At 44.3% G+C, this 72,089-nt stretch overlaps 1 protein-coding gene across 1 annotated transcript; it reads right to left on the bottom strand.

The window, feature by feature from the left end:
- Nucleotides 1–15,849: 15,849 nt before the first annotated feature.
- BMP7 (bone morphogenetic protein 7) lies at nt 15,850–63,834 on the bottom strand. Its single transcript, XM_005235938.3, has 7 exons — nt 63,013–63,834; nt 38,622–38,814; nt 27,577–27,725; nt 20,481–20,678; nt 18,516–18,592; nt 17,757–17,867; nt 15,850–16,441 (listed from the first exon to the last, which is right to left on the bottom strand). The coding sequence occupies exons 1-7, from the start codon at nt 63,527–63,529 to the stop codon at nt 16,292–16,294; spliced, it is 1,395 nt and encodes a 464-aa protein (XP_005235995.2). The 5' UTR covers nt 63,530–63,834; the 3' UTR covers nt 15,850–16,291.
- Nucleotides 63,835–72,089: the final 8,255 nt, after the last annotated feature.

Genomic DNA, 72,089 nt, shown 5'->3' with positions numbered 1-72,089 from the left:
CTTCCGTCTGCAGCTAATCTGACCACTGGAAACAGTCACTTTTGCAATGCCCTTTAATTTTTCTGATTTGCGTGTGGGCGGTATCTGTTGGTATTAATATGAATGTTTTCCGGATTGAATTAGAGAAAACAAGACAAGCTTTCAAAGTAGCGTCAACTTATTTTGAGAAATGTGAACTCAGGAGCGTGTGTGAGGCAGCGGCAAACCATGCAGATGATTTAGGTCTGTCCCAGATCGCTGTCACACAGACGCGAAAAGGAATGACAGAGAAGTCCCACTAGATCCTCAGATCTCCTCAGCAGCACTTGACAGTCTCTTTAGACCTCTTTGTTCTTAATTTTGCCAAATACTTGGCCCTTCCTGGGCGCTACTTCAAGGTGCTCCAGCCCCATCCGCTTGCAGCCAGCGGGGATACCCCTATTTCCTAACTCGCTGACCCATGCAGACCCACTATTTTCTATGAATGAATGAATCCCTTAAACAGTTAAGGAGCGAGCCAAAATCTTCTTCCATCCCCAAAGTCAGCCGAATACACGCTTTGTTTTTAAACCAACACAAGTTTAAAATAGCTGCTGTGTAGCCTTTCCCATCGCTCGGCGCTGCCTCCTGCACACAGCCACCTTGCCGCTGGCTTGTAGGAGCTGTCTGATGCCTACACTTAAACCTCGTTTCTGGAAACTGCGGGTCCAGGGAAGTTCAAATTCACTTTTTTATGGAGAACAGACTGAAAAACGGCAACGACATTTTAACATAGAATTCTGATAAGAATGAGTATGTTTTTAAAAATCCTTCACACAGCTTCCCTTCAAATTTTGACAGTTTAAACCTAAGAGAATTCTTCCCTGTGTCTGACATCTGTACTTTATTTATACAACACCTTTTTTCATAGAAGTTTTTTGATTTCAGGGGTGTTTTTTAGTAGAGGAAAAGCAAATCGCTGATAAATCTGAAAACTTAAAATATATTTCGATTAAGACACTCAGCCATTTCCAGGGTTTTTTTGGTTTTCTGAATCTTATTCAACAAAACCTCTTAATTATTCCTCCATAGTCATGGAATCAGCTTACTCCCTTCTTCTCCCTAACAGAACTATAAAATCCTCAGCTGGCAGATCTGCCTGTACGCCAGGCTGTGAGATGTGACACATCACAAATATCTGGAGAGGGTAAATTTTCCATTCAACAAAGCAGCAGAGGGAAAGCAATTTCATTGCCTATGTGAGGGCAGGTGGATGGTGACAAACACTTTTCAATTTTTTACTTGCTATGTGTTTTCCCGGTGGTTATTGCTTTAGTTCGATTACTGGTCTGGGACAACTGGACTGGGCAGGACCTATGGTCACTCATTGCTTGCCCCCATGCCTACCTGCCCACTGGGTGTGATTACTCCTTACCAGGCTCCTTGGCATAATCTGTGCCCTCCGGCATGCAGTGCCAGGGCTTTGCATGCTTTACAGCCCATCTCATCATATCAGCTCCTTTAAAAATTCTGCCACATCTGCAAAATAAAAGATTTTACAGACAGGGAAACCGAGACATTGATGTGTGATGCCTCCTGCCCAAAGTTACGGGCAGTGGATGGTGAGAAACAGAGCTCAAGACTCCAGATCCAACTCCTTCCATGTCATACTCAGTTATGCCTTGTTTAAATTACAGAAGTTAGCGTAGCAATTATCAAAGTTCAATATAGGAACTTTTTCTGTAGCAAGCTCTGAAATACTCTGATGTGTTAATCATCTAAGATATAGTAAGGGCTGTGTTAAGGCATGGTTTAACACAAGGCTTAGACTGTTTGAACACAGCCTTGTGAGAGTGTGGGAAATGATGCTGATCATTTTAAACTGGAGGAAAATCTATATGCAGAAAATAGAGGAATTAGTAAACAGCCAGTTAAGCAGTCCAGCCTACTGTCACTCTGTCCCTGCTGCATTGAAAAGGGCTGAATCCCTAAATGTGGAACCCAGATGCAAAAATAACAAACACCACATTAAAGTGATGCTAATCACACAAGCTGTGGCTCTAGAGGAAGATGTGGAAGCGCTTGGGAGGCTGATACAGGACTGGGGGAAGATAGCACAGCCTATTTTGAATAGCATGAGGAGAAGAAGGTTTCTGTGCCTCTACCAAACCTCCTCATGCACAGCCTTGGGCACATGAGGCCATGCGCGTATGCCCACACGCACAGGCAAGGCTCCCAGCCCCTCCGCAGGTGGGGGGGGGCCCCCAACCTTCCAGACAAGCTTGGGAGGGTACTGTCTTGGGAGCAATCCTTACTACAAACCAGCCATGGGATGTGAAAAAAAATCTCCCTTTTTTACACCAGGCTTTTTTGCCAGGGACCCAGCGCAACACTAGAAACACCCCAGCTGCCCGAGTGGCCACGTGCAAGCAGCCCAAGCCCCCGCTGCGAGGCGTGCCTGGCCCCCCGCCTCCCTTTGCAGGTGCTAGGACAAGCCTGGCTGCAGGAGCCCCCCCAGTCTCCACAGCAAAGTAGGGCAGAAGGTCCCTCCGCAGCAGGGCCAAGCGTGCAGGTGGCTTCTTGCAGCCAGCAAAGGAGCCTGTGAAAAAGCTGTGTAATGGCACAATGCAGTCAGGTGAAGGTGAACCCCAGCATGCACTTAGTAAATGGTTGGTTGCTTCATTAATGAGCTCTCTGGGGCTGGAGCCTGAGAAGAGCAGATACAGGCTCCTCCATACTTAAGCTATACCACCTGGGGGAGAGGAAACGATGCCTTGTGATTGAGAAAAACCTGATGAGTAAATTATCAACAAACAAGGTGAAAATCAGAAGCTCTCAGAAAGGAGTTACAGGACTTTGAACTAGTTATTGAGGAATTGACCTGAGAGCTTGGTGCTGGAGACCTGGTTAGAAAGGGGAGGGTTTGTCTTGAGAAGGTGAGTGGTCTTATGGTCTCTGGTGTTTTGGTGACCGCAAGAAGGTGGGAGTTTTCCTTTCCCTGGAAGGACAAAGTGCTGGTGCTACCTTGATGTTGCAGCCTGCTTCCCTTGAGAAGACTCTGCATGTGGGAAATGGATAAGGTCAGCTCTGGTACTGGAGAGGTAAGCGTTATCTTTTGTACTCCTAGATAAGTGGTATAGTTGTTCAGAGTGACTGCAAAACGTGGCAGCGTGGTTGATTTGGGGCTATAGCTGGAGTGGCCAGAAGCGGGGTCTGGAGGAGCCCAGTCTTGGGCAGGGCTGCTGCTGTGTGGGACGCAGCAGAGGAACAGCATCTTCCATCACTATCTGTTGGTCTTCTGCCAGCCTGTTTATGAGTCTGGTAGCAGAGTTTTGGGATGTTGGGGCTGATCACTGAACAGATTGCAGCTTAAAATACAGTGTGAGCCCTGTGAGAGGAGTTTCTGTGTAGTGTTTTGAGAGTAATGTTATTTGAATTATGATTTAAGTGCTTGATTTGCTCTAGCTTCACCTTCTTCTTGGCCACGGCCAGCCCTGTGCAAAAGCAAGTCAGGCAGTTGCCTTACTTGCTGTGGCAAGCAAAATCTGTCTGCTGGCTGTTTGATTTGTGCCTTGTTCTGCTGCTACCCTCTCTGCTCTACTCACCACCAGGGTTGAGTGCAATGCAGAGTAGGGAGAGGGTTCCTACAAGCTCTTCCCACCCTGCAGGCAAAATAATCCTGAATTTTGAATTATTATTTTTTTTTAAAATTTTGCTGCTGTAGAATGAGCTTATAATTCTGAGGAAGAACAAGTGTTGCTTTATCCATGTAGGGGACCAAAAGCATTGCTTGGAACACAGGGTGCAGAAACAAGAGTAGGAAGTGATGCTCTGTCTTTGAAAGCTGATTTGCTCTTGTCCTTGGGACAGCAGAGCTCAGCCTGTCTGGCTGCAGTGACACTGCTGGTTTGTGCCCCAGCCCTGGGCGGGATGTGGTGAGCTTTATCTCAGAGCAAGCTGATTCCAGCTTTCTGAGTAATGCTGGCTTATTGGAATAAGCTTTCCTTTGATCTTGCAGACAGAACTCCACAACAGCTGCTCTGCAATAGATAAAGACAGCCCCTCTCCAGGCTGATCGCACTTGGAGATTAATTCTTGGGATGCACAACAAAGGCGGCAGCCCAGAAAGGCGAGACAGTCCTCTCGGTGTGCACACCTGCAACTGGGACAGCGGTGCTGGGGAAGGAAGTTGTCTGCTTGTGTATCAGGCCTGTAGCATACTAGGTGTGATATACGTGGATGAACTTCTGCTTTGTCTCTCTCTGCTATATACTCACAACTGTTTCCTCTTACGGAGACTGGAGAGAAATGCTGTTCTTGCCTGTTAAGCCTGGGACACGTATGGTGAATCTGGAAGCTGCTGTAAAGATTTCCCCACCCCGGCCCATTTTAATGGAAATTGCTTGATTACAAACTCTTAAAGTTTTTTACTAAAAAGTTCTTAAAATTTGTTATTCCCAAAGGACTCACTGAAATGCCTCTTTGTGCATTACTTAAATATTGCTTTGGTCTTGCAATAGAGAACGACAATGTTCACTTGAGATGGGTGTTTTCTGGCAATGTTGATTTTGGGCTTCCTGCAGGGATCACAAAAACCTGTTGGATGTATGTATTTTCAGTAGGAAAACAGCTCTGCGTTCTCCTCAGAGCTTTTGGAAAGGATGAAAAATATTCTGTATGGATGATGACTGTTGAGTGTGGGTCACCATGAGTCCAAGCACTGGTCCTTACCAGGAATCCCCTATCTCTGAATGGGCTATCCAACAGCGAAGGGCGCCTATTTAATGCCTGGAGCAGGGCTGGTGTGACTCGTGTTGCTCCTTGGCCTTTGTATGTCACACCTTTCTTGGCACTCGGGGATGTTGTGAGCTAGGATTCCCCTAACAGCGACACCATCTCTCCCTGTGAGGAGCAGGAATTGGATTTGGAGGCTGCCAGAAGTGTGGGTGAGACTGTGGAAATAACCTTTGCCTGTAGCTGAAGGTAGTCAGGAGCAGTGGTGGACATGACTTCACTGTGCCCACTGCTCAGCATGAGTAACCCGTTCCATGCATTTCCATGCCAACCATTAATTTCCAGATGCAATGACTAGCACGGTATTTTCCATTTCCAGATCTTGTTTGTACTGGCATGATTTAAAATACTTTGTAATTACAGTGGTTCCTATAGTCAAACTGCTAGAGCGATGCACGGTGCTTAGAAGTTTCTTCTTTAACTAGCAATTTCAATAATGACAGTAATTCAGATAATCTATCTTTGTGGCCTTGTGGCTTTCAGAAGTATAGGGATTTTTTTTTACTTTTTTAGAGATGTAGCCTTATCTCTATATATAGCTCAGTGGATATCTGGTATTCTAGATGTGTTAAAATAAACTCGACTGAGAATTTCCAGTCCCATTGCCACAAACTTTCTGGTGTTGCTCTTCACATTAATGCAACCAAGTAAACGTGGGAGGAAATGGATGGGGAGAGGGGCAAGCTTGGCAGGCTGCTGTGGGCACTGGCTGCTTATATTGCCAGGCAGCTCTGGGGGGCGGGTGCACGCCAGCAGCATCCACTCTTTAAATTGTTAGGTGATTGTGAACGGGCTGGACTTCTCCCCTGAGCGAAGCAGGCTAGCTAGAGGTGAAAGAGGCCAGGGCACAGTGAGAAACCCAGGGTGTTGGCACTGAGGTGCACATCTCTGGGTGTGAGGGGTGGGCTGTCCCCAGAGGGACATGCTGGTGATGCCTGACCAAGCCCTGAGCTTGCTTGTGCCTGCTACCCACAAGTTAACAGTTGAGATGGGATGTGGCAGTGTCCTCTCAAAGATGAGGTGGCCTCGATGGGTACAACTTCAGGAGCAGTTGAGCTTCATTTTGGCCACAGCTCACAGCACAGTAGAGTGGGCAGCCAGATGTGACAACATCCTATTGAACAGGGGAAATCCTTCAGTTTTGGGAAGATGGCCGAATCCCAAAGCTGCTCTCGTTTGCTGGTTATGTCTACTGCCAGCGAAGATGCTCCTAAATTACTTCTGGGAGAAACTGGTCAGGCAGATCAGAGGCAGACATCTCCCTCGGTGTGCAATTATGTGTGCTGCTTGCTTTGAGAAGAGGCCAAAGCAAATGGGAAGTAGCGATTAAGGTAGGCACCAGCAACAAAGACCTAAAGTATAGGGCATGGTGTTTATCGGTTGTCAGTGTACAGAAAAGGCCTCTCCTTAATTTGACTGAAGATAGAAGAGCTGTAGCCCAATATTTTTGTGTATTGATCGAGTAACTGTTATTTTTCTCAGAAGATCTTCATGTGTAGAGGAGGGTGGGAGGGGCAGGTGTTGATTAAATGTAAACTCTTCTGCAAATGTGTGTGTGACCTCTGGCAAGTTGCTCATTCTTGCCCTCCCTTCAGAGACAGGGAACAGAGGTGGAAAGGTTTGCCATGCTTCTGTCCAGTTAACCCATATATTTTCAGCTAAAGGCTTGACAGAACTGGGAGATCCCAAGCCTAGACCAAGCCTTAGGGTCGCTACTGTCATACTGACAATAAATCAACCAAATTCACTTTTTCAAAGTCTTCAGCAGTAGAAGCAGTAGGTGCAGTCTGTGATATTCTGTGACCACGTAGCACACTGAAGGTTGCAGGAAAGAGCTGTTGAACACGCAGCATGTGACATCCAGGATGTGCTTGTGTCCATAGTGTCTGTGGGAAGTCATGTGTTTCCTTTTAAAGCAATAAAACCTCACTGAAATCTAGCTGAATTAAAAATCCACATGTAAACAGGTATCAACAGTTTTCTTTGTGGTAACTTATGTATAGGGTTGTTTCTGCCACTTTCCAGAGATCTGAAAGCTAAAGCTAAATCAAATTAAATACTGTTATCGTCTGGCTCTGGAACCAGGGAGCCTTAACAGATGCATCAAAGCGCAGGTGGCAGCGGGACCAGTGAGGACCTAATTGCTTGTTTGTGGCACCTGTACATGCATGCAGGGAAGTGCTGTGGAAGGTGTTTTGGAGATGTAACAAACGAGTTGTTGGGTATGTTCCACTTTTCTCCATGAGTGTGTAACTTGAGGTTAGCCCCATCAGCAGAAATAGTCTGATGAACAGAAATCTGTTGTCTGGCAAAAGGACAGTGTGCTTATATTTGGGGGGGGGGAGAGGGGAGAGGGAGGGGTGTTTTGGGTGTGTTTTCCCCTCCCCTCTGCTACTTTCTAGTCTTTGCTTGAAGCTGTTGTAGGTTTTGAAGCCTTCTTCCAACCCTAGATGGGGGTTCAACTCAGTTCTTAGGGTAGTAATCGAGTTGGCTTGCTGTAATTAATTATATGTACATACGTGTTTGTATTAGAAACATGTAAACACATACGTATATGGCTGCAAGGGTACCCAAAGCACAGCAGTGGTGAAGACTTGCCAAAGCAGGCTAAGAGCTGGAAAAAAATCAGGCAGTTTGGGAAGATGGGTTGAAATTGGTACTGGAAAATAAACATCAGAAGGGTTGGAGCCAGCTTATTTGCAAGTGCTGAAAGAACTGCCTCTGCTTGCCTCTCCAGTGTTTGGTCCTCCTCCCTGCAACCATCAAGTACAGTCACTGGCTCCCCATCAACCTGTCTTGGATGTCTCCTTCCTTGCTTATGTCCAGTGGACCTCCGTGCTGTCCGAAATCCCTTCTCTCCTAAACAACGTTGCAAGACTCATTCTCTAACAGTGTGATCCTTGATGCCATCAGTTTTATTAAGGGCCTTAGAGGCTTGGTAGCCTGTAGCCAAGTTTACTGTTTTCCCCACCAGTGAGAGCACTATACCTTGCTACAATCAAGAAGCAGTGGGAACAGCAAAGTTCATTAATGCTTGCTTTGTCAATGAGAAATAGGAAGTATTGCCTTCAGCCTCAGAGCCCTATTCAAAAAAATGTTGCCTTTGTAGTAAAGGGGGGCCACTCTGCCACTAGATGGGGGGCTCTATGCCTCTGTCTTTGTCTAGTAAGTGCTTCTGCTGTACGGACATCAGCATCCCAGATCTCTTCTTGAAAGCCTGTAGTTTAAACTGTTCTTTGGTAGTTTGCACTAAAGGTTTTTAATTTTCCCCAGTGTATCTGCAGAATAGGGATGTCATGTCTTGCTTGTGGTACGGCGAGGGGCCGTGGAATATCTGTGCTGTGCTCTTACAAACCTAATATTGATCCTGTGTTTGACTGATCAGCCAGGGACCGACCTAGATGATGACAATCCTTATGATCTGTTCCAGCTCTCCATTTGCTGAGTATCTTTCAAGAGGAGGTAGGTGAATCATGGACTTGATACTTTCCTAGTCTTCTATCCCTTTTTGTAAAGGGAAGGAGGACACATCTGAGGAGTTATCAGAGTATGTTTAATATATAGTCTGGAAATTAAGCAAAAGCAACTCCAGTATCTTGCAGTGTCAGTGGAGATGTTTTTCTTTTCATTTTCTGAGAGGTGCTGCAGTAGAAAACCAGATCTGCTTCCTCAAAGACTGTCACTCCCATCTGGAGAACATAATATTTGACCTGTGGGCTTAATTTGCTGTCAGTCTCCTACAAATCCCAGGAAGGAATCTCCATCTCTTTACTTGAGGCTGTTACCTCTTGCCCAAACAACAGGTTTCCCAAGGCTTATTCTTGAGCCAGATGAGAAATGTGAAATAAATGAATGCAAAATACAATCTTCTTCATTTTTAACTAATACCAATAAAAATGCTTTGGAGAGAGAGTGCTTTTCAAGTGCTGATTAATAGGATTGTCATTGCCACTCTGCATCGCCACTGTAGAGGAGGAATCAGGCTGCAAAGTGCAGTGTGCTGCTGAAGACATGTCTGTCTCTGGTTGTGATATTTTTTTAATCTAGCATCTTGTTCTCAGCTGCTAGTAGAAACAGGAAATCTCTGAAAGCTGGGAAGAGCTGATACAGTTTGTGCCTTGAATCGGTTATGCTTTTCCACCTACTCCTGTGAAGCTGGAGCTATTGCTTCTGAGCAAAAATCCCTCCAGCAGCTCTCAAGAGGGAGCTGGCTGCCATTCCTGACTAGACTGAAATGGTTGCAAGATCATGACTGAGTGACTGAGGTGGTGGGGGATATCTCAGCCTAGAGTTTAGACTTCATTCCCAGGCACACCAGCCTCATGGAAGTCCTATACTGCCTTGTCTCATCCTTTTCTGTGGACCCAGTTGCAGGACTCTGGGACCCCACTGTACTGTCTCTGTCGAGTGTGGTCTAAGAACATCCCCACTAGCATGGACTTTGTTTTTTTCCTGCAAACCAAAGATACCAACTTTTCAAAAATATCTGGAAATAAACAGTTACATGATCCACTGAAATTCTTAACAAAGGACAAATTGAATCCTTCATGCTGTGTAACAGCCATAAATAAAGGCTTTATGGCTGAGAAGTCGTAGGCAATGTGCCAGCAAAATCGGATTTATTCCCTCCCCACTGCCTGCAATATAAGTGTCTGAAAATGGGGGTTCCGAGGGCTGTTCTGACACAACGTTAACTGCAGCTTCTTAAACCAGACTCCCTGCCAGTATTTATAGTTCACATTCTGTGCGTGGTATGTGTGTATATAACTGCACCAGCTTTTACAGTTGATTTCTCAGTAGTCATGTGAAACCAAAACAACTGATGGGCTGAACTTGGAATCACTTGTGCACTTTTCTAATTTAAAAAAGAAAGGAAAAAAAAAAAAAGTCTGCCTTGCTGTTAGGAAAGAGATTTCTTGATTAAAGTTGCTCCAAGTCGATGTTGGCCCAACCTCTGTAGAGTGTCATGTTCCTTCACCCCAAAACCACTGGCTGGGTTTCCAGGGGAACCCTGCAAGATGGATTTCAACACCTGGTTGTCAGTTGCAAAGTGTGTAGCTGCATGCTTTCTTTTCACAAATGGTTGGCCCTACCTCCACTTGCTGTCCACTCCTCAGGAGTGGTTTAGCCCTGAGGTTTCATGAAATATGTCCTTGGAGTAATTAACAAAGTCCTAAAACTGCAGTCCAGCCAGGTCATTCCCTGTTAAGGAAGAACAACTGAATTCAGTGGGTTTAAGAGGTAGATTCTAGCTACAGGAGCCAAGTATAGGTCAGTAGTGGCAGTAGATCACTAGAGAAATTAATAAACAAATTGAAAGCAAAACTCTTCATGTGTCAGTTTTGGATCAGCTGACTATGTTGGTTTGTGCTCCTTTCTTTTATGTGTACATATAGTCAAAGATAGAAGCTAAAGTGAGGAATTTTTCCTTATTAAACTATTGCCCAATTTTTTTTTTTGGTTTTTTTTTTTAAGAGGCTGACTAGTACTTCTGCCTGAGGCAGACAGATGTAGAGCCATCAACTTCTCTGCTCTTGTCTACAGCTTGTTATAAACGCTGAACAAAATGGCTTAAATTGTTGGGACCTGAGAAATGATATCTTTGAGCTCTGACCCTTTGTAACCAAATCCAGACACTGAATGTCTCTGCTTCCACATATTTTATATGAAGCACCTGACACAGCAGCAACAAATAACACAGGAATAAATCCAGCAGCCTGCAACAGTTTGCCTTCATTAGCCAAGCCAAAGGTCACCTCACTGGTGTCACCATTAGTGTCTGGTCATTGCCTGCTCTAGACCTTAGCAGAGAGATGATGCAAAGGAGGGGAAGGTAGGGACCCAGGTTGAAAGGGCTTCCAAAGCCTCTGCAAGACTTTTTGCACCCCACAGCCATGGTGACATCCCAAACCTCTATGTGCTGCTTCAGAAATATAGCATAAACCTGCAGTCCTGGGCTTCAGCTGCAGGTGCTGACATGCTAAAGCAAAACAGATCTGCTGAGTTGTTTTTTTTTCTTAAGAGCTGCTTAAAATAAGAATGTTCGGCCAAAGATACCCGCAGCTTGGAGCTGCTAACTCAGGAGTCACTTCAGTTTCCATTCAGGAAGGGAAGTTCATGTTTTTAATTACAGGCAAGCACATGGATATTGCAGTGAATACAGGCACTTGCCCCCTTCCAGTTCCAGACACAAATGCTCCATTCCCCACATTACGGCTGACTGGCCTGGGACTGGGTTTTATTGCAGACAAGCAAGCCAATTCTTTGAGAGTGAGGTTAATTCAAGCAGCCCCATGTAGAGCCTTATACTGCAAATGGTTAAAGGCTTAACCATGCCTGCAAACATTCGTCAAGTGCAAAGCTACCTTTCTAAGGGTTTGTGGGTCTGAGGCTGTAGCCTCCTCTTCTCCCCTAGTTTCCCAAGTACTTTTTCCTGATTGGAAAAAAAAAAAAAAAAAAAGTGAAGTTGATGAATGCGACTATAACTTGTCCTGTTTTCCTTTTAAATATAAACCCATACTCAAGCTGTCTAAAGATTGTGCTGTCTTCATTTATGGAATTAATTCAAACATCAGGATTCTATTAATTGGAGAAAACAGCAGATTTGTTCCAAAGTGACAAACCTCACAATACCAAGTAACTCTCAAAACATTAAAAAGTCGGCTTCTACTGCCTGGTCAGCAAACAGACCCTCGGAAAACTAGCATGCATGCTAGGAAACAAATCGGTGCACTAAACGTGTGTTATTCAAAACTTTGGCTCTTTCCTAGCTGCTGGCTTAGGAATACAAATTCTACTGCATTAAGCAGAAAAAAGGAATAGATATTTTTCTTTAAAACAGAGTAACTCAAAGTGGCCATAATAACCCATTTGTGTTGCTTTTGTACTTGGGTAATGAATGACTGTAGTATAAAGTGTTCCTAGTTTTTGCCTCGAGGTCTTGTCAATCACTACCTGATAAATAAAACTTCAAACAGGCTCCTTTTAGCTTAATTGGGCAGAATTTCTCTCCAAATGAACAGCTGAATACAGAGAATAATGTGTGGCAGCAATGGAAGTCAGCAAGCAGGGTATTTGGATGGAAACCTACAGAGGATGCAAATTCTAAACTCAAAAGATGAGTCTCTTTGGTTTTACTTACCCAGAAAATGCCTGTTCCCATTGCAGGCTGAGCTGGAAGGATGGAACAGAGCAGCAGAGGGAATCCCGTGGTCCTTGGCAATGCCGCTGAGCTGCGCTTGTGCGAGCTCTGCTCTCCCTCTCTGGTTTTAGGCTTTCCAGCTGACACTCCCATAAAAATCAGAAATCTTAAAATTACACTAAGGCTTATTTAAATCATTATCTTTTATTATATGAACGTTGGCAGCAACAGGCGCAGTTTCCTGCATAGGGACAAAAGGATCCTACTGTCAGTACTGGAACAGATCTGAAACGGCTCAATTAAGCAAACATAACATCCTCAAAGTTTGGCCTGAAAGGAAGTTAAAATAACTGTTCTATAAAATGTTTTAAATGTGCTTTAAAATGTCATTACTCAGATAAATCTAGCCATTTTGAAGTTGGTTCGCTAGACTTTTATGGCCCTGCCAGTTTATGGCAGCGTATGTATTCGCGTCAAGAATTCCTCTTCCAGAACAGTAGATGAGGAGACAAAGCCACAGTAGCGCTGCAGACTGAGGGGAGGCTGCAACCAGCTCGGGAGCGGAGTTTTGGCTCCCAGGCTGGGAAAGCTGCTCCCAAGCACATCCAGCAAGTTGTGTGTGTTTGTGGCAGAGCTGGGAACCGACCGATATTTCATGATATAAGGCTGTATGTGTTGAAGTTAGCGGTAAAGCTGCTGTTGGCTGCAGGACTGGCACTGTAAAGCAGGATGGGGGGAGGGTTGTTGTGGCTGTTGTTTTGTGTGCATATTTTAATATTATTTTTTTAAAAAATTCCTTCCTCCCCTTGCTGGAACCATCTCTGGCTTACACTGGGTCTAAATGCAGAGAATTAGGACCATACCGAGAAATACCAGAGGATTCTCCTAGATCTAGTCTAGGCATACAAAAGCCACGAGGGCATCAGTTTAGGTCAATAAAGGTCTTCCCACCGATGCATTGCTGGACTTCTGATCAGTGCAGAAAACAAATTTACCTATGAATTTGTAATCACTCGTGAAGTAGTTTAACTCCAAAATGCTCATGATTTAAGCCTCTGGATCAGTAAATACTTCTACATAACCTGGAACAACTCTGTTCGCAGTTCAAAGTAAACGAGAACCCCAAAATTGCTGTTATGCCCTGAAGATATAATGTTTAGTTAATACAAGGATTTAGACCATTATTTTTTTCAGCTGCCTCCATAGCAATGCGGTGTGGTATCCACAGTAGGCAACCTCATGCCAGCAGCATCTCTGAAATATGCTAAAACAACCTAAATTAGAAAATGTCAGCTTCTTGGCTGATGTTCTTTTGGAGTTTCTTTCTTCCTTTCTTGTGCCTCTATAATTTTATTGGGATGACTAAATCTCTGAACTATGTTAGCAGTAAACAGAACTAATTTACCCCCTGCTTCTTTGAAACAGCTGCTGACAGCTGCACTATAATTCAATCATGGATCTTTGCAGTGCAGGCTGCAAAACATATTCATATTTTTTGTATTCTTCCCTCTGTTGTATTTGGACTGAAGGAGTCGCACCAAACAGCGACATGTGCTGCGTTTTCCTGTACAAAGAGATTGATCTACATGAAAACAGAGGCTTAAGATGAAATACTGCCCAGCCAAAAAGGTTTTTGAAAACGGAGAATAACCACACAGATACACAATCTTGTTGGGGTATCTTTTGTAAAGTTGCAATGATTTATTTTACTACTTTGTACAAAAGGCTTCTGACAACTGCTCTATGAAAAGAATCAGAAATGTGTATGCATTTTTGCCAACTGTTAATAAATATCTTCTTAAATAAGGAAACAAATGTGTTTAGGAACCGAGAATCATTTTTCTTGGATGTGATTGAAAAGGAATTCAAAGATGGAAATAAATAATTCTTCTTCCACTTGTGACAACTATTTACATAAAAATGTACAAACAGTGAAGCTGATCTTGAGCCTAGCATCAGAAATTCTGTTATTGTGGTTAAAAAAACCCAACAAACCACACACCAAAATAAACAACAAAAAAAAAACCAAACAGAAACAATCCCCCACAGAATATTTAATATATGAATCCTATACAGCAAGATACTGTGGTCCAAGTTAAAAATGCAATACACCAACGCAGTGACCACCAACACTGAAACACCCGCAAGAAAAATTAATCCTTGACTACTAAATAGTGGAAGTTTAGGCATGATTGGCTTTTAACTTTCGAGGCAGCACCTTAACTTCCTTTAGGAGGTTTACAGAAGCACTGGTGTATATATGTATACAATGTCAAAAGACACTTGCCAACTGTGTGATTTCAATACCTCACTCTAAATGAGAGATGCGCTGAGGGCAGTTTTGGCTGTTTATTGCAGGTGGTCTTGTCTGCAGGCTCCAGGGAGAGAAGGTCTTTTGGCTTCAGCTGTCGTCCTGCCGTTTGTAACTACTGGCCAAGTCTCACCTTGGAGCAGTTAGGAAGTTTGCTGGAGTTGTGCCTGCAGAGCGTGCGTGCCATGGCCAGGCTGGTCCTGCAGGTGTTTGAATTGCCTGGGCTGGAAGCTGGGCACATCTGGCAACTGCTTCCCAAAGCCCTGGTCCAAAAACCTACTGATGTCAAGGGGAGATTTCCACCTTCCTATGAGTCTAATCCTGCTACCGAGAAAAATGCTGGGAAAACCCAAATTACTTAAATGAGATTAGAATTAGACCATCAGAAACAAGTTTCCAGTTTATTTCATAGATGGTAAATTTTTTCTTCCTTTGCTTATTCTTTGTAAAGTGAGGCATCTGGTCTGGATTTGATCTGTGACTTAAAGGAAGAAGAGCAGTAAGCAATTTCCAGAACTGGGCGGTTGCATTCATTTATCTTCTTTCTCTAACTCTCCTCTAAGGCAAGATATGGAGCCAAGTTCCCACTGCGGCTCATGGCTCTGTCCACTCACTGAGAAAAGAGAACCATCTCCAGGGATTTATTAAGTTCTGGACCCATCTGTTGGAGGTTTAGGTTTTTGAAGTTGGGAGATTTAGAGCTGGGTGTGCTGTGGACCCGGTGTTTTATTGGACAGAATTTTCTTTTTTATCTCTCTGGTGAAATTTATGCCAATCCTACTTTGTAATTGCAACGTATGCCAAAGTGTTGAATTAGTTTGTGATTGGTTACTGCTAGTTTGTATTCTTCTTCACAACTTTAATTGTATTTTAATTACAGAAGTGTGATGTTTGTATAACCTGTGACTTTAAAAGAAGGCAAAAGAAAAGCCTTGAGGGGACATTTTCTTGCTCCTGATTCCAGCTTGTTGGTGTGGCTCTTGAAAGGTTTTTTTTTTTTTAAAAAAAAAAAAAAAAAAAAAGGTGAAACCAATTATAGAGCAGGGGGTTTACTGTAAACACTGACCACGGGAAGCAAGGTTTCCTAGCTTGTTTCCAGCTGAGTCTGTGTGGTGCTGGGTGTACATCCCAGCTTACAGCACCTTCTGCACTTCAGCCTCCACATTTTTGAAAAAGCATTGGAATTTGTTCTGTCAGTGAAGTCAATGGAAATTTTCCAAACAGGAGCAGGATCTTCAGCTGACTTGCACAACTTCGTAACTGCTTAGGATACCCCAGCTAAACCTTAAGTTTAATCCCGCTTTCTTAACGTTTTGCTGCTTTCCTGTTTCAAGTTCACAGCAAATTCAAATTCCTTCCGGTTGCTAGAAGAAATTTCCTACCACTTTTGACAGAAAAAAGTATACCCAAAAAATCTTACTCTTTATTTTCTTCAGTTCTTTTGCTTGCCAATTAGAAAATTCTTCTTTTTCTTACACTGATCTGTCCTTTGAATTTGCATCAATCCAGACATAGCTTTTGCTACTATAGTTTAAAACTGGAAGTTGCATGTAATTAATCTTTTGGTTTTGCTTATGAAATTGAAGCAAAGAAGAGGAATGGAAGTAATAATTCTCTAACAAAATACCTGTTCACTCCAGGTATATTTTGTTCACTTATTTTATTGCAAACTGTATTACAGGAACTACACATGCTTATTAGTCACAGCACATTCTCACCTTGGATAGTTTTGGGTTTTTTTTAACTCACAATCACCACTGGTGAGTTTGCGATCTTCAGAAAGACTCATTTGCAAAAGTATGTTTTGTAGGAGCCAATTTTGTAGGCAGATTTGGTTTTGAATGGTTTCTCTGGCTTGTTTCAGTTTACAAGCTCATTGTCTGTAATAAACTAAAACAAAATGTGTTCAAATGCCACTTAGATCCAGAAACTGTTCCATTGTCTGAACTTTCAGAAGCCTGGTCCTAAAAACTGTTTGGGATTTTTTTAAGCCCATCTCTGGAGTGCTAACCTTTTTCCCCTCCCCCACATAGCCATACAAAACCACTCTTTACAAATAACTTTTTTTTTTCTTCTTTCCTACAAATCTAATGACAGCCACATGCTCGTACCACCATGTTCCTGTATTTTTTTAAGATAACATTGGAGCTGTCATCAAAATACAGCACTGAGATGGCATTGAGTTGTGTAGGAGCGCAGCAGGGTTTCGGCACAGTCTCTGGGTTTATAAAGTGAACCTGGGGGGGAATGAAAGTAGAGGCATGTTAAGATTTACTTTTCCCCCTCTCCCCCCTCATATTTTTCTTTCTCAGGCAACCTTCTGTCTGTCCCATGCACTCACTCAGACATGTTTTGAACACCTGGCTTTGTGTACAAATGTCTTTAGATGTCCCCTGCATGTAACGGAGGCTGACGCACACATCCAAGTCAGATCTAGTTGGAAATCTTTCAGTGAGGCAGGTTTTCATTAGAAAATTCCCATTTGTCAGAGCAGTCAGCGTTCTGCAGAAGTGTACCAGTTACGATAAACTCCGCAGGACACACGGGTGAGGTCTTGTGCGAAATCCCCTCAGCCCTGGGCGGGGGCCCCTGTTCCTGCAGCTGGCAGCACCGAGACTCAGCTGGGGCCAAGGGCTCCGGGTCCCCTGTGCTCCCTGCTGTGGGACCTCCAGGGAGAGGAGGAAAAAGCAAATAAAAAGCAATCTACCAGGAGAAAAACATGCAAATATTTCTTCCCTTGGAAACGTAGATGCTTCTGCTTTCCCTAATACTTTTTGCAGTGTTGTTCTTGGATGCACACACGACATGGGGTGTAGAAAAGGTGCAGTGAGCCCCTTTGTGTGCAGGGGGCCTGGGCTGTTAAACTGGACCTGAGCTAGGTAGGAAACGACATCCTGGCACGTCAGCTCGGTGTGCTGTACAGCTAGGGTACTCGGGACCAGCACGTCCTCTGGCCCATGCCGAGAGCTGTGGTGCATTGGCTTTGGTGATGCAGGGGGGGCTGGGTGCCCAGCCAATGGTCCCCCTGAACACAGATGCCATGTCATGAGGACGTGCTAGCTCAGGGCTCCCATGTGGGCATCCTTGCACAATTTCATAAACCAAATACATCTACAGAGCAGCTGGGCTGTGTAATTTTGGGATTCGCTGACCGCATCCCCAGTCTCCCCCCAAAGCCACTTTTGGCAGCAGCATACAGTGGATTCTTACAGTTTTTCCAAGATGTGCTGATAGCGAGTCTCGTGTCCTGCTCTCTCCTTCCCATGCAGTGGGACTACTCCACTATTAATACATCTATCATTGGGCCCTTTTAAACTAGAAAGAGCATGTCAATGCTTGCAGCAAAGACAGGGTACTTCCCAGGAATTATTAATTCAGGCCACTTGGCTAGACATGTTGAGCCAGATGCTGCAGGCATCTTAATGAGCCAATGCAGACCTTCTTTCTCTTATTAGCTTAGAGATTTCTTTTTTTTTTGGTTTTGTATATAAACTTATTTCTGAGTAGCATCTATCAGATGCAACTCTGTACTCGCAGCTACAGTGCACCTACCAGTGTCTGTACAATGGCATGATTTGTAGCATTCATGTATGAATTCAACGGGAAAGCACATTCTCCTTCACAGTAATAAGCAGCATAGCCCTCTGGAGCGATGATCCAGTCCTTGATTAAATTGAAAATGTTGGATTACAGAAAAAGACAGAAATATTGTGTAGTGAAACAAAAAGTAAGACAGCACATAAATCTACCAGTTCATACACCCACATACAATTACAGTGGCCTGCAAAATAAAAATTTGGTACGCTGGCCGTTCTAATGCTATCTTATACACCCCTAAAGCTGCTGCTTTTCCTGGAGGGATGTATCCCATTTTGCAAACGTGCCTACAGAGTAGCTGAATTTCAGGGTTTTAGTTGTTTATCGATTCAGCAGTGTCCTCCCAGCTGTCCACAAGGATCACTTTACCCATGACTGAAATGCAGGAACAAGCTTTCAGAAACAAAATGTCTTTGACCAGGTCTAAAAGAATTGGTAGATGAAGATGACGAGCTGTATATGCATTCAGCACTGCCAGAGGAAACTCAGGGCCACAGTTTCTCAAAAGGACTTAAGCGTGTGTTGTTTCTAGTCAGTCTCACGCTAAATATTTGCATACCCTAATTTTGCAGAAGGAGTTCTTAAGCATGCTGAGGGCAATATACGCTTTTTTTCTCTCGGATTAAAAAAAAAAAATCCAGCTATTGGCTTGACCTCACTACTGCAGCTTGCTAAGTGATGTGCAAAGGCACCCCGGTCGCGCACAGCCCTTACCTGCCACCCTAGGTCCCTGAAGCTGACGTAGAGCTCATGCTTCTTGCAGGCTTGTCGCTGGTCGCTGCTGCTGTTCTCTGCATGGGGAGAATGGGTGGCCATAAAGCTGGGCTGCCCCCATGCCTGCTGTACCCCTCAGCACCCACAGCCCTCGGCAACACCCCGATAGGGAGTGAGGTATCGCTGCTCATCTGTTGCACTTGTGATGTTTTTTTTTTTTTTTCCTTAACATTTTCAAGCTTAGTCATAAATAATGGCTGGGTTCAATATATATGAAATGCCCCTCTGGCTTTTTGTGCAAAGCCATAACAGGCCTGGGAAAATAGCTGCTTCGCCCCCCCCCCCCCCAAGATATTTTTTTTTGGCCTTCCTTTGAACTCATAGTAGCAAAAAGCAAGTTTCTCTGATTATCAAATAATATATGAAAGAAGACGCTATAAAAGGAGTGATCGGGAAAGGCACCTTTTATGTATTTTCTAAATTCCTGTCTTTGAATCACCTGCATTACTGGTGATAGTTGCACCTTCAGGCCTACAAAAGCAATGGATGACATTAAGGTAATGTGGAATCTGTCCATCTGTCCAGTGCAGCTGGATGCAGATTACCGACTTCTTGCAAGGGGTGACAATGTTTGCTGAAGCCAAAGAAGAAAGCACAGGTCTGCATCGTGGATCGGAACAACCATGACTATCAGTGCAGTTTTAAAGTTGTGCCCACCCTGGACATACAGCCTGAGCTGGAGACCCAAGCAGAAGTACCAGAAAATAATTATTTCAGCTCTTGTTGTTGGAAGCTAACTCATTGTGGGGTCACCAAGCTGGAGGCAGGACACTGGTTACAGGGAGTTTTCCAGCCTACTCACAGAAGTATGAAATTCTTTTGTCCACTACCCATTCTTTAAAAAACGAATTGATATAGTAAATAGATGACAAAAAAGCACACGGACGCTGCAGACCATCTATGCTTGGGGAGCTGCATAACCCAGAGCTTGCACATACAAGCCACAGAAAACTATTTTAAGAGACTCTTTTGGGGTTTGGGTGAGAGGTACAGAATTACATCTCTGTGGGGAGATCAGAGAAGCCACACCTAGCACCAGGGTTGCAGAAAAACGCTGTTAATTCTAGGACAGGAATAACCTGATTAAATATAAGGAAGCTGCACCAAGGCCAATAGGAGAGAGTTCTCCTATAGCCTTGCAGGTAACCCCAAGCAACCCAAGGCAAAGATGAGTCGCATAAGATGATATTGTGCCCTTCGTTGTCCTTTTCCTTCTTCTTTTGCAACCTCTCCTTCCGTTCAGTGAAGCGCTCGCAGAAAGAGAGCTGGAAGTTGCCACTGCCCTCAGCAGAGCAAGCCCTGTGCTGTGGTTCCTGCTGGGAAGGTCACCAAGGGCCCATTATTCTGAGGTATCTCGTAATTAAGCCACGTTTCTATTTCAACTGCCTGACAGAGTTTTCTTCCATATTAGGAAGCACTGCTCCCCCAGAATAGCTGTGGTTATCCAAGCAACGAAGGGGCTTTCTTCTCCTGTGCAAAACTTTTGGGACTACTAGGCATTTTGGGGGCCAAACTTAAAATCACAAAACTCTGAAATTCAATCTACAGCATTTTGATTCAGATTCACTGAAATATATTGCCATTTTGATCACTTTCTCATTGTGAAATGTAAGACAATTACATTAAAGCAGTAAGTATTTCATGTGGGAGAAAAGGAGATTTTCTGGTTAGGTGCTTTTTTTTGTTTGTTTGTTTAAATACATTGGATAAAGAAGTCCCTCAGTTTAATATTGTTTCAAAGAAACATTTTTCTTTTTTTGAATAATCCCTAATTCCAAGTAGTTTCAAACCAGCAACTGAACATTAGTGGTAGACCAAAGAGACAACAGACAGACTGAATGCGGGAGAAACCTTTCCCACATTATCCCATGCCCAGAAACAGGGACCCAGCAACCCGCACTGTACCTGCGATGTTCGACACCCGGAAAGCTTCCTGGTTCTTTGGTGTTTTTGATCGATTCTGGCTCCTTTGCTTCCCTCCTGTGGAGCGAATACTGCGGAGATGCACCTCGGTGGCTTTGAAGAAGGCTACCGTGAACGGCTGCTTGTTCTGTGGGCCGTGCCTTCCAATAAGACCCGCCAGTTTGGGATTGATGCTTTGCCCTTGATAACAGAATGGACCGGTAAGAGGGCCTGCAGTAGCAATAACTTTTCATTTTCAGCAGTCATAGTAAGGATAACAAGGAGGAGAGATGCTGCCTGGCTAGTAAGGGTGATTCCTAGGCACGTCTGTATGCGTTGATCCACCCAGGGCCTGGACTTAATCGGCAAAGCTGCTTCTGACAAGAGCAGCTCAGCACAGCTAACTTCCATTTTATATCTGTGTGTAAAAGTTACATAAAATAGTCCTACATATAATTATTTTACCCTAAATCCGCTTAGCGTTAACTTTTCCTGCATTCTTTAGAGGGGTTTCTTTAAGTTCACCAACCTATAATTTGAAGTGATCCTATAAAAGGAACCATAAAACTCAGCCCATAGGAACACTAAATTCCCACTGGAAGGTTATTAACTTAAAATAAAAATGCCTTGTATGAAAAGTTGACAGAGTTCCAGATATACTGTAGCTGAGAGAAACAAATAGTTCAGATGTTTGGAGGCATTTTGCTTATTGCTGTATCTCAGCACTGCTGTACCTGACCTCTTTGTTGCAGAACGGCTGATTACCATTCATGCTTCCTTCATTCTCGCTTTTAACATAAATTGAGTTTTGGTAAAAGATGAGTAGGTGGTTTCTCTGTAGAATTAAATCAATTACTTACAAAAAACACAAGGGAGGGGGTGGCAGTGGGAAATTCAGTATTTCTCCCTGTTGCCTCCAAAGGACGTCTGGGTGCTGTTGTGAAACGCAGGGGTGATACCCTGAACTACTTTGTTCCAAGTTACTGAGTTACTGCTGCTAAGTCACATTAATGGCTTTTGTGGTCCTTTTTGCTATGGACAGAGCTGGCCCTTGTCAGCCACAAAAAAAATATGCCAAAGGGGGGGAAGACCAGCCTGGCTGGACAGAGAGAGCTTTGGCTGGAACTGAGGGATAAAAGGACAGTTTACTACCTTTGGAAGAAGGGGCAGACACCTCTGGAGGACTATAAGGATGTCGTGAGGTTATGCTGTGTGAAGATTAGAGAGGTAAAAGCCCAGCTAGAACTCAGGCTGGCCGCTGCCATAAAAGATAACAAAAAATGATTTTATAAATACAATAGAAATAGAAGGAGGGCCAAGGAGCATCTCCATCCTTTACTGGATGTGGCAGGGAACATTGCCACAAAGGATGAGGAAAAGGCTGAGGTACCCAATGCTTTCTTCGCCTCTGTCTTTAATAGCAAGACCGGTTACCCCCAGGGTACCCAGCCCCCTGAGCTGGAAGACAGGGACAAGGAGCAGAATGAAATCCCCACGGTCCAGGAGGAAACAGTCAGTGACCTGCTGCTCCAGTTAGACACACACAAATCTACAGAGCCAGATGGGATCCACCCCAGGGTCCCGAGCGAGCTGGTGGAGGAGCTCGCCAAGCTGCTCTCCATCATTTACCAGCAGTCCTGGCTAACTGGGGAGGTCCCAGCAGACTGGAGGTTAGCCAGTGTGAGGCCCATCTACAAGAAGGGCAGGAAGGAGGATCCAGGGAATTACAGCCCTGTCAACCTGGCCTCGGTGCTGGGAAGGCCACGGAGCCGATCATCTGAGTGCCATCATGTGGCATGTGCAGGGCAACCGGGGGGTCAGGCCCAGCCAGCATGGGGTTATGACAGGCAGGTCCTGCCTGACGAACCACATCTCCTTCTATGACAAGCTGACCTGCCTAGTGGATGTTGTGGCTGGTGTCTGCCTGGACCTCAGTAAAGCCTTCGACACCGTCTCCCACAGCATCTCCTGGAGAACCCGGCTGCCCATGGCTGGGACTGGGGTCTCTGCGCTGGGTAAAGCCCTGGCTGGCGGCCGAGCCCAAAGAGCGGTGGGCAATGGAGTCACATCCCGCTGGCGCTGGGCACAGGGGTGTCCCCAGGGCTCTGCTGGGGCCGGTGCTGTTTCATGTCTTTACCAGCGACCCGGACGAGGGGATCGAGTGCACCCCCAGTCAGTGTGCAGGTGACACCGAGCTGGGCAGCAGTGTTGATGTGCTGGGGGGCAGGAGGCTCCGCGGGGGTCTGGGCAGGCCGGGCCCATGGGCCAAGGCCAACTGTACGGGGGCCAGCAGGGCCGCGTGCCGGGCCCTGCCCGTGGGCACCGCAGCCCCGCAGCGCCCAGGCCGGGGGCACAGCGGGGGGAACTGCCCGGCGGGACAGGGCCGGGGGGGGCTGGTCGCCGGCCGGCTGGGCAGGAGCCCCCAGTGTGCCCAGGTGGCCAAGGCGGCCAGCAGCAGCCCGGCTCGTGTCCCAGACGGTGTGGCCAGCAGGGCCAGGGCAGGGACTGTCCCCCAGCACTTGGCACTGGTGCGGCCGCACCATGAATCCTGTGTTCAGTGCCGGGCCCCTCACTGCCAGAGGGACACGGAGGGGCTGGAGCGTGTCCAGGGCCGGGAACGGGGCTGGGGAAGGGGCTGGGGGGCGGCTGGGGGAGCTGGGGGGCTCAGCCTGGAGAGGAGGGGGCTCGGGGGGACCTGATCGCTCCCTACAGCTGCCCGGCGGGGGCTGTAGGCAGGTGGGGGTCGGTCTCTGCTCCCAGATAACAACTGACGGGACAAGAGGAAACAGCCTCAAGTTGCACCAGGGAGGTTTAGGTTGGATATTGGGAAAAATGTCTTCACTGAAAGGGCTGTCAAGCGCTGGAACAGGCTGCCCAGGGAGGTGGTGGGGTCACCATCCCTGGAGGCGTTTAAAAAATGCATAGATGCGGCGCTCGGGGAAGTGGTTTAAGTGGTGGACTTGGCAGTGCTGGGTTAACGGTTGGGCTTCATGATCTCAAAAGTATTTTTGAACATAAATGATTCCGTGATTCTATGTCATGGTCCTGAGGAACCAATGCTAGGTAGATCTATTTAGCAGGGGGATTGGACCAGATGACTTCCAGCGGTCCCTTCCAACCCCAGCCATTCTGTGATTCTGTGACAGCTGACACTTTGCTAGAGAAGGCCTGAAGGCAGCCTGGCCAGGAGAGCAGATGACAGGTTACGTAGTCCGCTGACAAAAATGTCCTTATAAATGTCCTTATCTTACTAGTTTCTGACTACCGTGTGAAAAGAAGCTGGTAACCTGAAATACTTCTAGATAATACTCTGTAACTGCTGGTTTTAAGGTGAGCAAAACAAATGCCAAGGCTTATAAATTCTTGTCTTTATGGAATTGTTTCCACCTTTGCTCTTGCACATGGCCAACAGATTGGTAAAGGTGACAGACCCAGAAAAAGCGGGCTGTGGTCGAAGCTCGAGGCCAGGAAATGGACTGGCCTTGCCTGGAGGCCATTTCCTGTTTTTCTAACAGCGTGCATCCCTGCAAGCAAGTCCCAAGCTGCAATATAGAGGATCTGTGGAGAGGACTGGCTCAAGAGGTGTTTTAATGGGAGCCTGGCAGCAGGGCAACTGTCTAGCATGGCCAGGCCTTGCAAACTAGATAAAGCAAAACTAATTGTGCGACAGGGCACCAGGAGAGAGTGGGCAAAAATAGCAAATGCGAAAATTCACGTATGTAATTTATATGTGGACACACATAAACAACTTCTTCACCTCCTGTTTAAGCTACTTTCCAGATACTTGTCCAAACAGTTTTCATCTTAAGCATTTGAGGCTGAGCCCACAAAGTGCTTAAGCAAGTAGCTATGCTAAATATATAAGTAGTTCCATTTGTGCTCAGGCTTTGCCGGATCGAAGCCTTATTTCCTGAAAACAAGTGCAGCTGCAGAAGTTAGAGCTCACTGAATACTGCTCCTATGGCTTCTCCTGCCCCTTCAAAGAAGCCTTTCTGCTTCCCAAAGCTGTTTAAACTACCAAGTACATCTATGCCTGTGGTTTTTCCAGTGTAAATTATTTTACCTTTAACATGTCTCTAGAGTATGTAATGTGCAGTATGCAGTGAGGGCACACAACTTCACAGGGATATGTTTAATGGATTTGCATTAGTGCAGCAATAAGTAGCATCTGACCAATGAATTCCTCATGTAACACCATGTCACGTTCAAGACCAGTATGGTGGCAGTGTTGCCTTGGCGGGGGAAAAAGGCATGTAATGCTCTGTATGCAAAGTAACATATTTCTTTTTAGTAAAGAGGGAAAAATCCACTTTCTAACTTTACTATACATCCAGAAAGCAAGGTTAAACACAAGGACACGTGTAGTCACCATTAGACAATGATAAACTTCTCCCCAAAAGAACTAAAGCTGTGCTCTTGAACCAGAGGGCACGGCTTTATCTGCTTTTACTATGCTGCTTTTTGAATACTGTCAAAACCAGGATCTTAAGTAAACCTAAGTGGGCAGCTGCTGTTCCCATGTGCTGCTGCTGAGCAAGGCGTATCGGGTGCTGGGCTCAGAGCTTGCTGAAGGCTACTGAGTCACTCAAACATTTTTTTATTTTTTTTTTGCTTGCTGCTTGAGCTGATCCCCATTTTCTAAGAATAAACACCCTTTGATTCCACCCTAGTTATACATGTTGATAGACTTACTTGGCAAGATTATAAAGAAATACAAAGATCGGTTAAATTAATTTCTTTTGTATAATTTCATCTGGTCAGTGCTCATGATGTCAGATTTTTTTTTAATATAGATTGTATTGGCTTCATGATTACAGATCTCTAATGACAGATACAAAGAAAAGTTGGGGGAGGGGGATGTGGAGGGGCAGTTCTAATTCACTTAAAGCTTTGGGGATTGCCCAAGCATATAGTGTTGCATCAAAATCCTGCTGCGTTTGCAGCGTATGATTTTCATATGAAGTCCAGGTGTAAAAGCAGCTTTCTTGCTAGCACACACAGTTGGTCTAAATCCAAAATGAAACCTGGGAAGCAAGGAAGGACATGTCCTTGCCATTCAAAATAGAAAGAAAAATTCACATGTATGGTGGAGAAATGTGAGTGCAAAGGTGTGCTGCCAGGGGACTTAGTTACAGAAGACAAGCAGACAATTGGGCCCTGTATCTCTGAATGTACTTTTTAAACACTGCAGTTGGCTTTTCTAACTTTAATGACAGGCTGATTGAAGTATTTTGTTAATCTATTTTGAGAAAGCCGCAAGTTACTTTGCAAAGGGTTGAAATCATATACAAACTCAACTAGATTTCTCAGGACTGGAAAAAGAAATCAGATTCTTAATTTTCATTGAGTCAACAGACGAGAAAGTACTTATCACTGAACCTGGGAATTTGTCTTTGAAAGCTCTCTCTGTGATAGATCTGGCTGTATGCTTTTAAGGGTCCACTTCTGATTGCTCCAGCAGAGCAGACAGAATTACTGTGTACGCAAAGTTGCAGCATTCCCTTGGATGCAGGATCCTGAAAAGTCTCTACTGAAATCTGTAACATACTCAGAAATCAGCTGCCTTCATCCTTAATGCTGAAAACCAGGACTGACTTTTGCTGTAAAATCACTAGGTGAGGATGGGGAAGACAGAGCGATAAGGAGACTATCAGTAGAAGAGTGTGAGTGTGATACTGTAGTATCTTTGGAGCTTAAAGGTATTAAGCTTACTTCCAGCTTTTCTGTGGACTCTGGGCTGGGTCTTGATGGTTTTCCTATGAACTACAATTGAACACACGTGCCACGATTATGGACACAACATCTCTACTTCCAAATATTTCATTTAGGAGGCAAACTGGAAACTAAAAACCAAGGACAAGTGTTTGAAAACAGGTTAAGCTTATCTTGGCTGATAATTTCCCTCACCATTTTAACTTTAAGAGTTAAGATTAACTTGCAAGTCAGGCTGAATTTGAATTTGTACAAAAAGATTTGCAAAAGGCATCTGTCATTGAGGTGGGGACTAGCAATTTCCATGGTGAAGCTCCTGCTTTGTATCTGTGTTTGGGTTTCTGTATTCACTGATGATTCAGAAACACAGGCTAAAACAAACCCTGTGCACCTCTCTGTGCGCAGGTCTCGCGTGACTAAAATCACCCTTTCGTGTAAATGACTCTCCGTAGGTTGCCTGTTTCAAAAGAGCTTTGCGCAGTCTTTATGCAAAATACTACTTACCAGAAACATTCAGAGTGTTGCATAAAGCCCAATAGCAAGTGATATCATAGATGCAGATCTGGAGAATGAAAGTGTGTCCTTAGATAACTACATTCAGAGTATTTATAATAGTTTGGAGCTGGGTTTTGCTTAACCTCTCCTGTGGGGCCACCAGGCACTTCCAGATACTCCCAGGTCCTGGGAACCCCCCAGAAGATCCAGGATACTTTGGTTTCCTTGCACAAGTCTCCAAGCGAGCATCAGGATTCTTAACATTAAGACAAAGCAGCATAACTTTTTAGTTAAGACCTGGTTAGGAAAATTCCCCACCTGATTCTAAATACATCCTTTCTGGAGGTGTTTCAGAACTAGGTCTTCCCACTCATTCCCAAACCTCACAGGTTTATACCATAAGCAGGCTGCAGACCTTGGAGTCCAGATTAGGCTTTAGTAGTAATTTCTACTGCCACAAAGGAAAATGGTTCCTAGCTGTCTTCTGAATTTGAAAGGACTTTTGTGCCAATTAACACCAGCCTTCTACATCACTCTGTTGTGTCTTTTCGCACTTCGTTGTGTTTTTCCTTCTTCTCTCCTTGAGTGGACAGCACTACCTGCAAATTAGCCAGCAGCATACACACACCTTGACAGGAATGTGTACACAGCTAATACTGAAATGCAGACAAGTTACCAATCTGTTCAAACATTTGAGTACATCCTTAACCTGAAATATGTCTACAGATAATTTTATTATTATTATTATTTACATCTTGGGCAACTTCAGGAAAAACATGCTTAAGAAATCCTATTCTAAGGAGGGAGTACTGAATGCTTAAGGCTTCCCCTGGCTGGGAATCATGTACCTGAAACAGAGACTCTCACAGATTGCTGTTTGTCTCACACTCACCATCGATGCCTTCCACGGATAGCTGCAGGCCAAGGTTGTGTTGAGGATTCACCACCCAGTGATTACTGGTTGCGGTAATGTCAAACACCAGCCACCCTTCTTCTGCGGCCCAGATTGTTCGAGAGTCGAGCAGGAACAAATCTGAATCCCTGAAAATAAGCAGCGTAATTCCCAGTTACCCAGGCTTTCCACTGGAGTCTCCATAGGCTTAAAGCATTTGAAGCAGCACGGTCAGCCTTTCAGCAATAGGCAGATTATGCCGGCGCTGGGCTGGCGTGCTTTCCTGTCTAATCACCTTCAGCTGAAGTGCTTTTCTTCCCTTCAAAAAAGGGAGGATGGGTTGAAGCAGAGTTGAGGTGGTTTTGGGTTACTTTGCTGTTACAGTTAACCTTAGAGCTGCTGATGCAACTTCAGAAAAAACCACTTGCCAGGCACAGAGTTGCAAAATTATTGTTTGCATATGCAAACTTGGTAATTGGGCAGACAATGCTGCTCATTATCCTTTCCACACATAATTTCCTGACTTTTATGCATAATTGTAGCATTGGTGTAAGCCAGCTGGAACACTGGTGTGCATATATTAACATATGTAATGTTTTTTTAAATTTGTTCATCTGAGGTTACAGATAATTGATCGACGCAATAACCCTCTGCACAGTCACAGGTCTGCGTTACTTTGGGTGGCAATTTTCTTTCAATTCATTGCTTAATTTTTTTAAAGGCCACTACTGAATTATTCTAGTTGAAGAACTGATACCAGTGAATAAGAAAGATCCAAAATAGAGAGGATTTCATGCATTTGAAAAGGGTGACATCATTCTGGATTTACAAAACATTTCCCGGCAAATTTCTGTAAAATGAAAATTTGAGAAAACACAGGTTCTGTAAAGGAAAGAATCTTCACTTATCAGAAATTAAGAAAGAGATAAAACTTGGATGAAAAAATTGCATAGTGGTGCAGTTCCTTTATAAAAAAATAACTTTACAAGAAGAACAAAGAAACACAGTGGAAGTGTCTAGACAAGTCCCGTAAGAGCTGCTTTTGTACTTACAGTGCACAAACACGATAACTTGTTTAAGTGTAATTATATCCTTTTGAATGAAGAAATATCCTTGCAAAAACCCTTTAATCATGTCCTCAAAGCTTGAAGAAGGCCTTATTAATTTTGTCACTATTGATCTGTCAGTGCAAATACATACATTTAAATTAGTTTACACAGTGCTTCTTGTTCGCATGAAATATCAAGAGATCAAAAATGAATCTGAGAAGTGCTGTCAGCATAGAGCCTTTTGCCTCATAGATTTTAGTGATTCTTTTCCCTGTGAGATACCAAGAAATTAAAAGCTTTTGTCCCACACAGCTGACTCAAAACAGAAATAGAGCTTTATTGCAGTGTTTTCACTATACAGCTTTCCTTTCAGCCTTTGTGGACCAGAGCATATAAGGGATGATGGCTTTCCTCCGTGAGCTAATAGATGTCACTGCCTCTGGCTCTGTGCCGGCTTACATGAAATTAAACTTCTGAAATTAGTTCCTGCAGAGCACATGAGCACACCACCCAGGGTGCAAAAGAGGATTTCTGTTGCCTCCTCACTGATGCGTGATACCTTTAGGTACCACACAGCTGAACATGTAGATACAGCTGATGCTGCCGTGCTGCCAAGGGTGCAGTCAGTGCGGTGTGGAGCAGCCTGAGGGAAGCAGTGGCTTCCCGTGTCGGCTCCATCCAAAAAGAGGAGCCAAGCTCTGATACTTGCAAGAGATGTTTTGCAGGCACAGGATTACAATGATTGTAATGCTTCCCCTCGCCCAGCGTGTCCCTGCCACGGAGGAAGGCAGGAGAGGGTGTTTTGCTTCCTTCTAAGCAAAGTTTTGCGTTTTGGAAGAAGCCCTATATCTGAATTGAACTTGCTGCAATGCTTTCTTGCTAATGCACAGGGGATCCTGTGAGGATTATCTCAGCAGCTATTTGGGCAGCCAAAGTGGGTGGCTCAGGAGGAGCCGTGGTGCAGCAATGGGGAAGCTCGAGCTGCTCCCTGGAGCTGTCAGCCGGGTGCACCTAGGACAGCTGAAGATAAAGAGCATGGATAAGCCCCTCCCTCCACATACACATTGGTTACAGGAATGAAAGATACTTGCACTCTAACTGGGGGACAAATTTCCTGGGGTTTCATCCCCACCCAGAAGCGATGGCCCTGTTCCCACAGTGCATGACACAGCCACACAGACACCTCCCGCCCTTCCCTGTTTACAACACGCTGAACAAAACGCATCCCAGAGGAGCCAGGGACAAGGGAGTAGTACGGATTGGCCCGTTCCAATGGCTGAGTCCAATTTTCCAGAAGTAAAGGGTTTTTATATTCACATACTGCATCATTTAAGCATGGCCCCTGACTGGAACTCATGATTCACACAAGGTTTAGTTAATAGGGACTTGGCTTGCTTGGGTTTTCTCCCTTGTAGTTTGCAGGTTGAAGATAATAGCAATAATGATAACCTTTTTTTTGTTGTTTTTAGCTACTGCTCAACTGCAGTAGTATTACTCAGAAAAACCAGGCTTTAAGCTTCCCATGCTGACATGATGCAATCAGGGTAACCAGACAACATGAGGCATCAAGTACCAGGGTGAGTCAGTCTGGGAAATTGTATAATGCATTTGTTTTCCTGTAGTTACAGCAATGTGCAAACAATAGGCCTGGAGGGGAAGCCTGAAGTGAGAGAGATCAAAGGGACCCACTAAAGGGAACCGTCCTTCCCACACACGCTTGGAACATTTGGACCCAAAAAGGCCCCGTGTCAGATGCTCTCTGGAGAAGTTCAAGCACTCCTGGATTAGCACTTTCCACGCTGGCCCACCAGCAGCGGCCAGTGATGGGATGCAAAACTCGACTGGTGTTGCAAGCAGAGGCTCCTGACATTGTGGTGCCTGTTCCAATGAAAAGAAACCTCTTGTTCTTTTAAAAAGAATAGCCTCCCTTGAAGTGAAATGCCCTGCTCTCCAAAGACTTCTGGCAAACGGGGTTACGTCACTAGCTAATAGCAAGCCCTTTAGACATCATTGTTGGACAAGACATAATAAACATGGCAAAGAAATGTTATTCTGCTTAGACTTAAACAAAATTTGCTCTGCAGGCTGCCATCTAATGACTTGTCATATGAGATAGTGCTAGCTGTGCATAACTAATATGGCTGGTTTGGGTTTTAGCTTTAAGATAAAGATCTAGGCACAAAAGGAAAAGGTTTCTAGGGCACATCTCACTCTGGTACGTTACTACTACCAACACTATGCATATTTAGAGCATTGTTGAAGTGACATGAATAATGCCTCTGCAACCAGGAGGCAGAAAAGCACTTTGGTTCCTTGGCCCTGCATTAACTCCCTTCATTTGAGAACTTCAGAGCATAGCAGAAACTATACTGAACCTCTTACCCCAGCCCAAATGATAGGAAAAGGCACGCGATCTTCATTTTACAGAAAACTAAGCCGGGACATGGAAATGTTAATGTCTAGATTAGAGTTACATGAATTATGAAGTCTGGATCCAGACCACAAGTATGTTTTCTTGAGAACACATCAAAATGGCTCAGCGTTCAAAGCACTGACATCAGCAGGAGTGTCAAAGTTTTTAATAAACTCAGGGCTTTCAGCTCAGTTTTCTCAAGCACCGGGCTGTCAATGGAGCCTAAGATGAGGACAGGAGGTTGGCACCTGTCTGCTGACCACTTTGGTAGTGTCTGGTACTGCATGCCAGAAGGGAGAGTCACCTTCCATCAGAAAGCACTCCCAGAAGTTTGTCTACAGGTCATAAATGCTGTGTGGTCTACGAAATTTCCTTATGAACTTGTTGTTTTCTGGACTCAAGGGTGAATAACAAGTATTGCAAAGAGAGGGTGGCTGGGGAGGATGCATGTAAGATCGTGTCTGGAAAGCAGCTGGAGTTATGGAGCTGGAAGGGCTGAAGCTGCTGAAGGGCTGAAGCTGCCAAAGGCCTGTGGAGGGCTGGTAGCATGAGTGGGGTGAGAAAAGGAATCACAGGCGATGAGTGGAAGAGAAAAGGACTGGAAGAAGTGAGGTCTGCAGGGACATGTGGAGAAAGAAGGGGAGACAGAATGTAGAAAAGGCAAGCAAGAGCATCCTGAAAGGAAACAGCGAGGAAGAGTTACTATGTTACAATGCAGTAATTCTAAGATAAAAGACAACCATGAAGCTTCATTAAAATAGTACATGTGGGCTCTTTGCCTTTTGCTGGGGTATTTTTTTCAGCCTCTAGGATGCACTTTGGTTTGAAGCCATGCACACTAGAAACATATCAAAAAATTAGACGGGCAGCATCTCCCCATGTCACCTGCCTTGATGAGCTGGGACACAAGGAAGGACATGGACTAGAGAGAGAGATTCAGTGAAAATACAAGTTGAGAATTCTGCAATAGCAAGAGAGAACAGGAGATGAAGCTCTGCACTTATAGACTATAATGCTGTAAAGTCTACACTAATCTAGGGTCGTTCTCTTACCAAACAGCCCTTGCTTTTGCATCTGTTTTCTTCGCTCACTTTCCCCACCCCCTTCATTAACTCTGTTATTTCAAGCTGCTGCTTGACAAGTGGTAGTAAATACTAATGAGCACTTCCAAGTGGGATAAAAATAAATGGGAAGAAGGACAGGCAGCAGCAGCAAAGGTGACTCTCGGCAACTTTCATTACATTACAAGACAAGTTGATTTCGGTGACGTGCTGGCACTCGGGGCTGGGAACAGGCTTGGAGCCCTGGCTCAGCTGGCTGTGTCCTTGGCAGCAGCCAGCCCAGAGCCACTGCCAGCAGGTCCTGCAGTCCCTTGCTTGTGTTTGGGTACCCTGCCAGCCCAAAGAGCACACTGCAGCCGCCCAGCCGCTCCAGTGCTCTAATCCCTACCTGCTACTTTCAGGAATGACAGATCTAACAGTGTTTTAAACAATAACCAGACTGTGACACCTTGCAAAAGACTTTGAATGACTTTACAAATATAGTTCAGCTCTCCCACTTCCATTTTAAAGTATTAAACACTTGAGGCACAGATGCATTACATGTCTTGTTGACTCGGCATGCAAACCACAGCCATTAAGCTAGGAGCATAATCCTATCATTCTGACTGGTATTCTAACCTTCGAGTGGCTGTTTGGGTCACAGGCATGGTGCAAGACAGCAAGTTTACTTACAGGCAGCCCAAGGACAGAGCTGGCATGGGGGGATAGGGGCAATTTACGTCTGGTTTTGAGCAGGTGGAGGGAGGAGAAGGCAGAAAGGGCATCTTGGGAGGGTGAGAGGAGATCTGGGGTTAGAAGACATCTGTTTGGATTAAAAAATTGCAGTATCCAGATTCCAGTTCGCTTGGTGTCATTGCTTAAAGTCAGCTGCAGCTGTCCAAAGACAAGCTTAGGAAAATATTTTTCAGACTTTCCTACTTTGAGAGGGCCCCAGGATCTCCCTGGGCCTCTCCCTGGCACATCTGCAACACCCTCTGTACACAGACCTGATGCAGCCCTCCTCCCACACCTTCCCTTCCCTGCCTGCCTGGGATCCCCTGCTTATCCCTCCCTCGACCTCCCCACTGATAACAGCCCTCCCCGTGCCCCGGGGGGAGCTCCCAGCCAAACACACCCTGGGGTCTCCTCCAGGTGAAGCATGGCCACAGCAGGAATACAGTTTGCCGGAGGTGATTTGTTACGGACTGGTCTGAAAACTGGCTGTACTGGTAGTGAAACAGATCTGTGTAAATTTTGTTGAATCTTGGGAGAAATTAAATTCCCTTTAAAATTTCAGCAGACTTTTAATTCTATTTTGTGTTTCTAGTAGTTGTGTTCCCTTCCCTGTGCAGCATTTGAGATGGGTGTAAGATCTAGGTTTCCAAGACTGATTAGAAGTGGCAATGGGAGTTTGTTACAGAGAGATGCAACATGTTTCCTAAATACAAAGCCTCTTGTAAAAGCAGTGTTGAGAGAAATGAGGTTATATACATATCTCTGACACTTTATATACAGCTGTTTCTATTCAGCATTGAATAGTGCATCAGTCTAGCTGAGCAGGAGCCCACTGGGGTATGCAAAATGCCTCTTGCAGCTACTCAAGTGCTTGTGAACAGCCATGCCTTGCTAAGTGAGTTAAAGATTTGTCAGAGGTTTTGCAGGCTGCAGTGGCTTTTAGGAATGGTCTGAAAGAGATAACTAGATGCAGCTCTGATCTTGGAGAGCTATAGGGTTGCCATGCTAAAGTTCCCTGGCTACTTGCGAAGAAATAAGTATAGTTATCAACTGACTTGCAGGTAAGTAACCCCCCCAAAAATCATAGCTATTGTCAGCTAAATTTCTAGATGCTGTCAGTACTTGCAGATACCGTCATGGTGCTGGGGCACAATGTTAAAACAAACCAAACCTTTCTTTGCTGCACCATCCCTGGAACGATCATGCTGGTACTTTAAAAAGCTCCAAAAAGAAGGCACATCTGCTTCGCGGGTTGGGTGGGCCTAAGCCTTTCTTAGTTACTGGAATTACATTTTTGCAACCCACAGTATGGAAACAGACTCCAATGAATGGGAGAAAGGGGTCTGGAGAGGGGCTCAGGTTTGATCTGGGTGCAGAAGTGGTGTAGTTTGAAGCACAAACTAAAGTGTTCCAGCTGCAAGTCAAACCCAGGAATGCATCATACAAGATCTTGTTCTTCTGTAGGGCCAGTAACATGAGCATTCAAATCATTCACTGCCTTTGAAGCCTGTGAAATCCATAATGGCCACAAAGTGAACACGAAGCAACTACATTTCAATTACCAAAGGCTGGTCAAGTACCTGGCTTTATTCTCTCCAGTAACAAAACTCCCATCGACTTCAAAGAGGTTGGGATTTACTCCACAGTGCAAGTTCTGGGTCCAATGAAATTGGAGATGTAACTCTGGGATGAGGTTTTTTAGCTTCTGAAGGTGCAGGCAGATGGGCAGGATCAAGCTCTGAGGCTGAGGGGAGCTATACAGTCCTCATTTTTTCTGCAGCCTCAGGTCAATAAATTGAAGATGTTGCCCCAACTGATAATCTGCCCCTTAATTGCATGGGTACTTTTTGAAAATACACAAGTTCCCATCAATTACAATAGGAGTTAGGTATCCAACCTGCTTAGCTGCTGTTAGAAATCCCACTGTGTATCTGCGTGTCTCTTCAGCACTTCAGTCCCTTTGATATTCTAGCTTTGGCCACTGCTTACAATAGTGGAGAGCCTGAGGGTAATGGATATTTCTTTTGCAAAGTAGTTCACAAACTACTTCATGATTACACTGTAAAAGTATCATTTTTCTCAGGCTCATATCCATAAGCTTTATTTTGACACATTCCCCGCCTAGGTGCCCAAGATAAATGACCTTCAACACCTTGTAGCAAGCCTTGTGCCCTGTGATGCGTGTGCCCTAGCACTGGAATCTGCTCTGCTTCCCCGTGGCATCCAGGAGGGAGGAGACGGAGGCTTGAGCAGCCCCTGGCTCCCCGAGTGCCTTTAGTGCCCACTACCAGGGTGTGTGACCACAAACAGGGACTTGATGTCCTGCTGCTCGGCACCCTTCTCAAGCCAGTCACTGGCTTTATAAAACTCTTTCCCAGGCTTTTGGGTGAGTGAACCATGAAGACCAAACAGAAGTTGGACGTGAGTCACTGGACCAAGGAAAGCTTTGAGACATATTAGTCAAAACATTAACTGTTTTCACAGTGTTTGTGATATTAGGAACATTTTTGTTCATGAATGTACTTGTTTGCTTAAAGTGAATAACTGATGCTTTGTGCCTGAAGAATGCGGTACATGCCTTTTTATCAAGGAGATGTTGCCAGTTTGAAAAGCTTGCCTTGCAATGAATTCATAGATTTGGAAAGGCCAGAAAGGATATTTGATCATTTGGTCTGGTAATAATATCTTCAGTCTGACAGAGAGAGAATTTCTATTAAGCAAAGTCCAGAGTGGCATCCCGTCTGCTACAAAGGACAGGGCCAGGCTCTTACTTTTACTGCCAGGGTTGTTAGGCATCTATCTGCCCACGACTGGCCAGGCGGATGGAGGACAGCTTCCACCCTGTGTTCAAGCGTTGGTACTGTTGAGGGGCAGGACTTCAGAAACAGTCTGCTGTGGGTGCAGCAGTTTGTCTGGAAAGACCTATGCCTGTATTTTTCACCAACAATAAATTGCAGACAAGAGATGTTGCTGGTTAGATACCTGCCAACCTGTCTGAACTTGTAAAGCAAGTCATTAATTGTTGAACTGTTCGTACTTATGGTTTATTTGAACTGAGGACACACCATCACACCCTACAAACTGGAGGCTCATCTGAGGTTTAACTGAAAATCAAGCCTTCAGCATATCTGATGGTTTCTTTACCCTCAAAGTAAAAAAAAATCTCCAATCAGTCTCAGCTTGGGCTTTCCAGTTGCATCCCGGGCTGGTTTTGTGGCCCTAGAAACTGTCCTGATCTTTGCTGTGTGTTGCTGTGTTACAAAGGAGAGACGATGCTGCAGCTGCCTCTGGGGAGCCTGGCACTGAGCTCCTGTGCCGTGCTGCACCTAACCAGGACGTGCATGTAGTGGGGGAGGGGGGGGATCAGCCTGCAGAATACCTGGTGTTTCAGATCCTGAAGGGCAATTCCAGCAATCTCCTGGGAGATCCACTGCTCTTGTATCATCATAAGAGCACAGGGAGAGGGAAACCCTTTTGGGTTTTTGTTGGCCATTGTACCTGCCATGCTCTAGAGAGAGGAATCTACAAAGCCCAACTCGAGCAAAGGTTTTCGTGCCTGCGTGGGGGGGGAGGGTTTGGCTTTGTTTTGCTCTTGTTGCTAACAACGTCAGATGGGTCTGACTTTCCAGCCTGCTCAGGATGAGACAAACAGCCAAGGAAGCATCAAAGTGAATGGGTGTTTTTTGATCAACATTGGAGAGAGTTTGTTTTCTTTCTCCACTTGCCCAATGACACACTGACTTGGATGACTGGTCTGTGACAGAGCCGGATGGAAAATGTCAGTGGAAAAATGCAGAAAAAGACCAAATATTTTTACAAATGTTAGTGACAATATTTTTACCTTTGGTCAATCCAAACCAACAGGAATATTTTTTCAGGACAAACTGTTCAAAACTCACCATTGCCTGTGCCAAAATGTATGCAAAGGGTGAATATGCACGAACACTCATTAAAAATAGTGTTCCTGTGGTGAATATGATGCAGTAAAATTGCATCTAATCTTGTATGGAACATCTGTATAATTAGCAAGATTCCTCACCTCTTCCAGCCAGTGGTTCATGTGTATGTCTGCCCTTTGCATACAGTTTTTCCTTTAGGAATAAGAATTTGTGAAGGAGACAGTTTGCAGAAACACTTGCTGCTGCACACATAACTATCCCCAGTGGGTACCTTGCAACCCTCTCCAAACATAGTTGTAACAAACTTGCGGATGTATCATAAAATAATAAATGTCATCCTAACTTTCATCAGTAAGATTCCTAGTGGGCACCAACATCGCTCATCAGGATCTGAAGGAGAACTTCCCTGCAGGACGTTTACTCCAAGAACAGGTTTCTGGCAATTCCCTAATGCCCTGGCACACCGATTAGGGCCTCTTCATCTGCCAACACCTCTTCTTTCTGCTCTTCCCAAGAATGAAAAGTCATCCCTGCAGGCTGGCACCTAAATAACCTACTCAAGGAATACAGCAAAGGGAGGCTTCTGTCTCTGGAAGGGCCCAAGATGGAATAAACTTAGGGTAAACCAGACATCCAATGGGTCCTATGCACATTTGTGGCTTGTTGCCTTCTCCTTTAAGAAAGCCTGGTTAAACTGTACAGTTTGAATTATCGTTGCTTGATTAAAATAGATTAATATTAGCATAGTCCCCAAACTCTGCAAATAATTGTGTCATTAGAAATGCCAAAAGACCCATGAGTTTTAGGCCATAAAATCAGAATTTCAGATGTGGAAGAAAACACACCAATGGTTAAATACTTTTACCATGCAGCAAAGCTGGTAGAAATTCTCACCATTTAAAAACGTTGATAAGGTTTCCTGTCATATTTCAATTTTTTTTCTGCATTTTTATTAGCTCTTATAAAAGTATAAAGCCAGAGTCCTGATTACAATATATTTTTTTCTTACCCTTTTGGACTTTCTCCTTTTTAAATCCCTAGTGTTTCTCTTTTCATAAACCTAAATTAGGGCTGTAGTTTTATTACCCCATATCCTAAATAATAACTTCTGACTAGCATGTGACTGTAAATACTTTTCATGTAAATAAATGCAGTCTCACTTTTGGTAGGGTTTGTATGTAGAAGAAATATGTGCAAATGAAACTAAGTGCCTTTGATAAATGGTTTGGGATCGCTGATTAATTGGAACTAAAAACAGATGAGAAAATTGAACATATGTTCTTATTCAAGTTCCCTGGAGGATTTGTCAGGGAGCTTGGCATACATTAATAATTGCTTGGAATGGATTTAATAGCTCATCTTGTAGTTTTGCACATGCAAAACAATCAGTCGATATAAAAAGCATGGTGTCATCTGTCTTTGTTAATTAGGGATCTTGAACGCCTTCAGTAATAAAGGCTAGTAATTAAGCTACAATTAGGAAGGAAGCATTCGGGTGTGGTTTTGCCACCTCAGGATCCATAAGCAGCAGGAGGAAGAGGGTAGGTCTTCCAGAAATCTTGAAATACTTTAGGTTTATGATCTTTTCCTGCACTAGCACACGGCCAGGCTTGTTGGCTCCTCAGCTACTGAGTGCTCACAGGGACAAGAGCAACAGCGCTGGGGATGTTCTCTGGGGCACACGGGGCTCGCGGGGCACCTTCTACCCCTGCCCTTGGTGGCTGACCGCCCACGGCAGCTGTGTGCCCCCTGCATTAGCATTGACAGAGATTTCCACCCTGATGCCCAAACCCAGCTCTAGAGACACTTCTGCTGATAGCACCAGTATTTCTAAAAGTAGTGGACATAACTCTCTGAACGAACATGCTGTGCTTGTGCTTTCATCAGGATCTCCCTGTGGGTCACTCACCTTCCCGGGTGCTCCTGGAGTACCTGGTAGACACTAATCTGGAACGTTTCATTATCGAAGCGTTCACGGATGTAATCCTTATATATTCTGAACTCAGCAGCCGTCACCGCTTCCCCCTCTGGGATTCGGGAGAGATCAAACCTGAACTCTCGGTAGTGGCAGCGCTGATGGTGAAACTCTCTGTCATGCTCCACTGAAACAGAAAAACAGCCCATTAGCCACCTGCTTTGTTCCCTTTCCCCTCGCCATCAAACAAGCTTGCAAGTTGCCACAACAGAAAAGGGCAAGAATATCTGATTGCAGCATCTCATGCTGTTGTTCGGTTCATTAAAGCACATAGGAAATACATTACTCTATCTGGCTATTATAAGCATATATGTGTTTATCAGACTGTCTTTGAAACAGTTTCACAGCTGGCTGGTACAGGGTGTGGGTGACTGTTGTGTTTTAATGATTTTTGGCAGCTTCATGCTTGATAAGTGACTCTGGACATTTGCCACCGATAACGACCAAGCTGCTGTGGGAAGGAGCTGAACGGAACAGATGGGGCTTTTCAGGAGTGCTGGTTCTTGGCCTGACTCTGCTTCTGAAAATTGCACATGCACACGCATACCCGCACACATATATACACACATTCCAGTCCTTGAGGCTTTTCATGCCAGTGACCCACATCCAGTGCCAGCTGAATTCATCACAAGCTCACAGCCCCACTGCACAGGGTCAAAGCTTTCATTTTAAAGCATCTTTAGCGATCAGGCTGTGAAGCAAATGTACAAAGCAAAGACCTTCTTCCACTCCCAACCCTGACCATGAAATAACAAGTGCCAGAGTCCTCTCAAGACAGTGCTAGGATGGTGCGTTATCCTGCCAAGTGACAGGTCTGCCTGTCACCTGATGGACAGCTGATGGTCTCGTGTAACACTGCTTGTGGATCTTGGAGCTGAGGGTCGGTGTTGTGAGGAAACAGAGACTTCAAGACCGTTCTCCAGCAAGGGGGAGGCGAGGTGTCAGTGCCCCATCCTGACACACGAAGCAAAGCACCCTTCTTGGAACAAATTCCAAATTAAATAGACAAGTCAGACAAAGGAAAATGGGGAAACCGAGGTATAAGGGGATGAACTGACTCGCCAGAGGTCACACCACATGACATTTTAAGAGCTGAGGTTTGAACCAGGGACTTCCCGTATGTCCTAGTCCCGTTGTCTGTCCACTTGACCTCCCTGCAGCTCGACTGCACAATTCAAGTAGTTAGCTCTGAGATTTTCTTGGCAAAGAATGTGTGTCTTTCTACAGGCCTGATTCTCTTCTGGCAGCAGTAAATCCATTGTGTAAATCCATTGACTTAAATGGAATTACTCCTGAAAAAAGAGGAGTTTCAAGCCCGAGCCTGGAAAGTGCTATTTAAATTTACAGCGCTGTGTGGTATGAATACATATCAGCGCTTGCGAGGGCCTCCCCGGTGGCAGGGATGGGGCATGGGGAGCCTCTGGGAACCGGGCCGTGTCCAAGCGCTCACCCAGAGCAGGTTCAGCGCTGCTTTGCTGGCCGGGATTCAGTGGCTGGCCACGGGCTCTTCCTCCGCTCACTCGCTGCTGCTGCAAGGAGGCCAGGGCTCGCAGTTTGCCACTGTGTGATTGCTGTTTTGGGAAATACTGCAGCGCTCTTACTAATAGCTGGGATTAATCTTAGAGGAGTTTTTTAGATGTGAAACCCCTAAACTTTCCAAGACAAAGGCAACTGAGTTCAGCAAATGGTTTTATAGGTTGAGCAGTCTCAGCGTGCACTGAATGAACGACATCGTTACACCTCTAGCTGTAACGTCTCGTCCAGCCTGAGTGAGGAAGATCACTCAGTCTCTCACACCCTGAAGGGAGGGAATATTGTGAATATTCACCAGTGTCTGTAAAACACCTGGCAGGCTAAACCTGCCCTCTAAGTGCTAGCAACACTATTAAATGTGCCTCAATGCCTTTCCTCCAAAGTATTCTCAGCAGAGTAAGATACAAAGAGTATGATTTCAGCCTCAAAGGAATCTGTCTACACCTAAATTATAGAGAGGAGGAAAAAATACTTTAATATGGAATAGCTCCTTTAACCACAACTATAGAAGAATGAATATAATGTTGTGTGGGTTTAGTTATATTATGGATAACATCGCCAGCAGGGTGTATTGTAGAGAGGTCTAGCGGTAGGATGTACCAATGTGATTTGCTTCCAATGACACAGGAAGGCTGAATTTGCAAAGGAAGGTGGGTGCACCTTGTTAGTGTAAATATGTGATGACAACTACATCGGCCAACACCAGCGTTTAGTTCATACACAAAGCCTGACAACAAACACATGAAGATGAAACTTTTCCGGGTGCTGCTAGAGTTCATGGTGATTCCCATTGCACAGCCCTAGAAAAAATGTGTCATATTAGTATGAAAAATTAACGGCCAGGGTCATAAAACAAAGAGCCCTGAAGTTTGAACTTTCCCATGCTTTGCAGATGTTTGGATATAGGGTTTTGGCCTGAGCCATCTTTAGTGTTAAAGCAAACATTCCTGTGGCTATAGTCATTAAGATCATGAAAATATGTGGATATGTAACAGAAGAAAGAATCCCAAGAAACCCTTCAACTCAGTGTTTATTGTTTTTCCCCTTTTTCTTTGCACTCTGGACCTATCTGCTGACCCAGAAGTAACAAATCCTTTCAGAACTAATTTATGAGAAACACTGACCCTGAATCAACATCTGTTAGATGACTGCAGTAAATCTTATTACATAATTAAACACCAAAATCTATGTTAAAATAACGTTAAGGGTCTGACTTGAACTCATAAAAGCAAGACTCTTCATTACGAAGGCTGAAATCTTATCCTTAATTCATGCTGCCGTGTGTTGGTACTTGGGAACATATGGTACAGTATAAAAGATCATGCACTTTTTGTAGACCCCAGTAATACCTTAAGCACAAGAGCACGAGGTAAGCAGGGGAGCGCTCAAGAAGTCTGAGTTTTCTGTGTTGGATGGGTGTTGGTCAGACCTTTGACAGCTCTGCAACTGAGTCATTTCCAATTAATTACCTGAGCAGTTTGAGGGGGTGTGTGTCATGTGTTAATAAAAAAAAAAAGGGGGTATTATAAGTGTTCACCAAAACAGTCAGGAGAATTGCTGCAGCTCTTTGAATACAACTGTAGTTTCTCTATTAGAGCTGTAAAATCTGTGATCCCTATTGATACCACAATGAGAAGCTTTTGGTCATTCTTGAAGGACTTAATCTCACCTGTTTGTCAGCCGTTCTGTGTTAAATGCTCCCTTAAAAGTCATCAAGCAATATGAATATTTGCTGGGCACGCTTTAATAGCCCTTCTGCCCAAAGAACTTGAACTCTTATTTGTCCCAGGTTCACAGCTCTTACAAATCACTACTATCCATAGGCTTTGGTGAATGGTTTTAGCCCAGTTCCTAATTTCAAACATTGGAAATTCCAGCTCAGAAACTGCCACAATTCAAATGCCTTGGCAAGGCAGCTGTTTGGAGAGAAAGCCAAAGCTCTGGATGTGCAATCAAAGGTTGTAAAATATGAAAAGGAAGAACACCCTTGAAAAATAATTCTGCTATGAAACAGACTGTGTGCCTCAGCTGTGGGAAAACAGTGGATTTTCTCTCCTAAAGAAACAATCCAAAGTCACTCACAGGTGATGCATGTGTAAATGCGTGCCCCTCCTCATTTCTAGAACTGATACTGCATTTTGGAGGCACAACCACTGTAGACAAATTGTGATCTAATTTAACACGTGGCTCAAAATCTGCTGATGCAAAATAACTCTTGGGCATGGTGAGAGTGGCAGTTAATCATAGCTATGGTACATGGGGATCATCAGGCACTCCCTTTGGCACAGTCCTTTGGAAAAGGAAAGGTCCAGACAATGGGACTTGGGAGCTGTAGGATGGAGGCAGACAGCAGATTCATGGGAAAATAAACAAGACACCAAAACGTGTGCAGGACAATTAAGGCGATCCAACCAAAACAAGCACGTATCTCAGGTTAGTGGTTATCAGTAAATTTGCCACACCTCTGTTGCAAATATGCAAGTAAGCTTAGCATCTTTGAAAGTCTGGCCTCGACTATCTGTCCACAATCTGAATGCTGCACAGACTGCACTCATCTATCTGATACAGATAGGGCTCTGATCTCTCTGAAGTCTTTTGTCTCTCCAAACCGACTCTGTTGTGGCATTACGGTGATGCAAGAGGAGGCAGGACTGCATAGTTTTGCAACAAGAGGGATTGTTAAAAGAAAACAGGAGGGATACATGTACAGGTGTGAAGTAGCCAAGTATCAGATCCAAAAATATGGGAAAGCTGTAGATAAAATGTCAACAAATACCTGGTACTTGTTTTGACGTGTCCTAAAGTGTACTCTTCTAATACAAAACTAGAAAACATTAAGATGCAGGGATGAAAAAGTGTAGTTGTCGACATCTAGAACTCAGAGCAATACAGTTGAAGCCAGTACTAAGAAAGTCATGTTGGACAGAAAAGCTTGTGATCCTGGTTTAAAACCCCAGGATGCCCAAACTTCTAAAGCAAACGACACATCAGCACAAAGCTGGGAAACTTGAACTGATCCCATGTTTGGTCATTTTCACAGCAACGTGTGTTGAGACCAGAAATAAGAACCCCTGACTATTTCCAGCTTCTTTGTAAATCCCTACTGGTAAGCAAAAAGCCAACCTGAGCTAATTCTGTGAACAGTTTGGACCACTGGTTCTGTAATACGGAATGATGGTGGGCAAGGCATGACAGCAAAGATTATGTTGAGACATAGCTGGCAGCAGTTATTATTTCTCTGTACACATACCAAAGAAACCATTTTAGCCTTAGTACCCAGCCCAGTAGCACGATGTCAATCCCTAACTCCATGTGTCAAGCAAAGAACCAATGAATCACAGCAATAATTTTCCAAGAATGACTGTGTTAAAAACTAATTATTACAGAAGCATTAAAGAGCTAATCCAAGCCCCAGGGAAGTCAATAGAAATATTTCCACTAATTTCAATGGGTTTCACGGGAGGCTTTACTTTTGCCAGTCTACCTGCCTAAGTATTTTTAGGCTCTTGTTTTCTGAAGACGTAAAAAATCTCTTTTTCACAAGCAAAGTAAACACCAGATGAATAGATTTTGTGCTCAGGCTGCCAAACTGGGAAAGCTTCGGTAATTCCATACCTCCTCCTCCCTGGCACGTTTGGGTGATGCAGTTGGAATATATTTTGAGTATTTAAACAAGTAAAAACTTACATTTTCCAGTTAACGCTTTCGCCTGATAATATGTTAATTGTTTTTATAAGGCACTTTAAAAGTAGTTGTCTCATTTATTGCAGTGCTCACAACAATTAGAGTGCTACTTGTTTCTCATTTACAATGAAAAAAAGCACCAAAAGGAATGTGCAGTAGGGTGTCTGTAACTTCTTTACTCCCAAAAAAGGCCAGAAGGGATTTGTAAAGGACTTTAATCTCAAATAGATTAAAGGTCCTGAATTCCTGAGACTGAAAGATAAGTCAAAGGAAAATAGATTCCAAAAGACAACACCCCCTCGCCTCAGCCTCTCAGCCAGGCAGGAGACTGGGCTGCAGAGCCATCAGGGTTGCCTAAGAAACCCCTCAGAGATCTGGATGCCAAAAAAAACCCTGCCACACTCCAGCACTGAGGTCCAACAAGTTTTCAGAGTCTACCTGTGCCCGCCTGGCCCCAAGGACTGAAGAAGTCATGTAGGTGAGTTTAGTGGGTAGGAAAGTCTTTATCTGCTTTCCCTCTGATGGCCACAGTGCTACAGAAAACGAGTGCCATTTCTTCAGAGATGGCTGAGGGCTAGCTGGCTTGGCCAGTGAGCCAGTGGATTGCTTTTGGCCTGAAGTGTTTTATTGAATGGGCTAACTAGGCTTTGAGTTCTGCCATTTGCATCCAGCAGTGCAAAATCTTGTTTGATATTTCCAAGAAAATCTACCTTTAATTCCCTCCATCACCATCCCTTGAGACTGAAGCCAAAACTTCAGAAACTCTCCTGTATCATCTCAGTGTAGAGCGCGAAATTCCAAGAACGGGGCTGCCCTGGGACCACCAGCTCCACCAGCATTGTCAGCCCGTGTACCTGACTGCTCTCAAAGGGAAGGTCCGCTCCTACCTACTGCTTCACCCTGCTGTCTGCCTTGGGAAATGTACTCAGGTGGAAAACAATTTTCCCTTCCCCAGATGAGTTTTCAGGTGGGCCCCATCCTCACTCGGCTCACTGTGGAGCCGCAGGAGCGGCGGTGGCAGGAGGAGGAGCGGGGACCTCCCAGCACGGCGGGAGGGAGGGCAGGGCCACCCTTGGACTCTGGGCTCGTGGTGGTTGTGAAACTGCGCTGTAAATCTTCAGGATGCCAAATCTGAGACCTCTTGATGGGATTCTAATTAACAGGCATTAAATGTTCCCTCTATAAATTGCACTTCTTTGTCTCTAAATTGGTGGATAAAACCATGTCACTTATGAAATATAGGCCTTTTCTCCTTATGGTAGTGAGGTTCAAGAAGGAGGAAACCAATTAGGGGAAGGATCCAGCAGTCTCCGCAGCTGAAAGAGCACACTGGGCTCAGCGGAATTCCCGATTGAGCAAGAAGTGCAAGGTCAGTCCTTATATTTTTCCGAGGAAAAGGGGGAGTATAATAAAGATTGCAATAATGTCATGCCAGGCCACAGTCTGCTAAGGCACATGTTTCCCTCCTCATTGTGCTTGACAGCAAGAGTTACAGGGGCAGTGGCAGTAAATTTATAATGGCAAGAATTTGGGAATGTGAAGCTCTGTGATTGGTTTTCATTTGCTTCATCTTCTCGGCTACAAGATTTACATGCTGATATTAGGCAGCTGAAGCAGAAGTTAAACATTTGAAGAAACAGTTAAAGAATATAAATTGGGAGTCCTGCAAACGGAGTAGAGCAAATGTCCTGGGTTGTGTGATGGGATTCTTTTCTATTTTTAAAAAAGTGATAAAAACAGTATTTGGAGGGGGTTTTACATTGGATAGTTGCAGCTCTCCAACTCATCTAAAAGCTACTGCAGGTTTTTGGAGAAACCTAAGGAAAAACAAATGCACACTTGATTTTGGTCTGCGAGATAAGCTTACTAGAAAAATAGTCTGTGGTTTCTCTATAACTCATTAACGTATCCCATTGCCAGGGACTGCCGCCATCCTGCCACTTCTAAAAGCACAGTCTGTCCTTCAACCACAGGCCCAGGAACCCCAGGCACTTGGGGAGGTCTGGGCTCATCTGCCCAAGCCCTGTCCAGATGCTCTTGTCCCCGCCTGCCCTCTGCAGAAAGAATGGGCTGCTCTGAGCCAAGGCAGCGCTCAGCAAAAGGGAACCTGCCCCCAGACGCTCGGTGCTCATGTACCCATCTTACAGCTGGGTGAAGGGAGTGAAGCTATTTCAGTGTGTGGCAGGGCAAAGTCCTGCCCCGTCCACGGGTGGAAAGCAGGACTAGTGCATTAATTTCAAATGAGATTAAAAACAGGCTCCATAAATCCTTATCCCCAACCCCAGAAGTTAGAAACAGAGAGGTTCAAAATTCTTTAGTGCTCCCTCTGCAAAGTGATCTGGGATAAGCATTTTTGCTTTGAAAGAGGGGAAAAGAAAAAAAAAAAAAGCCCTCTGGAGTTAATATTCTTCCTTTAGACATCACTTCATTTTTTCAGCTTTCAGCATGAAGGTGGTGTTGCCAGCAAGACCACCTAGCCACAAACCCAGCAGGGAGCTTCCAAAATTCTTCTAAACACTGACTCCTTGTTATAAATTGAGAAGTGGTAATAGCAACAGTGCGTATCACATCTGTGCCAGGCTTCGGGCCTGGGAAGGAGCACTCTCCCTACTGCTGAACACAACTTGGAAAGATCCTTTCAGTCCACACATGTATCAGCATTAGCCATTTCTTTGTCAACAAATCCCTTAATACGTACCCTTTCTATCATGTACAGATGTCCAAAAAATAATGGAATACTGTACTACAAGATTAAACACTTTAATGTCAGCATATGTGTTGCATGACTCTGAACAATGGTATCATTGTGCGTGTACAAACAGCGGGTTGAGGGAAGATGGGTTTAATTATCTCCGAAGCAGCAGCAAGTTCTTCCTGACTAAGTTAAAACTTCAGCTAGCAAGGACTGCTCAGGGCAGAAACGGGTATTTCTCTGACAAAATGCCTGGGCCTTTCCTGACGTTCTTCCAGGGGCAGGGTTAGTGCGGTACCCGCTTCAGGCAGGGCTTCGGCGAGCGGTGCGGAGCCACCTGCTTCCCCGGGAGCCCTGCTGCCGAGGAACGCGGCGGGGAGGAGAGGATGCTGTGAGTCGCCGCATCCTCTTGCCCCACGTGTCCCCAGGAGACTTTTAAGTTAAATTTACTTAGGATGGCAGATGGCAAAGGGAAACAGTCACCGGGCGGGAAAGGACGGAGAGAAGCCTGCATGCTGCCTTCTGCATTTGGAGACATTCCCTTACCGGGATTTCTTTGCAGGCGCTTTAAGGCAATGCCAGATAGTAAAACTATTCCTCCTTAAAGAACATCCATGAAAATCTGTGCAGGTTGTGCACAGGTAATCCATTTTCTTTTCCGAGTGTGCCCTGATCGGTACCCATTTATGCTGTGGTTTCTCTGCTGAAATCGGAGCCAGACTAGACGAAAGGTATTCTGAAAAATTTACACGTGGGACTGCTCTGTGAACATGAAACTCTCCTAATAGTAAACAGACTGATCGTGGTGTGAATCCTGATGCCGAGTTTGCAGTGTCTGAATGTGTATCTGGGGAAAGCAAAGTTAAATAAGCAGGGAGGAGTTGTGTTTCTTCAGAATACCTTATTCACAGCTTGAGCATGTGAAACACGGCAGCACATAGTGCTGCAATCCATCTACAGCTGCTGCAGCGCACTTAGGATTGCAAGGGGATTTGGGATGTGTGAGAGAATGGAGAAATGGGGGGGTGATGGGGGGAAGAAAGAAATGGGAGTTTATGAAGCTGTTCCTACAGACAGACTCCCTCCATTTCTACCTTCATCCTCCAGGGTTCCAATATAAGGAAGTCTCCCACATCAGCCTCTCAAATCTTGTTTTTCTTCCCCCTTTCACTGGGATGGGGGGGCACCCAGGACAGTGCTGACCTGGGGATTTGCCCCCAGCAGCTCTCCCTTCCCCAGTACCTTGGGGATGGCATTTTTCCAGAGAGACAGAAGGGCAAGCTGGGGACTCTGGTGATGCCACAAAACGTGGCCATCACGAAATGTCTCAAGCTCTCGTGCTGTCACCAGGAGCAGGGTTAACCAAGGCTGATATTTACCCTCAACAGACTGCACCACCAAGAGATTGGGGCTGTTTCATCTTTCTGTATATTTGACAGAAGGGGAAGCACCTGGACAGCAGCTCTGAGCCAGGGCCCCCTGCAGCTCCCTGCAGGGACTGTGGGCTGCACAGGGCAGGCTAAGGCAGCTGCAAAGCTCCCTGCCCACCAAAGGCAATCCTAGTTCTTCTTACACCCTACCCTAGAAATGTCCCTGTAGCCAAACTGAGCAGTGAGCAAAATGACAGGCAGAAGCTCATCATTACTCCTGCTTTCTTTTCTCTGTCTGCACCATAATGCATAGCATGCCATAACACAGCTTAAGAGCAGAGGTGCACTGCTGTCTAATGCACCCCCTAAACCCTCTGGATGCAGCTGTGGGAGGTATGTGAAGATGCAGGAATAAATTTTTCTTTTCCCTCTTTGAACAGAGATGACTGCTACATTACACTGCTTGCTCTTTTTGTAATTTGGGGACTAGCAAGGCTGCTTTCCTGATGCTGTGAAGTCTTGTGAGGCCAACCTCATGGGGAAGCTGTGCCAGCATTAGATGTGAACTCCAAGTCAAACATTTCACCAGTGCATCCAAGGGTCAAGGAAACAGTGGCAGCATCCTGGGGAGGAGGGGGTGGAATCACGGATGAGGGTCAGGGCAGCAGAGACCAAGGTGGCAGCCACAGCACCAAAGAGGTTAGTACTGGTCTAGAGGAGAAAGCAAGATGTCAGTGTCTCAAGGGGGAGAAGACTGCAGAGCACAAAGAGGGAGAAAAGTTAGTGACAATATGGTTCATTTGAGAAAAATAATCCTGTCCAGCCAGCAGACAAATGGGGCCCAAGGTGCTTCCTGCAACCTGCTCTGAGGCTGGACGCCTCTCAAAAAATCACTGATGCAAAAACCATCAGTCTGCCCTGTCTGCTTGTTCACACAGCCTTGAGCAAATGGAAACACGTCCCTAGGCTCAAGGAAGGAGAGACAAGTGGCTGAACACATCTGGTCAGAAATAACATGTATTCAGCCAGGGAAGATAAGAGGCAGTGCAAGAGACTGCTTATAGGGAAACCTAAAATGGGCTGTTTGGGATGAAAGGCAAATTTAGAATAAAAAGATCCAGGTCATTCTTGAAAGCTTCCAAGTGTGAAACAGTTCTTCACCTTGGACCAAATTTCAGATCGGGGGAAGGCAAGAAAGTTTCCATGAAGTGTTTTTAGCCAGTTCTAACCTAACCTCAAGTAAAGGAAGACAGCCCACTTGTGTGACTGGTAGTCTGGAAGGGCGCTCATCCTCGGTGGCGAGGGCAGCAGCACTGCAAGCTTCCCTGCTCTGCTGAGGGCATCTGCTCGTACCCCAATGTCTGCACAAGGGAAGAACTAAGCATCTCTGCAGGGAGCTGGGAGCCTGCAGCACAGGCACCTTGATCTGCAAGAAGGCATGTGCAGAGGACATGCAAAGAAAAAACAAATTGTGCTATAGTAACTCTTCAATGCAATGTTTGATCACACAGAGATGGGACAGCATCAAGTTATGCTCTTGCATTCCAGTAACTATGCTAGGGCAAACTAAGAAGGCTTCAAATGTATTTGATAAATTAGATACTGTTCATAATAAACAGCCTGAGTCAGTAATCTCGGGAAGGTCACTGCCCAAGCGTCTCTGATGTGTTTATACAAAACAGACAGGAATGGCTGAACGCACTGCTAACGCCCCGCAGAGCGTTCATCGGCGCTTGCAGGGCCAGGCTCCTCCGCCTTACGCCGGGCCAGGGAGAGGGGACGCTGCCTGCCAGCCGAGTTTCACCTTTCCAAATCTTGCTTCCAGAGCATGAAGAACTTTATAAAAGTTGTGCTCATAAACTGATGGTTTTCAAGCTTATATGCCACTCATTATCTTCCACTACATGGTTTTTTCAAGTTGCCTTCTGTTCCTTATTACTAGTAGGGTATTATTATATAGCATAAAGTTACTTAACAGAGCAAAAGATTCAACAGCATTTGCAAAACTGATATAGAAAGAAGGACTGGATTCTGGACTGGTACAGCTGGTTTAAGGTATTTTGGAAGTAAATGAAATCAAATGAGAATTTATAATCCTTCCTGAGGTCTGGATTCCATCAGACTAAACTCATTAGGCATTAAGGTGCAGGTGCAGCTAAATAAAGGATTGTTCTGCTTTCCTTAATACCATAGATTCACATCTTGAGTTCAAAATAAAAGTCTTTTAAAAGCACATGTATATATTGTGCATCTACTGGCAGCACTTGAAAGAGAAAGTTCAGCTGATGGAATCTTCAAATGCCTCGTTTTTGTCAAAGGAACGGGCCCGTTTCTGCCCCAGCGGTGCTAAGGGACACAAGTGGAGAAGTGACTGCACATCAGCCGCTTAAGGCTTAGTCATTTCATTTGCATTAGAATTTCTTTCATCTACCTAACAGCTGCCCAAATAAATAACACAGATCTAATTAATCCTCCTTTAACATTGTATTGCCACAACGATACCAGCATCCCCCCGAAATATTCCAGAGTGTGGGTCTACACACGCAGCGGCTCTCTGGGAGGAGCGTGGCGGGAGTCGCAGGCATGGGGAATCAGGCCTTTTTTGTGGTTCCGTGTGGTAAAAGGAAAACAAGAACCAGTTTTCCAGGTTTGAAACCATATGACTTGCTGGATTTCCCAGCTGAAATCCCAGATTTTGGTTTTGTTGAGAAAGTAGTTTGTGGGATATTACAAAATAACCAGTCGATATCAGACATGCAGCCAGCAGGTAAGAATCTCAGCCTTGATTGTAATCAGCAAAATCTCAACTTGGAATGTATACACACTCCGAGCTGTGCCACAAGACCACAGCCGGCTGGACCTTTTGAGCTTGTCTGTGCAATAACCAACATCTGTGCCGTGCTCCGTCAGGCAAGTGCTGGGAGACCATGCTGGGAGACCAGGGGGCAACAAACTATCCGGAGGAAAGGTCCGTCCGCCCCAGAGGGGGAATCCCTGTGAGGGCAGAGCTCCTCTTGCATCCACACTGTTACACCTATTGCACACTTTGCAGGTGTTGCGTATGTGGGAGGTCCAGCGACATTAACACAGTTTATAAACCAGGATTATTAGATAGAAATACAGCGTTTGGAAGGATGGGAGGAAAAAAATAATGATTAGAGACTTAAATTACTGCTTGAAAAGATACTCCAGAGTGCCCTTCCTCATGAAAGCGTGGCTTCATGACCTAGCTCACATTCTTCTTTGAGTTCATCGTGTTTCCTCCATGCTGCCAAGACAGCTGAGACCAGGTAGGGCACTGAGCGCAGCCTCCTGGGTTTGAGGCACAGAACCGGAGAGGAGGTCACTGCCCACGGATGATCCTTGTGCCAGCCGCCCCACATCCACTCGCCGCCCCTTTGCCTGCAATGGGACTTGCAGCTTATGCGTAGGATCTTTTTGCTTTCTAGGAATGTTTGCTGTGCAATACATTTATTTTTATTGAGAAACAGGCACAGACTGTTTATTCTTTTAATAACTTGGTATATGGGCCTAAGAACCATGAATATTAAAGACCTGGAAGTTGATGACATCCACATCTATTTCTGTTGGTAGATGTAAAATGCAAGTGTCTTAGACTAATGGCAAGTTTAAACTATTATTTCAGAAACGTCCTTAAGAAGACACACACAGATATAGACATATATATATATAGAGAGAGAGAGAGAGAGATTTCTGCATATATAGAGTGTTGCATGTGTCTGTCCCCTTTACACTTTAAATGTTGGTGGCCAGTGCCCCAGGCATTAACAGTACCTGAAGGTAAGGAGATTTATCTTTGGCTTAATTCCCACCTGCAATCCCTATTATATGAGAGGATTTTTTTTTTGGTACAAGATAAGCCCATCGGTGACATCAGCAGCACCTAGCCCTGCATACCACACTGCAGATCGCAGGGCTGGATTCCTGACACTGAGCCTCTCACTAGGGTTGGGCCATCCAGGCCTCCTGACTCAGCCCCTAACAACAGCATTTTCTGTTTTGTTTTGGGGTTTGTGTGTCTTCAAACACAATTTTGCAATTGCCGTTCTGGGGTGAAAGATCAGCTGTTGTAATACACCCTTGTGTCCTCGCATCGGTTTGGTATGAATGGAGGGAACGCAGTTCACCTCCTCTTGCGTGCAACTGTTAAAAATAGCATAGAAATGGGATTATGGCATTTATGAAAATGTCTGAAGGAGCAGGAACACAGACCATTCTTCTCCAGCTCGGTCCCTTGCCTACCAGTCACTACTCTTTGTTGGACTGCAACTGCCAATACAGGGAGGAAAAACTTTCAGCGCATTAGACACACCGACTTAGATTTTCCCCCTCATCTGTAATACTTTCAGTGAAACTCTCATCTCATAGTTGTGGACTCAAGAGCAGAATGACAGTTACTATTTTCTAAAAAGATATTTGGGGTTTGCTGGAACGCGTTTCTGCATCATTCTGCATTCTTTCATCTATTTCTGTATTCCCTGTTGTCAGGTTTAATGTAATGTAACAGTCAGAGGTTTCTGTGGATATAGAGTCTAATATTCTTGTAATTTGATTAAAATGCATGCCACTGAGTTGCAGGAACTATTGTATTCAGAGGTCAAAGTTGTGTTCACACCAATGAGAGAAGTTTTACACCACATGTCTGATTTGCTTCTCCTTTTCACCTGTCTCGGGAGACAAATGATTCATCACATAGTGCTGAAATATCTTCATCTTCTGATTTGGGCCAAGATTTAGAAGTGTGGTTACTCAAAAGCTGCTTTTTGAGTTCAAGAGAAAGGTCTGTGCTGCATGATTCTTTTTCAGCTCTTCTCCTCTGCAGTTTATTACAAGTATATTTGTGTAATTAGGGGGCCCAGTAGTAATGTTGTTAAAATACAAGCAGGCACATTTATTGTTTCCTCCAAAAGGAAACAACCAATCTCTAGCAGTTCTGGTTTTTCCCTGCCTCAACTGAACATTTACTGCTTTATGTAGCTAGCAGATTGTGAGGCTAAAGTTACTTCTTTTTTTATTTTCTTTCTACTTCTTTTTGTTAAAAATAATAAAAAAACAACCGACCCTCCTTTCTCTTAACAATTGCTGGATTTTTTAAGGATACGGTCAGAAAGGGGAACTTAAACTCAGCATGATGTTTATAGTGCCACACAAGCTTCAGGGAAAGTGATGTGCAGTCCTCTTTATTAACATCTAAAAAGTCCCTGCGGGATTATAATGACTGCACAGTAATAAACAAATAAAAGTAGCAAGATTAAAATGTTCAGAATATTTTTAGTGATAGAAGCAGTAAGTTTTAACCTTGAGAACCAGGGGAGGAGCAGCTTGCTAGCACTGAGCATGTGGGTAGAACAGATATGATTAGGAATTGATTCCCATTAGTGGTGAATGATTATCATTGGTGCCATTATAGATATTCGGCGGATGGAAATAACTTGTTAAAATATTGATGAAGAAGTATTTGAACACTACTAACTTGTAAGCACCACGATTCAGAATTTCTAAATTACAGTAATGTTTATTCTTCCACTTCAATGATAAACCTGAACTTGCTTTCCCCTGGGGTGCCCAAGGACTCCCTAAAGTCAGCGGCCGTTTCAGGTACACAAGCAGTGCAATACTACCAGCCCTGTTCCTAACCCTTACTCAGTAAGAAACTTGTCTCTCCATCGCAATTGTAACTCCCAACTACTGATGTTGTATTATTTTATGAGCATTTTTTAGTAGTTCTCCCAGGGTTCTTCTGGTCTTTTTAAAAGTTTTACTGCCACTGTGCTGTGGGAAGAACAATTGGTCGAATCAGAGGACTGAGGCAGCCCCAGTGGTGCCAGCGAAATGAGGTGGCTTGAGGGCAGGATTTGGCCCAGCGGCTCTAGTAAGAGACTCAAAGCTCGACCTGATTTACAGCCCCCAGCCTCAGTGCGGACCCTGTGCCAGCTCCTCAGACGGTGTCAGCTGTGGTGACTTCACTGCCGGGGTGGCCGGGTGCCAGGTTGCTCCAGCTGAGGATATTGCCTGGTGACATCAGTGGGTTTGCGTGGAGGTGTAACTCAGACCAGCATCGAGCTGGGAGGCTGCAGCCTAACGAGAGGAAACTCTGTGCTCATTTGAAAGGCGGTCCTGCACACCAGGCAGAACTTTAAAAAAGGATGCACTGCGAGATTGTCAGCGTGAGCAGCGCGGTAGCGTTTCCTCATCATAAAGAGCCTCAGAAGGCACTTGCTCGTTTAAAGTATTATTTAGAGGGAAGAGATACTTTCCCTCTCCCCCTCCCCCCTGCCCCCCCCCCCTTTTTTTTTTTTTTAAAAGGGAGGTAGCTTTTAAGAGCTTGCTATGAAGATGTAAGTTAAAAGATTTTCTCTCCTACAAAGCCTGCATAGTTTCCCAGGCCAGGTGGACCCGACAGCACTGACTGCATGCTGAAAAATCTCATCCCCACCCTTCAGGCACTTTAATTGTAAGCCTTTCCAGATACACTGGATAAACACTGTCAAAATGAACCTGAAAGGGTTGTTGTTGGTTTAGCCTTTAAATAATTATGAGTTTGTCTGTCTAATTACAGCATAATCTTGTTTAAACTTGGATGGCTATTTGCAGTATCTTTTTAAATGAGGTGGAATCAGAAACAGTGAAAACCTGAAAATTTACCATTCTTCTACTTTAGGGCAAGGAGAAAAGAATTTTTAGTCCTGTAAAACTTAATTCAACCTGACAACAAAAGAGTCTAACTTGGAAGCTGCAGCAGTAGGATAAAGATGATAAAGAATAGCGTGGGACCGCCAAGATGCAACCGAAACTTAATACTCTGCGGATAAAATTTTTCAAACAGTTTCAAAATAGTTTAAGGTAATTTACTGGAAGACTTGAGTGACAAAGCACATTACTTGAAGTGCCTTTCCTTCACTAGGCACTTTCTAAATTCTTTCTCTTTCATTTCTTTACTCTCAGGAGACTTTTAAATCCAGTGAACCAAAACACCACTTTGTTTGTTGGTATAGCGCAGGGCTGGCACAGATGGCAGACACTGCACCTGTTCCAATAAAACGGGAAAAATGAGAGATAAACCATAGCGCTCATTAAGGGGAATCTACTGAAACATGAACATTTTCTATTTTGAATATCCTCCAGGAATGAAAGGAGAAATACACAAACAGACCTTGTTTTCACCACCATCAGTTCAAACTAAATTTGTTTAAAGGGTATTTGGCATTTGTTTCAGGTACAAAGACAGTAAATACCACTAAAGAAACTGTGATTATGCTTGAATTTCTTTAATAAAGCAAACAGTTTTATCTAGTGACTCCCATTCCTTTACAGAAAAATTATCTGTTGTCAGTTTACTCAAAATCAGTTAATTCCCCTTTTGCTTAGTTGTGGCAGCTTTTTTTACTTTGACATTTTCTCATGCTGAGTAATATCACATTCTTAAAGTCTACTCCATAATGATCAGAGTAACAATATAAACAAAAGTCCTTCTTCTCATCTGTTAATAAATAACTACAATTATTAGGTGGGGGGAACTGTTTGGATAGTTAGCAACAAAATTCACTGCAATATTTTTTTTCTAGGCACAAGGAATATGCTGTTTAATATCTGATAGATTATTAAAAAATTCTTAAATGAGAAGAAACATTAAGTAACAGCTACTCAAAGGATAAATTTCTTCAAACATTTGCCTTGATCATCGGTGGCTGTGCTGTTCAACATCCCATATATCTCCCTCTATTTCTCTCACACATATACACACAAGCATTAAATACAAAATGTCATGAAAATTCCTAAGTATCATTTAATGTTGGCAGCCCTGCACTGTAAAGCCATTTATATAAAACTGTGGTTGGCAGCTCTCACTCTTCCATGGGAACAAATTAACATTGGCATTCCAAACACAGGAAAGTAAGGAAATTAGAAACACAGTTTATATTTGGCCAGTGCTTTGAAATACTGTACCATGCTACTGATGTCAATTAATGAAAAGCAGAATTTTGTGGAGAGCGTCTGGTTTTGAAACACATTAACACACGTTAAACATGTTTGCACAGGAACTGGATTGTAAGCATCTTGGTTCCAAAACAATAAAGCAATTACACTAAAACTTGTAGTCTTGAAGTTGCCATTAATTCAATCCACTCAATCTGGATCACTACAGGTTTTTCACTGACTTCAAGACACACACCACACAAATGTTTAAAAGAACGTGCAAGGAACAGTATTGCAGGGCTTGCACATATGAGCTCACACCCAAGATGGCTCTTATGTTACCTGCTGTAAATCAGGTAAAAAAATGTATAGGTAATGGAGTTTTAGAATGTATACCCAAATAAAGGGGAGCTCAGCAAACGTTGTGGTTTTCATCAACAAAATAAGGATTTCCGAAAGAGATATTTGAATTAGAATCAGTTCAAACTTTGCTACCTGCAACCTTTTGTAGCGAAGATGTTTACCGGCAAAATTTTAAAGACTTCTGGTTTTCACATGTACACGAAAAAAAATCGAGATGGCAGTTTATCTCCTGGCACAACTCCACTGACTTCAGTGGACTTGCTCCAGCATGGAATTTGGCCCTGCAGTCTTTACAACACACTGTTTATTTGTACTGTGATTCAGATATTTTGATACCAGGAATCTTTCATCACTGGAGTTTCTCCATATGAAATATGTCTTGTATTAAGAAATATCAGTTTCACATTTTTGTCAAACATTATTTGTTAAATTCTGTTTGTTACAAAGATGGGAATTCAGCTGTAGTTCAACAACATGGATTGGGCTAATAATGATAAGCAGTGACTAATAGGAGCTAGTCTATGTTTTGATTATTTGCAGCAAAGGAAGCTTCCCTCAAAAACAGTTTCAAGATTAGGAGAGAAAACTGTGTGAAGCTCTAGCAGAAACTACTGCATGCTCATTATTTCAACACAGGGGCATTTCTTTGGCCCAATTCTGTTCTCAATTGTGTCAGCGTAAATCAAGAGGGAGTTTATGGGAATTACTTTGGACGTACAGTTGTATAAATGAGCCCATAGGGCCAGCTTCAGTAGAAATTTGACAATTTACACCAATGAAGACCTAGCCAATAATTTTCTCTTGGGTTTCCATTATCCAAACATACGCGTGTGCAGAACTTTATCCATGTGATTAGTCCTCATCAGTAGTCCCATTTACTTCAAACAGTTGTAGAACAAAAATCTTCATCCTAAAACTAATTTTAACAGCTCGCTCATTTCTTTAGAAGTTCCTTCCCTTTAGAGAAGAAATATATACGTATAATAACGTATTTTATTTTATATATATATTTAAAAGTGTGTGTATATATATACACACATATATATATATAGGTAATTCATGTGAGTATTTTGATGCAGGCCCCAGAGAGGAGGACTGTACCACTGGAAAGGGCTTAAAATATTGTGGTCTCTTAATGCTGTGTATCAACAGGCAGTCTCTTTATCTGATGTGCTATCAAAATTTGCTTACTGGTGTTCTTGCTCAGATGACTTCATCCATCATTGCAACTTCTCACTGGTATTCATCCAGTTAGAACAATTTAGAGGCATAAAACTAAATGTGTTATCATTTTAACCACAAATTAACAGTTTCCATATAAATATTAGCATTTCCTCACTTGGTTCAAGGATAAAAACCATAATGGCACTAACAGTATATTTGATTTAAACTAATTAAAAACAGAGGCTCTTGCAATTTAATATATTGATTTTACCAGTGGGACTTAAATCTTTTATAATAAGTGTACACAGCTGCACCACTCACCCACCACCACTTTTAAACCTAATCCCTGCATTCCTCCTGACAATAACATGACAGGATCCACACATCCCAGTATTAGCCTTAACCCCGGTGACACTGCCAGAATGTATTAAACTAAAACATCGCAGTGTCCTATTTAAAAGGAGCCTGTCAACAGCTCTGACTAGGCTTTAATAGTTATAATCTTTTTTTTAATTAATGTTTCCAACCACTTGTGTAACCTTCTCTCACACATCTCTTCCCCCCGACCTGAAAATGTGTTTCAAGCTTATTTACAGATGGAAACATAACGCCTGGTTTCGTGCTGCCTGCCCAGAGGCCGTTAACCCTCCTTTGCAGGAGGAGTGATGGGGATGCACACACGCACACAGGAAAACCAAGGGCGAGCAGAGCGTGGGTGGGAGCAGGTCCCGTACGCTTCACTTGTGCCCGACTCCTGTTACAAGCATCACAAGATCTGGCCATCAAGGCTTGTCTCCTTCAAAGCACTTTACAAGCCGCAGTGTTTTGGCTTTTAAACTGCAGTTCCCGGAGGGGGCTTTGCCTCCCCAGGGCAGCCTGTGTGGGAAGAGAAGAAAGACCCCGCTGCTGGGATAAATCCGCCACAGAAGCGTGCGAGCGGGTGGGGACAATTGCCACGTCCCTTTTCCTGGCGCAAGGACATCTGTCCTCAGCTGCTCCGTTCTCTCCTACCACTGCACCCCTACGGCAGAGGTAAATAGTTCCTGTTCTGTTCTGCCATTTTGCGCCTGAAAAGTAGAAAATGAATTAATTTCTCTCTAGAATGGGGCTGTGCATTCACAGAATACCTGCCAGGAACTTGCTGCGTGGTCACTGTACCTCCTACCTTCAGTTTGCTGCCAGCTTCCTACCTTAGCTCATCTTGTACCACCGAGTGTTGCATATATCCATACTATCCAAAACAATTACAGGATGTACCTGTTCGGGCTTGAGAGCTTATAACAGCGCTAGGTGGAGGAGGGCAAAAAAAAAAAAAAAAAAGCCGAGGGCTTGGCCTAATGTATGGACAAACCATGTGATCATGACCAGGCATCCAGGGCTAACATTTAATCTGCTTTGTTTCAAGTGGGAAATATGTGAAGATCAAATAAGTTCAAATCCAGGTCAAATATCCTTGAAAATCTTTGATTTATATAAGCAGGAAAATGAGGTTTAAAAGAAGTGATTATGAAAGGGTTACTAAAAACACAGCTGTACGCGTACTCTTATATCTGAGGCTCTCCAAAGAAAAACTGTGTGACATCTATATTAACCTTTGGCTGTACACCAATGAAGGCCTGTAGTGAGCTGGAATGCAAGGCAGCCCCTTCCAAATTTTAACACAAGCCAGGTTACAGCTGCAAATGCCTGCAGCCCGTGCTCACTTTATAAAGTATTCCCCGAAGGAAATTTTTTAACTGTTATAGAATCTTTTTCTAATACCCTACAGTGTTAAAGCCTGTTATTAAAGGGCAAAGAGATGGTTCTCCATGCCAAACACTTGTCAACAAAAAGGATAGCCAGATGGTATGAAATAAAAGGAAACTTGGGGGCTCTTCAGCTTCTTGATTTACATTAAGAAAAGCCACTTTCATGTGCTCCTTCCAAGAATGACTAATTCCCCCCCTCCTCTTATTTTTTTGCCAGGATTAAACAACGTTGTTCATTTTATAATCAACCACGAGGCAAATTAACAAATTGCGTATCACTTGTGCCGACTCTTTTAAAAAATATTCTAAGTGAATCTGTTTACCAAGGCGAGATTACCTGCATAAGGACAACTCACTTATTTTTAGAAGAGAGGATCTAAGTAATCTAGAAGATGTTTACTCCTTAGTTGCTGTTTATAAACTTGAAATTAAAACTTGTGCAAAAAATGCTTCAAGTTTTTTCAGTTCCTAAACCGGATCAGTTTGTAAACTGTACTTGGACAAGATCTGAAATGAAATCCCAAATACTGGAATTATAGTAATAAATTTTATAAAATTAGCCAGTAATTAACTGACTAGCTTAGTCAGACCACTGTGGCTAACTTCTCTTTTAATTTACATGTAACTTCATTCTTGACACAAATCCATTCCCCATTCATCTTAACACAGGTGTAAGCTAAGACAAAATGTTGCCTGTGAATTAACTGGTTATAAATCTAAATCTAATTAATTGTCAAGATTTTACAGTAACATTACACGCCTAGTACAAAGCTCCCTGCAACATAACCATGAAATGGAGCACCTGTATTCTGGTTCCTCCCTACCAATACCTAGGATAAATTCTCTGGAATAAATATACACCGTATCTCCATAGAAATCTGGGGGGGTGTGGTGTGTGTGGGGGGGTGTTCTTGGGTTTTTTTACTATGTAGTCCAGTAAATCTTGCAATGTAGATTTTTTTTTTCACACACAGATATATATATATATATATATATATACACAAAATTCCCCCCCCAAGTTGTATGACTAGGTAGATGAAGACTATAAATAAAGCAGAGAAGTGCTTCTGTAAATTAGCTTTTGGAAGCCTGGAGTAACATGTTTTATTTATTGAAATTCAGAAGTATTTTCTTTACTCACTTTTACTTCCTCCATTCTAAGATGAAACTTTATTATGCTGTGACACTTCCTCATTGTGATGGCTCTGGTATAGTAATAAAAGCCTACCTGTGAAATGCAATGCTCACAGAGTATCTCTTACAAAACTAGGACACAGTTTACTACAGTCTGCATTTAGGAATTCAGCTCTGCTTTAAAAGGGATCATTGTAGAAAGTTTCCAAAAAAAATCAGTTCTACAATAGATCTTCTAATTTTCCCTGGATGTCATAGAAAACTGTACATATCAAAGCAGGTGTTGTATTTGACTATATACGGGAGCGAGTGGCTGGTCTAATTCATTAAAACATCCATAAACAAGCCTGTCTTTGTCCTATAAAGATGAAAGACCGATGACTATAATGGGATGAAAGGTGTGCACAGTGATGAAGAAAGCTGTTATAGATCTGTGTCCTTTTTAAACTCGTCCTGGCACGCACTGTTGACAAGGGAACAAAACAGTACAGACAAACCTCCAAAATGTGCCTTGCTGGTAATAATTCCACCTGTCCTTAAAACTATTGGATTTTGCCTGCACTCTTACTACTCGCCAACTATGCTGACAGCAATTAAGTAAAATGATAGTTAAGAATTTTGCATCAAGAACACTTTCGGATTACTAAGCCGACTACAAAAGCCAGCAGGGTCGAAATGAATGAATATATCCACTACAGTCACCACGTCGCATCGGGATGCCAATTATTATTTCTGTACAGTTTATACAGGTAAAACCTGCTGTGTAAAAAGTTCTCACACAAAACCAGACATAGCCAAAATGTAATTTTTATTTCACAGTTTACGGATCGATTCCTCTCCTATGTATCCAAATAACTGGGGACATCAATGCCTTTCAGGAAAAACTTCCACAGGCTGCAAAGGTGACTTTTCCTTACATTGGATGCACAGGACGGGAGCGCTGCAGTTTCGCTGATGAAAGTTACTAGTAAACAACTACACCCGAGGAGCGGTGCTGCTGCCCCAGAGCTAAACTCCCTTCCATTAGGTACTTACATGTTTCATAAAGGTTCTCTCCTCTTTACAGACATGGAAACAGACGTGTGAATTTCACTATCGTTATTTCAACATCCTTTGTCTTCTCTTCAGGACTCTCCCTGCACTCTGGTCGTACTTGGTGTAGAACCCAAGAACCACAACATTAGCAAGATCACTCTTATCTCTAAAGTCAAATATTTGACCGCCATTGGTACTGTTGGCTGCTCAAATATTTGATTTTACATGTATCATTGCTGATCAGCTTAAGTATCTAGCAGCATTTAGACAAACACTGGAAATCCAAATGGAAAGCACGGGCACTCTCAAAGAGCACAGCCCCCAGGCCAGATGTAACTCAGAGCTTCCCACCGTAAAGCCGGTGGTGGTTAATAAGGAGGTGCAGCTCCTGCAAACCAGAGATCTCCCACAGTGTCTCCCTATCATGCAAGAATTGTGCCGGGGATGGCTACCGTGTCTAATAATTATTAACGTGTGTCACAGAGCTTTTACAGCTACTGATCTTTTCAAGTTAGTTAAAGCGCTGGGATTAGAGAGGCGGTGATTTAATCTTTGTTGCCTCTGAAGTTCCAGACAGTGGAAGTGTCCAGAACAGTGACATCCATAAAGGTGTTAATGGATTTATTGGCGATGGGGGTGTCTGTAATCCCTAGCGGGTGACGTGCTAGAGGTGGGCTCCTCTTGCTCTTTGCGTATCCCTTTGTTTGGGACAAAGTTCGAGTTGATCTTGTTTTGGAAATACTGTTCAGGTTGTCTTGAACTTGCAGGCACCCGCGCTGTGCGTGGCCGTGGTTGGAGAGCTGCACATGATGAGGGCTAAATACGGGTAGAGTGAAGCAGGTCTATAATTATATATTTAAAATAGAATGCTCATCCCGACAATGTTTTTTTACTCAAATCCGGCCAAGTCAGTCCACACGGGTGTGCAATCTACAGCAAGCAAATGGAAATCAGATTGGGCCGTGGCATCCAATTAGGGAGGCCTCGCAAGCGGCGCACACAGCATGCCAACTTGCGTATCATTTGCATAAAGCCATCCACATGTGCTCGGGAAAGGAGGCGGGTTAGCTGCACAAACCGGGATCAACACAAAAAGCTGCAGGAGTGAAGCGGGATTTGCTGTGGAATCCCTCTCAAGCCATTAGGGAAGCCTGTGCGGGCGGCTCGGCCCCCCGCGGGAGCGCGGGGCTCGGTCCGTGGGGGCGGCCCGGGGGGTTCTGCCACCCGCCGCCACCGGGAGCCCGGCGAGGGGGCTGTGCCCGCCTTGGGGGTGCGGGGCGCGGAGCTGAGCCCCTGCGTGCCCCCGTCCCGTACCTGCACACCCCGCTTCTGGGCAGCGGCAAGCGGCTGCCGAGGGGGAAGCCGACAGACCCGAGCGCTCGGCGTGCGGGGGCGGCGTGGCGAGGGGCCGGGGCTACCCGGGCGGCCACTCAGAGCCCCCTCCTCGTCGCCGCCGTTTAACGACGGCCACGCCGCAGGCCGCCACCTGCCCTTGCTCGCCCCCGCGGGCTGCCACTCGCCCGGCCCCCGCCGGGGCCACCTGCACGCCGGCCCCAGCCCTCCCGCTGGCGGCCGGGGCCCTGCTCCAGCCCACCCTCCCACCCCTCCCGGACCCGGTCCCCCTGCCCGGGCACCCCGCGGCCTCGCCCGGGGCCGGCACTCACCCAAGTTGACGAAGCTCATGACCATGTCAGCCTCGGTGAGGAAGTTGCTGTCCTGCAGGCTGGCCAGGGGCGGCCCCTGGGTGCTGAAGATGGGCTTGTAGGGGTAGGAGAAACCCTCGCCCTCCTCGGCCGCGGCCCCCGCCGCCCCCTCTTCCACGGACATGGCATTGTAGAGGTCCAGCATGAACATGGGGGCCGAGTTGTGCTTGCCGTGGAGGTGGGGCCGCGGGCGGTGCGGCAGGCCGAGGATGGAGAGGATCTCCCGCTGCATCTCGCGGCGCTCGGGGCCGCGCAGCCGCCGGTGGATGAAGCTGGAGTGCACCTCGTTGTCCACCGTGAAGTCGGCGAGGACGCAGCGCAGCCAGAGGGCGGGGGCGGCGGCGCCCAGCACCAGGAGCCAGGAGGCGGGCTGCCCGCGCCCCGCCGCCGGCATCGCGGCGCGGCGGCGGCGGCGGCTGCGGAGGGGCGGCGCGGGGGGCGCGGGGCTGCCCCGCCGCGGGACGCGCCCCACCAGCATGCGCGGCGCGGAGCGGCGCGGAGGGACGGCGCGGCCCCGCGCTCACTGCGGCGGCCGGCAGCCCCCGCGGAGGTGCCGCAGCCCGCTCATGGCCCGCCGGCGGCGGCGGGGGCTGCCTAGCGGCCCCGGCCCATGGACGGGGCGGCGGCGGCGGCCCGGGGCGCTTCCCCCGGCGGTGGCGGCGGCGGCGCTGTGCCCGCGTCCCGCACGCCGCGGCGGAGCCGTGTGTGCAGTGCTGCTCGGCGGAGCGGCAGCGGGAGGTTGTCTCTGGTGGGAGGAGCAGGCTGGAAAGCCCAAGCGCTCTCGCTCGCCCGCTCCAAACCGCTTGGGAGAGAAAATCCCTGTAACTGCCTAGAGGAGGAACATCTGATCAGGTTGCTTTTCAGGATGTTTGTGGAGGCTGCTGGCGTGGGGGCGCGGGGGAGCCGGTCCCGAGTGCTTAAATTAGCGCGAACGTAATTAAGGAGAAGACACCCCGGGAGGGAGGGTGGCTTAGGTGTAAGGAAGGGGCCCAAACTCCCAGAGGCTTTACAGATGCAAGTACAGTACATCGGCCGTCTGCACAAACACGCACACGCAGGCATGCTTTTTGCTCCCCGTCCACCTTTTTGTTTTTTTAAGAAGTACAGAAGGGAGACACTGCCCGGCACAAAACCTACAGCGCTGAATTATTTAAAATGTGGTGATTGTATTCTCACGCACGTAGACACGTATGCCTGCGTGCCTGGAGCCCCGGGTCACTTTTGCCAGGTGGCAGCGGGGAGAGCCCATGGAGAAGCATCAGAGGTTATCATTCTGATAACTTGCCATCAGAAATCCGAGGGGCAAGTTATCAGGAGCTGTAAAACCAGCAACATTTACTTGGGTTGGAACCATCAACCTGTGCACTCCGGTGGTTCGTGCCATGATATTATCCTGCTCTCTCTCCTTCCCCTCCTGCTCTCTGATCCACACCTTCGTGGAATACTGCCGTGAGATGGCTTGTCAACTTTTTAAAGCAGTGACTGTTTTGTTGTGGGGTTGGTTTTCAGGGTTTTGGTGTTGGTTTTTTTTAACTCAGTGGGTGTAACATCTACAGTAATGGAGCCCCAGTCCTGGTTAGTCCAGGTAGATGTCTACTGCAACAGGAAATAATAATAAAAATAATAATAGTCTCAGATAACAAATGTAGACTACTGCTTCCCAAATCTTACTTGGAAAACAAGGGGAAGGCAGGATGGAAGGGTTTATCTGGGTCACTGAATCCAGCCCGAGGTAATTTCATAAACCATATATATATATATACATACACTAAGTTTATGCTGATATTAAGATTCATTCCTTAGGCAAAGGAGGAAGAAGAGGGGCAGGGGATAAAGGAGGTCAGCATTGGCTTTTTGATAGGTTTTCAGATGGGCAATATCCAGTAGTATCCGGCACCAGGTCCTGCCATCTATTCTGGAAACTAATATTCAGTACTTCTTTTAGCTCTTATGTTTAATATCCTTGTGTGAACGGCAGGTAACTAGTCAAAAAAGCTGCATGGGAAACACGTTGAGTGATTTAGTGTGTTTGTATGCATGCATATGTACCTCTTAATAACAGGGAAACTGAGGCATGACATTGAAATGACTCACGGAGCTATTGAAATAGTGATGGAACCAGCATTAAACTCCTAGCTCAGTCCTAACGCATGCTTAGGGATAGCTCAAGCGGGGGAGGGGGGGGGGAGGTTGCGAAGCCACATCCAGCTTAGATAAGGTGAGAGCTCTTGCTGAACTCAGTGGTGCTAATGGGGGTGCTCAGACTTCACCCCTGTAGCTGCCTTCCCATTGCTCCGCACTAACAAAATTCCAACACCTAAGCAGTCGCATTTTGGATGCCCAGTTAAGATCAAACTCTCTAGCATCTTCTGTACTTCCTGAGGAGCAGCACTAACCTGCTCTTAACCAGGCAGGTATTTGCCTAAATTTCTCTCTTGCTGAGGGTGTGGTGTCTAGATCAATTTAAGCTGATCTGAAGCCAGGCTCCTCCTGAGAAAGATGTTGTTTTCTCATCCCACCCCAGACTGGACCTTCAACTGTGCAACCCCACCCCTCTCCAGTCCTGGTACTAACATCCACACACAGGTCAGGAAGCTAATTCTGTTTTTAAAAGTAATCTCTTTTTTAACCGTTTATGTATTTGGTTTTGCTGCATTCATTTTCTGCTGGATCAGCTCCTTGTTCTGACTGACTACATATTGTGCTGGAACTAGGGAGGCCACAGGAATGCACAGCTGGGAGCAAGGAGAGGGTGTCTGGGCTGGGCTGCCTTAGGTTGGCTTAAGCTGGTGGTGGAAAGGCAGGCAGATGACTCAGTATCCCTCTGCTCTCCCTTTCAGTGCAGATACCTTGATTTCACTTTTTTTTTTTTTTTTTCTTGTAGGCAGTTTGCTTTTTCTGGAGTTTTGAGTGCTGGCCTTTCGTCAAGCAGCAGCAGGGTGAGGAGACTTGCCTTTGTCACAGAAATTGAGATTAAAAAATCTGAAAGGATGGAACAGCGGATGGGAGAGCAGGTGTCTCTGCTGCCTGAATTGCTTACACCTGACTTGTTAGTAGCTCACATTTAAAAACTGACTAAATTTCAGGTCAGTGTTGTGCTTTGGAATGGTATCACTCTTTGAGACAGAGAAAATAAAAGGATAGTTTGGGAGGTTTGGATCCTGAGTCATTAACATCTACTGTTCAAGCTGTATGTATCATTGAAGAAACAGCAGAGGAGGAAGAGTTAATCTTGAAACCTCTTGATTTGACAAATTTCTTGAAAAAGTGATTGAATCTATTTCCTTCTTATTTTGTCTAAGTGGTTTGGCTTTGCCCAAATTTAGATACATCCTGATTTAATGCAGGATATGTTCTTTAAAGAAAGGGCAATGCTGCAACTGTATCCTATGCTTTCGTAGGAACAGTGCAAGAGTTTAATCCTTTATTGCAGTATTTTCTATGACCCTATTGCACCAGGTACAGCATTAAATAAATGCATGATAGTTTGTAGTGGGGGTACTGCTTGTATGTACTCTTGAAACCGCATAACAAAGCCACTTTAGGAGCGTTAATGAGAAAGGGCATCTTTTAAAGAATAATATTTTTTTTATGTGAGGTCCTGGGCTCTTGACTTCACCTTGCTTTGGGACACAACAAAGAGCAGCATTTATTCTGCTGCCTACAAGAAAGGACAATGCAACTCAAACTGCAATGATTCAGTCCACAGATCCAAGCTTGAATTTCAAATACCTTTCAAACAGAAAAGGTACAAACTGGATTGCCTTTCTCATGGACAACGTCTTTCTCTTCCCTCCTTTCTTGCCTGCTGCGTAAACCCCATCCTGCTTCCTGTAGGATCGGTTCCACACAGGTTGCTGAAATATTGGCACCTTCATGTCATTGTCTTTTTCCTCCTCCTTCCTGGATCAATTAAGAAACCAGTTTTTCCTCTTAGTCGTCTCTGCTTCTCTTGTCTGTCCTCCTCTTCTTGAGAGGGAAAACTAAATGCTTATGATGAAGTAATCCCTGTTTGTTGGCATTTGCTGCTTCAGATAATTTCTATAAAAACAAACTCCCAATGTTTCTGAGGTTCTGTGCAAGCCACATTACCAACTGAGTAACTTTTTGATCTCTTTGAGCTTTATATGTACGCCTTTATCTGATTTTTGTACCAACTACTGCCATTGTTTCTGTGTGTGTAGCAATTGGTATAGTTGGAAGCATGTATGTTGGAGATAAAAGGTCTGATTTTAAAATGTGAAATGGACAAAAATGTGCAGGTTTGTGCTTGGTGAATTCGTACATGCTGCTGTCATCATCATGTACCCATACTAGGCATAGACCAGTGGCAGAACTTGGCCATTTGCATTCAGTTTTACCAGTAAAAACTGTAAAAATATTATTTTACCAATAAAACTATAAAAATTGTGGGTTCTGCTCACAAACTCATTTCATGACTTCTTAAAAATCAGACACAAAGCATTTTTTCCTCTTTTCTGCTGAATCAGTTTCAGGCTCCTTGCCTTCCTACTTTGATGTCCGCTTTTTAAGTTTAACCATGTTTCTTTTCCATCCTGTTTTGCATCTTCTCTCATTTGTCTTGAATAAAGTGCAAGTCCTAAATTATAGCAAACTTTTTTCTTCTTCCAAATATTCCCGCTAAAATAGCATGTGTTTAGGGAATTTTGAACTGTTCCTTTGGGCCCTGTGCATGCAAAACACTTACAAAACAAAAATAATAGCATTATTATTTGTATAAGAATGCCTAATTAGCTTGCATATTTAATTACGGTATATTGAATCATTCTTATCAAAAGTTTCTATTCATCTATTCAGCATTATTACTGAGAACATATTCACCAACATGAAGGTAATCGTATTATGGGTAAGCCATTATATTAGCTCTAATCCAGGAATTTTAACAGATCTGGGTTGAACTGTGCTGGGTTGGACTATACTGATAACGTTATAAAAATTAAGTATTGATTCTCACTGCTATTGATCAGAGGAGAGTCAGAAATGAAATTTGTATTTTGGGATAGGAAAGGGCATTATTACTTCTGGAGATGCTAGTGATAATAAAATAGAAAATTATCTTTAAATTTATGAAATGAGACTAGAGTGCTGAATCTAATGTTCATCAACAGAGTAAGGCGGACAATGTTCAGTCCTTCACAGTTCAGCACTTCATAGTGCTTCACTTTATAAAACTGGATCTCCATGGGTATTCTTTTATTACTATGTACTCCAGAGAACATTAGAAATATAAGTTCATATCACTGAAACATTTGTAGTATTATATTTATCATACAGCTATATACCGCTTGAATATAGGCCTATATTTTTATATAGATATGTTTCTATTTAATTTTATATTAGTATAAGCATGTCTATCTGTGCACACAATGTCTTTAAACTGTACATAATGTATTTCTATAGCACAGATTCATACATAAGAATATTGTTTAACGTAGGACCACTTTTAAATCCATATATTGCCAAAACAGCCCAAACAAAACTGAATTTAATTTTGTGCTATTGAATTATTCTGTGCACAGTTGATCTGGTTGAAGCTTTTGGCTTAAACCCAGGCATTTCCTACGTCAGTAACATTGTAATCTGAACATCTGAAATCTTAGGCTTATATTTGTGAAAAACTATGCTGAGAACACACTCACATGTCATCCTTAGGAGCGGACTTAAGCCATGCTGCAGCACCTTGGAAATGTGCCTCTAAAAGTCTCCTTAGTTTAACATTTTCTTGTGATAAATGGTGATCTTTGCTTCTACAGTTCATCATCAGACACTCAGGATTCTTCTTATTAATATATGATTATGTCCTCTAGAGTACTTTTTAGTTTTCTGCTGTTTGTATTCACTAAAGGTAGAGATGTTTGGCATTTTTACACTTAGCTATGTACAAAAAGCACATAAAACCTATTCATTGTTTTCAAAGGGAACAATAACTGATTCTGACCTGTAAAATGCAATGGGACAAATTTGGATGGCTTTACTTTTTCTCTCCAGGCAGGTGCAGAGTAATACCTCAAAAGAACCATTATTTTGTGCCTTTATTCCGATGTGTACATAAATGCTTGCATAACCCTTGCACAGCTGCTGTACAAACTGCTCATGCCACAAGTATTAGTAATCCTAACAGGGGAGGTTGCATGGAAAATTGGGGTGTGTATGCTAAACCATATGTACCATGCCCCTGAATCATAAAACTTCTGTTGCTGGAGCAGAGAGATCTTTGGAGACCATGGGTTTTACAGGTCTGTAAGGAAGCGGGATTATATACAACAGCTGCACCCCACAGTTTCTCGCCTGTTGAGGCTTATCTTGTGCATTTAAATAAGCAGGAAACAGAATTTGGTCCAACGTTATCTTAATATGGTCTCAGCTTCTACTTTTATTTATATTTAATTTCCATAGGAACCATTATTTTAACAGTTTATTTTGAATACGTATTAGAGCCACTCAAATTGGAAGCTCTGCCCTGCCAATCCTGAGCTGCATGAGGCTGCAGAGGTACAACATGCCTTTTTTGTCTCTGGTTCTGCCTCTAAAATAACTTTATATCTGCAATGATTTATAGCAGTGTTTCTGAACTGGCCTGAAACAAGATGGAGATTCATTTGATTCTCCAAAGCCTTGGCCACAAAAATCCCTCCCCGAGTCACACAGAGTAGCGCAGTTTGGCCCCACTTCTCCATGGTTTGAGGAACATTCCAGCTCCCAGTCTGACCGTGGGAGGAGGTTTGCCACATTACAAGGGGCTGCGTGAAGCAATCTCCCAGAGCTTTAGCAGCAGAAAATCATTAATCAGAAATTGATGCTGGAGGATTTTAAAATAATACGAAGGGACTGTTTCCTCTGCTGGTGTAAATTGGCATAGCACCATGTGAGCAGACAGAGGTGTGCGTATTTACACCAGCTGAGGAACTAACCTGGGGCTCTCCTGTGACTCTATATGGAGCAGATGGTATTGCTGCTGCGCTTTCCGTGGAGGATACTTTAGTTGCAAGTGCACTGCTCTAAGAGTTTATCTTTCTGAGTCTGGGACTTCTAAGTTTTCAGTCGGAACGTTTTTGCTTCCTACATAATGCTTTAGCCTGCACTGAGTTTGCTTTGTAAAGTGCATCGGTTCAGCATTCATCCAAAGCCTTTTCTGCAGTTGTCTGAGCCCCATAGGCAAATATATACTGTTAGACTATTAAGATAATTTTTCAGTTAAGACATCATCAAACTGCACCCGGGACAATAGAAACAAAACCCCTTTTGTTCTGACTAAACTGTTCCTAATGACCCCCTCTATAAACAGTGGCACCAGCGGAGGTCTCAACAAGGCTCTTCATTGAGACCCCTTTCAAAAGGACAAGCAGAGCAGAACATGGGGCAGAAACTCTCAGAGTTACTGCACTTTACTCCGCTTTGGTGGTCTGACCACAAGAGAGAATCTGTTGTTTTTGTTGTTCAAGGCACCCAAAAAGAATAATTTAAAAGCATGAATTTCCACAATTAGCATCCTATAAAGAGTTCTAAATATTTGGATTGTTGGGAAAAGAGCAGAAGGAAGCTGTTTGTTTGTTTGTTTGTTTGTTTAAATCAAGGGGCTATAAAATAGGCTCTTACAGTTCCATATAAAAGCTTAAATTTTTTTTCAGGAGGTCAGTTATTATCTGTTAAATCTGTTAAGCTCATACAAAAATAAAAATGGAAAGTCCAAAGACGTTAAGATTTTTGCATTCCAGTAAGATCCTCACATTTGTTACGGGGTGGAAATCATCTTTGTGTATAATGTGTGTTAATTATGAGCAGGGGAAAGGTTTCAGTTGTTCAGTTTCAAGAGGAATTGGAGACAATATAGTGACAAACTGAAACTACTACGGAACTACTACCAAACCCTTGTTCTTCCAGATGAGTAACTGTGGGATGCTCTGTACAGATGTGTGCAGCATAGACAGTGCGTCTTCACACGGTTGAGGGCTATGGAGATCATTAATCACTTTCTGATTATTTCTGTCCCCATTTCTCATCCTGATTACATCAGATGAATAGCACAAAAGACCTTCCACTTAAACAAAAACCTACTTACAGAGCATCTTCATTGTATGTAATGATTACATACAGAAACGATAGGTCAGGCAGCAAAAGTCCATAATTTGGATTATTTGGGAATTACACTGACTACATTTGCAAATAGAAATGCCAGTTTCTTCTGAAGGAAGCTGGAATTTGTGTTCTAGCATCTGATTTACTAGGGGCGTTTCTAATTTAAAGCATGGGCTACTGTTTCTTTTGGAAACAGACAGGAAAAGATCACGGAAGGAGAAGAGAGGACATTCATTAAGACAGGAACCACATATTCCGAGTAAAGGCCAAATCATGGAGAAAAGTAACTCCTATGAGATTCAGAACACCTTCAAGTCTCCATGATGTGGTGGGGTCTGAGAGTACTTTGCCATTTATGGGAAGTGCTCAGCAGTTTGCAGCTTTAGGCTTTTGGGTTTTGATTATGAGCGGTGTCCACGCTCTTCCTTGGTAGGAGAGTGGGATGGAAATTTTCAGTGTGTCTTTGAAAAAGGAAGGGTTTGCCTAAGTGCAGGATGAAGGTCTAGTGCCCTGTGAGAGGATACTGAGAGAAAGAGAAATGTCAAAGAAATCTTTTAAGAGATTTCCAGTTGAAACAAAAGAATCTTTGTAAAAGATACTGTTAGCAACTCTAATGGAAGGAATGGGGACCTAAAATGAATTGAGAGGATCTGCAAGTTGTTTCTAAGCCTTGAGGCAAGAATGAAAAGCTGAGAATTTACTGTTTACTATATTTGGTATGTATGGAAGAGCAGTTTGGACAATCAAGGGAGCTAATAAAATGCAGAGCCTAATTTGTCTCTTTACTGCAAGCTGTGTTGTGCTAGGAATAGAGAAAAAGCTGCTGTTAAAGGACAGTTCCGAGGAAGAGCAGCTGAGGCTTGACCTGGCCTTTTGTGAAAATGACTGTTTTCACGGTGGGGTAGCCGAGGTCCATAAGCACACGCCAACGTTTTCCATTA

The sequence above is a fragment of the Falco peregrinus genome, chromosome 9, assembly GCF_023634155.1.
Source record: "Falco peregrinus isolate bFalPer1 chromosome 9, bFalPer1.pri, whole genome shotgun sequence".
Classification (NCBI taxonomy): Eukaryota; Metazoa; Chordata; class Aves; order Falconiformes; family Falconidae; genus Falco; species Falco peregrinus.
Note: the sequence above shows the minus strand (reverse complement) of the source record. Positions and strands in the feature narration are given on the sequence as shown.

Coding starts and splice junctions, on each gene's coding strand:
- BMP7 (XM_005235938.3), bottom strand. CDS start 63,529: ATGCTGGTGGGGCGCGTCCCGCGGCGGGGCAGCCCCGCGCCCCCCGCG. Junction 27,726..38,621: donor CTCCAGGAGCACCCGGGAAG/GTGAGTGACCCA, acceptor GCTTATTTTCAG/GGATTCAGATTTGTTCCTGC. Junction 16,442..17,756: donor ATGCCATTGTACAGACACTG/GTAGGTGCACTG, acceptor ATTCCCCCCCAG/GTTCACTTTATAAACCCAGA.